The sequence below is a fragment of the Megalobrama amblycephala genome, linkage group LG3 (genome assembly GCF_018812025.1).
Source record: "Megalobrama amblycephala isolate DHTTF-2021 linkage group LG3, ASM1881202v1, whole genome shotgun sequence".
Taxonomy (NCBI): Eukaryota; Metazoa; Chordata; class Actinopteri; order Cypriniformes; family Xenocyprididae; genus Megalobrama; species Megalobrama amblycephala.
The window spans coordinates 2,664,977-2,727,025 of NC_063046.1; the positions used below are offsets into that span (position 1 = coordinate 2,664,977).

Genomic DNA, 62,049 nt, shown 5'->3' on the forward strand with positions numbered 1-62,049 from the left:
AACTGAACAAGCAGCTAGAATAATTTTTTTGAGTGTAGTTAAGTTGCACAACATGCTACTTGTCCAGTTCATTTGGCCTCCATAGTAAACAATCGAATAAACTCATTTTATTAATAGGTCTCATTATAAACCCCTGGTTAAGAACAACCAAATGAGTTCACTTGACTGGCCATGAACATCTGATCAGAGATCATTTCCATGTTTTTGCTTTTGCCTAATGGCCTTTAGATGGTAGGAAATCACTTTCATCAGGTAATGAAACGCTTTGCATGAGGACTTACAAAATGCCTTATGTGGTATAAACTCAAGAACAAATTACCACTGTCAGTTACTTCAGGCAAAAAAATAAATTTCAGTCAGCTGTACTGAAATGAATGGCACTGCAACGCTATTTGTCTTTACATGTTTGAAGGCTTTTACAGGATCAAAATAATACTTTACAAAGAGCTTATCAACTAGTTAGACGCAGACAAAGTACACAAATTATGTATTTGAACTTAAGTACAGATCCTCTAATGAAATGTTACTCTAATAAAAATACAAATACTTATTTAAAAATTTACCTGAGTGAAATTTTTAAATTAATTATATATCAAAAGTATAAGTCACAGCACAAAGTTATTAAATCACCATGTGTAGAAGTTGAACACAAGCAATGTGGAATAAATTAATCAACTCACCATAAAGGAGAAATGTGTAATTTGACAACAGCTTCACTTATACTTAACATACATTGTTGTGCTCCTCAAACCATTCCTGAACCATTTCTGCTTTGTTTCAGGAGCATTATCCTGCTGAAAGAGGCCACAGCCACCAGGGAATACTGTTTCCATGAAAGGATGTACATGGTCTGAACAATGATTAGGTAGGTGGTACGTGTCAAAGTAACATCCACATGGATGGCAGGACCCAAGGTTTCCCAGCAGAACATTGTCCAAAGCATCACACTGCCTCCACTGGATTACATGTGAGTAACTGTGTTAATTCTAATGCCTGATCTGATATGTAATGATTCATGTACTGTCAGATGTTCTTTGTCTGTGTCAGTAAATAAAACCCGTGACTAAACGTCAACTTGCGTTGTTTCTCTTAGTAGGATGAAAATAATCTGTTATTTAACAGTGATTCAATTATATAAAGAAAGCGATCCAAGAACGCTCCCTTTGCAATCACTGGAGCAGTGTGCGCTGAAGCTGTCAATCAAACAAAATTCCCATTTTATTCAATGACTCTCTTAGTGAAGATGAAAGCATTCATTAGTGTGCAGAAATTGAGTTGCAATGACAAGATCACTGCTTTCATGCGCTCAACATGTCTGTGATCGACTACAACGTTCATCTCTGCAACCTTTCATGCCACGATCTAAATATAATTCCATAGATCTAAATGTAATGCAACACTTTTCACGATTAGTTAACCTTGAGAGCTGTAATAGTAAAAACACGCTAAAAGAGAGAGACACGCCCCTTAAAACAGAGCTTTCAAATCAGAGGATAAAATCATGATAGGAAAAATGCCTTTTATTTCTAAATTAAGACAATTTTTGATGCATAAAGCATACAAACGTTATAAGTGCACCCCAGGAAACATTATAAAACAAAACAATGCAGTTCATGACTCCTTTAAAAGTAACAATGACAACACCATTTGTTACTTTTTTTTTTTTTTTTAGAATGAGCAACACCATAATGTAACATTCTACTTTAAAAATAACATTCCCTAATACAGCGTTTCACCATCCTCCATCACTGCCGTCATACACTGCAAATGATTTGGTGTAGGACTTATACTTTGAAACCATTTTTGCTAGTAAATTTCGATTACAAAGAAACAGCAAATAGCACATTAAAAAGTGGAATTCTGAAGTTGAAAAACTGAAATAGTATTTCCTTGTAAAATGCATTCGGTCCCACTTTATTTTAAGTGGCATTAAGTACAATGTACTTATTGGGTTCATATTGAATTGCAAAACACTTTTGCTGCTATTGAGGTGGATACGGGTAAGGTTAGGGAAGGCTTTGGTGGTATGGGTAGGTTTAAGGGTAGGGGTAAGGGTTAAGGGATGGGTCAACAGTGTAATTGTAAATGTAACTAGATGAAAAAAGTTTGTCAAGACAAACTTTAAGTTGGCGTGAAAAAGCCGGTCCAGAAAGGTTGAAGCAATTTTAAAAGTTTTCAGTTTGAAAGTTTTAGTTTAGTAGTTTAGATAGATAGATAGATAGAGGTCAGGGTAATCAAGGTGGTTGCTAAGGTACTTGGGGTGGTTACTAAGGTGTTGCTTTGCGGTTGCTAAGGTATTCGGGGTGGTTGCTAGGGTGTTGCTATACAATTGCTAGGGTACTCGGGGTGGTTGCTAAGGTGTTGCTATGAGGTTGCTAGGGTACTCAGGGTGGTTGCTAAGGTGTTGCTATGAGGTTGCTAGGGTACTCAGGGTGGTTGCTAGGGTGTTACTATGCGGTTGCTAAGGTATTCAGGGTGGTTGCTAAGGTGTTGCTATACAGTTGCTAGGGTACTTGGGGTGGTTACTAAGGTGTTGCTATGGTATTCGGGGTGGTTGCTAGGGTGTTGCTATACAGTTGCTAGGGTACTTGGGGTGGTTGCTAAGGTGTTGCTATGAGGTTGGTAGGGTACTCAGACTGGTTTCTAGGATGTTGCCAGGGTGATGTGTGGTTGCTAGGTGGTTGCCATGGTGTTCTGGGTGGTTGCTAGGTTGTTCTGGGTGGTTGCTATGAGATAGATAGATAGATAGATAGATAGATAGATAGATAGATAGATAGATAGATAGATAGATAGATAGAGTTTATGAGTTTCAATGGATTAGAAATAGTACATAGAATGGCAGCTTTATTGAGTCTTGACAGTTGGAGTTTGAAAGTCTTGGCTCATTTGAACATTCCGTCAATGAAAGTAAATGGGATTTTTCCGAGTCATTTTTAGGAAAACCGTAAGTTGGATCAGTTAGAAAAGATATAGCACACTAAGTCAGAACAGTTTGAAGGTCTGAACCGAGTTTGGAGTTTGTAGAGTTAAAGCTCTAGGAGGAGTTAGAGTCAGAAATTTTAGTCTCAGAAGAAAATAGCATAACAGTAAGTTGGCTTTTTCAAGCCAACTTAATTACAGAAATTAATTACAGATGTCATTACATGCAGGTGTTTTGGTAACACTTTAGAATAACTGCACGCTATGAAGCATTAGTTAAGCATTAGTAAATAGTCAATTCATCATTTAAACATTAATAGACATTAGTAAGCCATTTATAAATACAGCTATAAATGCTTTGTTCTTGATTTATAAGCATATCTATAATGAGTTTAATAATTGTATTTTCATACTTTATTAATGATCAATTTATCATTTCTAAATTATGTATTACATTATTCACAAACCAGTAATTTAGGAGTTGTCAGTGGTTCATAAGATCATTTAGGAAGTGTAAGTAAATGATTAATAAAATATTTAAATGTACATTTATGCATCTTATTATTTAGACACATAGTATTAGTTACTCAGTGTGTTAATAAATGCTTTATTAACATATTCCTAGTGTCAAAACTACCTCGGTACTAACTTTAAAACATTAGAGAACAGCAGTGCAGAAGATCACTGAACCTTTAAATCTCATTTATAAAAGCTTTACAAAGCATAAATAGTCCTCACTTTAGATGAGCTCACAAAAATTGTTAACTGACCACTTCTAAATGTTTTATAACTACCTGAATTAATCATGAATTGCAGTAGGAATATGTGTTAATAAAACATTTACTAACACACTAAGTAACTATTACTATGTGTCTAAATAATAAGATGTATAAATTAATGTTTATAGTTTATTAATCATTTACTTACACTTACTAAATGAACTACTGACAACTCCTTAATAACTGGTTTGTAAATAATGTAATACTTAATTTAGAAATGATAAATTGATTATTAATAAAGTATGAAAATACATTTATTAAACACATTATAGATATGCTTATAAATCAAGAATAAAGCAATTATAGCTGTATTTATAAACTACTTACTAATGTCTATTAATGCTTTATAAGTGATGAATTAACTATTAACTAATGCTTAACTAATGCTTCATAGTGTGCAGTTATTATAAAGTGTTACCGGTGTTTTTAAAATATATAAGTATAAGTATATGTAGTAAAATGTATGTACACAATAAGTGCATTGTATCAAATGATTAATTGAAATGTAAGTACATAGTAGTTAAGGCCACTTAATATAAAGTGGGACCATGCATTCAATCTTTGAAAAATCTTTTTTTTTTCTTTTTTTTTTTTTTTTTTACAGTGTATCAGAATGAGTCACCTGTGATTTTGCATAATGGCGAGAGGCAGGTACCAACTTCTCATCATTATACAAATGTGTTTTGACAAGTGAAAGTGAGGCTTTTTGTTTTACATGGAGGGCAGATGAGGTTCACAGCGCTCAAGACTGATTGTTTTCATTCACTTTCAATTCTGACCTGACAAAAACTATTTTTTTTTTTCATTTCAGAAGACTGAAAATGATTTAGTTTAGCGCTTTCTTGATATTATTTACAGCCTTCTGATGTTTATGAAGAAATACAAATACAATTTATAAAAAATTGACATGACATGAGGAAAGCTGATGCTTTGCATGCAGTTAAAGAGAATATTAAAGCTTAGGAAGACTCATAAAACCATGAGAGAAGAAAAGAGGAGGAGAAGATCACACAGGTTTGTGTTTTTAAAAACATATTGGACAATAATCAGTAGGAGTTAATGCATTTTTTTCTGAAATATGTAATCTTGTTGTTTCAGATAATGGAGCACAAACTATTTACACTCCTTGTTTTCATTGGTAGGTTCCCTTCAACGTGCACGTACAAAAATATCTTCTAAGAGCGTTTATTTCTGAAATGTTCTCAGAACATTCAAAAGTTTTTAAATGTTTTAAGTGTTTTTTCTTGGTTATGTGAATGTTAAGGGAACGTTCCCTTTTCAAACATTATAGGAATGTTACTTTTTAATGTTCTCTAATGTTCTGAAACAAGTAGCAACATTCATTGTGCTTGAGAACATTATTAAAGAACATAACTTTGAATGAATGTTCTATTAACATTACTGGAAGAAAGTTTGTTCATAACTTTGAGTGAACCTTGCCAGAACGTTCCCTCAACGTTAATTTTATTTTTATCCTTTATCGATTATTATTGGTCTTTTTTTCTAGGTTTTTCCACCTTACCAGTCTATCAGTGGCCTATGAACGTCTACTACTTTGTGCCAGAATTAAAAACATTCGTTGAGGCGCAGCAGTACTGCAGAGAGACCTACACAGACCTGGCAACTATTGAAAGCATGGATGATCTGAGTTTACTTGCGACCGGACAGGTCACGTCCAGCGGCGCGTGGATCGGGCTGATGAAAGGCAGCACTTTCTACTGGAACTGGGCTCTGTCAGACGGACGCTTTTATAGAGAAGGAGAGAGAGAATACAGAAACTGGGCACCTTTCAAGCCCGACACAATATATTATCAAGACTGTGTCATCATGACTTACAAAGGACAGTTTGAAAACACCAACTGCCTCAATACCTTCAACTTCATCTGTTTTGATGGTGAGTAAAGGTGGGCCTTATGACAAAAAAATTATATCAGGATTGTTTACACGCAGGATCACGATTGTGTTTTATGTTAGTCAAGACAATTTTGCTGAGCAGTATAGCCAAAATAATTTCCCTGATGAAAAATGACAGCCCTCCAAAACAAAAGAACATTTGAGAAACAATCCCATTTAATATTTTGGAGTAGAGCATGACGTTTTAAAAGTGTTTGTTCAATACACTTTTATTATGTTTAACTATAACTAAAACCAAATATACATAAAATAAACATTAAAAAAAAATTAAGTACTGCATTAAATAAAACTAAAAACAAAAATAATATAGTCAAATTGGGGGGGCAAGTATGATAAAAAATAAATAATTATTTAAACTTTAACTAAAAATAAAATGAAAACAGAAAAAAAAAAACTTATCATTAACTAAAAGTAAAACCATAAAATAACATTTTCATTACTTATAAACAACTGAAATATTATATAAAAAATAAAGATTTTATTTTAGCTCTTTCCAAGGCAACATTTCTCATTTTTGTTTAGTTTAAGTTGAAGTACTAAAATAACTAAAACTAAAAATCTAGACTATCTATCTAGACATCTAGACATTCCCTAATACAGCGTTTCACCATCCTCCATCACTGCCGTCATACACTGGAAACGATTTGGTGTAGGACTTATACTTTGAAACCATTTTTGCTAGTAAATTTCAATTACAAAGAAACAGCAAAGGGTACATTAAAAAAGTGGAATTCTGAAGTTGAAAAACTAAAATAGTATTTCCTTGTAAAATGCATTCAATCTTTGAAAAATCTTTTCTTTTTTACAGCGTATGACAGACATAATAATGATAAAAATGACAACAAAATGACAAATTTTAACTAAAATCAAAACAGAAAATATAAATCTCCAATTCAAATATTAACATTGATTGAGATACTATTATAGGTTTTATTAATATTCTGCATAAGTTTTTTTATTTTTATTTAATATACATGTTAATGTTTGTTAAAGTTTTACTAATTGTCATTTTTATTCGTTTTTTTTTTTTCATGTCTACATAGTATTAATTATTTAGTTAAACTAAAATAATTCAGCTAAATGCCAAGGTATTTCTCTTTTTTTTTTTTTGTATATTTTTAGTTTTAGTTTAACTGCTATACGCTGCTAACCTGCATCTTATGCTCTTATAGCAAACAATATTGAGCAGCAATACTTCTACATCAGCTTTCTGTACACATGGAGAGAAGCTCAGAGATACTGCAGACGGTATCACACAGATCTGGTCAGCGTGAGGAACCAGGGAGAGAACCAAGAGATCCAGCAGCTCATTCCCACAGAAGGATCCGCATACATCGGCCTCTTCAAAGACTCTTACATCTGGTCCGACAACAGCGGGTCTTCCTTCAGAAACTGGGATTCATTTCAGCCAGGTTTGATCGGAGATTGTGTTGCGTTAGTGGAGGAAAGATTTTGGAAGACGATGCTCTGCAGCAGACAGAAACCATTCTTCTGCTATCACAGTGAGTGTTTCGTCATTTACAAATGGTTTGACACTTATAACTATTAATGTTATGCACCATGTCAAAACTTAGTTCAGCCAAAAATATTTTGCCATCATTTATATCAGAAAAGTACAAATTTGAATGACATGAGCACAAGTAAACGATGACAGAATGATCATTGACAACTACAGATATAATTTTTTTTTAGTAAATACTGCTTTGTAATGTTTTGTTCAAGTTCATATGAAGAGGCAAATACTGAGACTGGAGGTGAAATCTGGTCTGAATGTGAATGATCCTGATATAAAGACGGCCATCTTAACTGAGGTGAGTCACTTTAGCACACAGACAACAATCCCTCAACAACTTCTTATAACTTCACCTAAAGGTGGCGTAAATGTGTGCAAAATGTAATTGTGCACTACTAAATATTTAACCACTGCAACATTAATTTAAAAACAACCTAGACCTAAGTTAAATTACAGAAACCTCTGTCTGTCAGTATCATCAACCTCATAAGATGTAATTCTTTGTTTAAATACATAACTATAATGCACATTTTTAATAACTACACATTACTTTACGAAGTGCTTAAAATCTACAAGACAAGTATTTCCTTACAAACTAATGGAGCAACCAAATTAAGAACAAAGTCATCTCTAAACCCCTACTGTAAACTTTACATCACAATTGTAAATTCAGACCTTAGACTAACACATTTATACACTACAAACAGCATTAAAACAAAAAAATAAAAATGTTTTCATTTAGTATTTGTGTACAGTTTCTAACTAGCTATATTTCTAATCCTTCTGTCAAATATTTGAGGGCGATCAGGGTCATATGACCAAGAACAATTGATAAATGTTTTAATATTGATTAAACAGTTTTATGGGTATCGTTTCACAAAAACATTAAGTATTTAAAAGTTAATTGAAGATTTATTTACTATATACGGTTACAACCGCTAGGGGTCAGCCGTAACAGAAAGGAAGCGAGTCTCAATACCAGAGAGATATCAAAATCAATACAAAGTTTATTTACAATGAAAATAAGGGTTGCAACGTCAGGGGCAGACACGGCCAAAATAACAAACAAAACAATCTACTTTTAGAAACTAAATTACCTTACCCCCCCAAAAAAACAAAAACAAAATACAACTTAACTTACGTACCTCCCTTAACCATAAACAAAGTGAAATTTAGATACAAAATAAATTGGCGTCAAACCCCCTACTTCCCATAAAGTGAAAGTAATATTTACAATAGTTTTTACAGTAGTATATACAAGGTTCAGGCAAACAAGTCAGATTCGGTGTTCAATAAGCGTAGTCAAACAGGCAGAGATCAAATAAACCGGGTAATCAGAATTAGTAACAATAAACAAACACTCACAATCTCTCTGGCACGACACTCTCAAACAAACGATGACGAAACGAACAGTATAATCAATGGAAGCGAAGAACGATGGCGATATGGCACAAAGTCAACGAGGCACGAGGCAAAGACTGAGTGTTTGGGGTGGTCCTTAAGTATTGGTCAGGTGTTTAGCTGGACCAATCAGTGTTTCCCAACCGGTAAGTGGAAACCACGCCCACCTGGAACACAGACACGACTATACATACAGAAAAGAGTATACACAGACAATGACAAGTGAAAACAAACAAAATACCTTAGGGTCTTAACAATACAGTAATGTTCAAAAGTTAATGTATAAATATGAAATTTACGTGTCGTGATTTTCAGATCGAGCAGAAGCTGCAGAAACTGGGAGTGATGGCGAACATCACCAGACTGGAATGGAGAGAAGCAGCAGACGGAACGGTCTTTCAGAAGAACCAGAACAAAATCAGTGTAGAGCAGATGAAAAAGAAGAGATGAACTATAAGGCCTCTTTTACCATACTTGTAAAAAGTCTTAAAATATGGTATTGCTGCATCCCTGTTTTGTTTTTATTTACCATCGGTGAAGATTTAGAATAACTTTGTTAGATTATGAAATGACACATGCAGGCCTGTATATTTAAAACAGATGTAGTGCTGTACTATGATTTGTGGTTATGGTTGTTCTTTGTAATAAAGTATGGGAGTAATTGTCTCAAATGTTTCATGGTCTTGTGTCCAGATACTAAATGGGATGTAGTGTTGAAAAAAACAATGCTTAATGCAAATAATAAAATGTAACTAACCAGATAACAGGCATATACTATTATTCCAAACAGCATTTTGCTTCAAAATTCTTTCTATAAGTATTATTTACATTTGTGCATTTAAATAAATAAATGAATCAGATCGCATGTCAAACTGCCAACGGCTGAAATTACGTGACTTTGGCGCTCCGAACAGCAGATTTGACACGCTGATTCATCTGTGCTCCGATGCTTCATGAAGCAGTGTTTTGAAATCGTCCATCACTAAATAAGTCATTATTTCGTTTTTTTTGGCACTCCAAAAATATTCTCATTGCTTTATAATATTAATATTGAACCACTGTACTCACATGAACTGATTTAAATATGTTTTTAGTACCTTTATGGATCTTGAGAGAGGAAATTGCTCCCTATGGAGGCCATGATTTCAACTAAAATATTTTAATTTGTGTTCTGAAGATTAACGAAGGTCTTACGGGTGTGGAACGGCATGAGGGTAAGTAATAAATGACAGAATTTTCATTTTTGGGTGAACTAACCCTTTAGCAGATGCTTTTATCCATAGCAACTTACAAAAGCAAATTTGTCACAGAGTCCAAATAGCTCAATCACATACTCATAAAAACAGTCACCTATTGATGTAAAGATGTAAAATGCAGAAAGTGTTGCTGTAAATTTGTGTCTGGACCATGTGTGTGTTTTTTTCCTCCAGTTTAACCAAACAAACCACAGTTATGACTAATATCATGATTCTTATGTTTGGCAAGTGAGATGTCAAATAATTAAACATGCTTCATATAAACAAGAGTCAAACAAGTAGATATTCAGTGACAAAAACAAGATGTGACTTTTATCCATGAAGAATCAATCAAAAATAACATGAATGTTACAGTTTGTTTAATTGAGTACTCTAGAGGGCGCTGTGTCTGATCTTTTGCTGTTTGAACTCAACAAGGGCATTATCTAATTGTTTTGATAATTGATTCATCTGTCTCGTGTTTTAGACAACTTGGATCATGTACCTTTCCCACAGTAGGTCACTCTGTCTTTCTTTAGGGGAGTGTTTAATTATTTCTTGGGCTTCAATTTCTGACTTTCTTTGTGTCTTGGGCTTTTACTATTGTGCACATTATATACAGTACAGTTCAAAAGTTTGGAACAACTAAGATTTTTAATGTTTTTAAAAGAAGTTTTGTCTGCTCACCAAGGCTACATTTATTTAATTAAAAATACAGTAAAAACAGTAATATTGTGAAATATTATTACAATTTAAAATAACTGTTTTCTATTTGAATATATTTCACAAAGTAATTTATTCCTGTGATGCAAAGCTGAATTTTCAGCATCATTACTCCAGTCTTCAGTGTCACATGATCCTTCAGAAATCATTCTAATATGCTGATCTGCTGCTCAATAAACATTTACAATTGTACAAAATATTTGTGTACAATATTTTTTTTCAGGATTATTTGTTGAATAGAAAGTTCAAAAGAACAGTGTTTATCTGAAATCTAATCTTTTGTAACATTATAAATGTCTTTACTGCCACTTTTGATTGATTTAATGCATCCTTGCTGAATAAAAGTATTAATTTCTATAATTTCTTTTCAAAAAAATAACAATAAAAATTCTTACTGACCCCAAACTTTTGAACGGTAGTGTATAATGCTACAGAAGCTTTGTATTTCAGATAAATGCTGTTCTTTTGAACTTTCTATTCATCAAGGAATCCTGAAAAAAAAAGTACACAACTGTTTTCAACATTGAAAATAATCATAAATGTTTATTGAGCAGCAGATCAGCATATTAGAATGATTTCTGAAGGATCATGTGACACTGAAGACTGGAGTAACGATGCTGAAAATTCAGCTTTGCATCACAGGAATAAATTACTTTGTCAAATATATTCAAATAGAAAACAGTTATTTTAAATTGTAATAATATTTCACAATATTACTGTTTTTTACTGTATTTTTAAGTAAATAAATGTAGCCTTGGTGAGCAGACGAAACTTCTTTTAAAAACATCAAAAATCTTAGTGGTTCCAAACTTTTGGACTGTACTGTATATATATATATATATATATATATATATATATATATATATATATACAGCCCATGTGATATATCCTTTTTTAGGCTCTCACCGCACTGTAGATTTATCAAAAATTGTTTGCAAAATGTTTCTATGAAGCAAATGTAATGAACTCATCTGTTATTTAGGGGAAAAAAAACAAGTTCAACACAAACAGGCCTTAAATTTGGGCTTTGCCATGACAAAGTAAGTTTTATAATTTCATATAGTTATTTTTTCCATGTTTATACATTCATGATTTCATATTTGAAACATGCATTTTTCAGCATTAATAGCACACGTACTGATGCAATGTGTTCAATCAACACAGCGCTGGAGAAATAACTGCGCTTTCATTGAGAGTGATGTTTATTGTGGTGTTTGGAAGAGGCAGAGAGCACGAACACACGGGAAGAACAGGATGGACAGAACGTGAGAGCATATGTGTACTAGTTATGATAACAGGACGAGAAAGAGTAAGAAATATTGCTGAATTTTAATGTCTGTTTGAGCGGTGGGGAACTTTGGCAGAACTCAGAAGGACAGGCTCTGTTCCAAACCCTAGTGCGCTTCCCTGTTGTGCTGTTTTGTACAACATATACAATATTCAGGCAACATGCAGATATTTGAGTGACTGAGTTTATAATCGTATAAATCCCTACACTTGACCACGCTTTGATCATTAATGAAAGGGAAGTTGTGCTAGTCTTTGCGGTAACGCTTTAGATTACAGCCCGGAAAGTACTGCGTAATTACAATGAATTTACAGCATAACTTTCAATAATTATAGTGTAACTATACAGTAAGTATGTGTAAGTACCATATGTAAAGTATTGGGAATAAAGGGGTAACAACCAGGAAAATAACAAATTATTTATACTGTAAATATTTTATAACTAAGGGGTACTTATGACATATAACTAAGGGGTAAATATGACATTACGGGCCGTAAATTGAAGTGGAGCTTGTTACCCTCTTATTTCATGTAGTTACAGGGTAAGTAATTAATAAAATGCAAACAATCTGATATCACTGACTCTGAAACCTTTATTTGAAAAACAACTTTATTAAAAACAGGTCTACAACACTTATTATTTATTTTTTTAAATCAACTTTTCATTTCAAACTCTAAAGTCCTGACAGAAAGTAACAAGTTTTGTCCATTTATTGGTTGTTGTTGTTTCTCGCTTGGCTTCCTCCTGCTCGTTTCTCAGCTGATGAATCTTAAGAAGGAATCTCATTGCTATTCTGTATTATAAGAAAATACAGTACACCCCGAAATTCATGGTTTAGGCTATTCATCTTTTCGCTTCCGACCAGCTGTCACCAGCGCCTGCATGAGAGTCGACTTCGCGTTCGATGAAGCACATTGAAATGAGCAACGTGAAGCTTTCATGACGTTCTCGCGGGAGATTCGTGTGAAACTCGCGCTAGAACTGCCGTCTCTGTTATTCTGTCTTGTTTGTTTCTCATTCTCATTATCTGTTATTCTGTGTATTTTGTTGTGAGCATTACTAAAAAACAATAAATAAATAAAAAAAAACTGACGGCATCCAACATCTGCGTGAGTTTACGCTACGTCACGCTTCAAGTTACGTCAAGCATGAACTCTCAACCCTCGCATGCACGCGCAGAAGACAGCTGGTCGAAAGTTAATATTAAAATATATGGTATTTTTCTTACAAATACGTATCGTTTCACTTCAGAAGACATCGATTCATCCATTAGGGTCTTATGGATTACTGTAGTTATTGCTGTTTGTGCTGTTTGATGCTTCGACTTTTAGGAACATGTGAGCTTGCATTATAAAGCGTTCCCAGATGATTTATTTCTGATTTATTTCCTAAAATCCTTTTTGTGTTCATCTTAAGAAGGAAAGTCGTATACATCTCAGATGGCATGAGGGTAAATGATGAGTACATTTCCGGGTGGACTGTATTTTTTAAATACAGAATAGCAAATGGGATTCCCTCTTAAGATTCATCAGTGGAAAGAAAGAAAAAGAGGAACAAGAGGAGGAGGAAGCCAAGCAAGAGAAACGAATAAGAAGTGTTGCAACTTTAAATCTGTTTTGAAATAAGTTGTTTTTCAAATAAAGTTTTCCAAGTGATATGACTGTTTGTGTTTTTATTTATTTATTTATTTTTTATTAATTACTTACCCTGTAACTACATGAAATAAGAGGGTAACAAGCTCCACTTTAATTTACGGCCCGTAATGTCGTACTTACCCTGTAACTACATGAAATAAGAGGGTAACAAGCTCCACTTTAATTTACGGCCCGTAATGTCATACCCTGTAACTACATGAAACAAGAGGGTAACAAGCTCCACTTTAATTTACGGCCCGTAATGTCATACCCTGTAACTACATGAAACAAGAGGGTAACAAGCTCCACTTTAATTTACGGCCCGTAATGTCATACCCTGTAACTACATGAAACAAGAGGGTAACAAGCTCCACTTTAATTTACGGCCCGTAATGTCATATTTACCCTGTAACTACATGAAACAAGAGTGTAACAAGCTCCACTTTAATTTACAGCCCGTAATGTCGTACTTACCCTGTAACTACATGAAATAAGAGGGTAACAAGCTCCACTTTAATTTACGGCCCGTAATGTCATACCCTGTAACTACATGAAACAAGAGTGTAACAAGCTCCACTTTAATTTACGGCCCGTAATGTCATACCCTGTAACTACATGAAACAAGAGTGTAACAAGCTCCACTTTAATTTACAGCCCGTAATGTCGTACTTACCCTGTAACTACATGAAACAAGAGGGTAACAAGCTCCACTTTAATTTACGGCCCGTAATGTCATACCCTGTAACTACATGAAACAAGAGGGTAACAAGCTCCACTTTAATTTACGGCCCGTAATGTCATACCCTGTAACTACATGAAACAAGAGGGTAACAAGCTCCACTTTAATTTACGGCCCGTAATGTCATACTTACCCTGTAACTACATGAAATAAGAGGGTAACAAGCTCCACTTTAATTTACGGCCCGTAATGTCATACTTACCCTGTAACTACATGAAACAAGAGGGTAACAAGCTCCACTTTAATTTACGGCCCGTAATGTCATACTTACCCTGTAACTACATGAAATAAGAGGGTAACAAGCTCCACTTTAATTTACGGCCCGTAATGTCATACCCTGTAACTACATGAAACAAGAGGGTAACAAGCTCCACTTTAATTTACGGCCCGTAATGTCATACTTACCCCTTAGTTATATGTCATAAGTACCCCTTAGTTATAAAATATTTACAGTATAAAATAATTTGTTATTTTCCTGGTTGTTACCCCTTTATTCCCAATACTTCACATATTGTTCCCCTATACTTACACATACTTACTGTATAGTTACACTATAATTATTGAAAGTTACGCTGTAAATTTGTTGTAATTACGCAGTACTTTCCGGGCTGTAATCTAAAGTGTTACCGTCTTTGCTCCCCTAGTGTGACGCATTTCTGAGTGAAACTGCTTCGCAAACAAGAACAAATGTAGGATGGGGCTTGATTTTGTCTGTGTGATTAGATGGTTGTGGTTTGCTATTGGTGGATTTCATGCAAGTGAAAAATGAGCCTATTTTCAAAAAAGTGGAGTGTTCCTTTACAAATCTGCAAATCTGAGGTTGCAAAAAAAATCGAAATATCGAGAAAATCGCCTTTAAAGTTGTCAAAATGAAGTCCTTAGCAATGAATATCCACTCACATAAATATTTTTTGATATATTCACAATAGAAAATTTACAAAATATCTTCATGGAACATGATCTTTAATATCCTAATGATTTTTGGCATAAAAGAAAAATCAATAATTTTGACCCTTACAATGCATTGTTGGCTAAATAAACCTGTGTGACTTATGATTGGTCCAGGATCACAAATATCTTCATTTGTGTTGTGAAGATGAACGAAAGTCTTGCAGGTTTGGAATGACGTGAGGGCGAGTAATAAATGACAGAAATTTCATTTTTGGGTGAACTAACCCTTTAACTGAAATAAATTATATATACATACAAAAACTTATTTTATTACAGCTAGCTGCCAAGGCAACATATTTTTCATTTAGTTTAAGTTGATATACTAAAATAATTAAAACTGAAAAATAATAAAAAACTATATAGACACATCAAAAAATGATGAAAAAACAAAACTAATTCAAAATATGAATAAAAATTAAAATAGCATCTCAATGACACTAAAATAACACTGGTGTATGCGTGTGTGTGGGAATGTTGGGAAGCATGATGGGAAGGCAGATGGTCTCCTCATGAGGGACGTCTCGTCCAGATGGCATGTGTGTGTGTGTGTGTGTGTTGTGGTGATACAGTGACTTACACAGTGATCTCACAACACACAGAAACACTGAAGAGCAAAATAACCCAATGTCTCATGTAACCGCACACAATCAGACTCGCTCTGCGCTGAGATCTGGACTCTGGTTCATTAGTGGGTCACCGCTGGATATTTGGACCCGTCTGCATTTGTTTTGGACCTGCAGGAGAAGCAGGTGAAACACACCGCGAGACGTCAACATATTCAAACACTCGAGTGGATCAGGATCGGTCAGGATGGGCGGCTCACGCTTTGCCCGCTGCACCTCGCTGCTCGCTGGGCTCCTCTGTCTGATCGGCCCCCTGCTGGTTTGGGGCCAAAATGACACGGAGCCCATCGTGCTGGAGGGAAAGTGTTTAGTCGTGTGCGACTCCACTCCAACCACAGAGCCGGCCGGGAACGCTTTGGGAATGTCGGTGCGCTCCGGAAGCGGCCGCATCGCTTTCTCGGCCGTCCGGAACAACAATCATGAACCGTCTGAGATGAGCAACCGCACCATGACCATATACTTTGACCAGGTAATGATGTGTGAAATATGTGATCGATGCTTTAGCCGTTTTATCAGCAGTGCGTGAAGCAACCAGTGTCTTTTTGTGGTCTGTTGAAGGTTCTGGTGAACGTTGGCAGTCATTTCGATCCGGCGCGGAGCGTTTTCCTGGCTCCTAGAAAAGGAGTGTACAGCTTCAGTTTCAATGTGGTCAAAGTCTACAACAGGCAAACAATACAGGTGAGTCCAAAGATCCAGGTCTCTTATGAAGAATTTCATGAGGAACTTCATTTTTATGTCCTTTTCTAGTCAAGCCAGCTTTATTTCTGCAGATAAGCAGGAATATAACAGTATTAAGTTCCAAAATGATAAATGATCCACAGTTTATTTCACATAGACCGATGTTCTGATGAAAAAATGACCTAAGTACTGAGAAATGTGCCCTAGCAAATATATATATATATATATATATATATATATATATATATATATATATATATATATATAAAGTTTAAAACATAATATTGCAAAATCATTAAAAGTCTTTACTTTCTGACTCTCCGCCCAGGTGAGTCTCGTGATGAACGGTTGGCCGGTGATCTCCGCCTTCGCTGGCGATCAGGACGTGACACGTGAGGCAGCGACCAACGCCGGTCTGGTTACCATGGAGAGAGGAGATAAGGCCTACCTCAAACTGGAGAGAGGAAACCTGATGGGCGGCTGGAAATACTCCACCTTCTCTGGGTTCCTTGTTTTTCCTCTATAGAAATAGAAGTTTACGTGGAAAATAGAGACATTGATAGAAAGAGCAATTTCAGCAGAGAGACGTTTGTAGGAGAAAGAGTTCATAACGATGATTCTTCAGCCTGTTCTTTTCATGTAGGCCTACTTACCTTCGCTGATGGACTTCTTTCCTCTGCAACCTTTCTTTTTTGCATGAACCTGCTTGTTAATATGCGATTAAAGAGGCTATATGTAGAATTCAGAGACCCTTGTTATTAGCGACACCGGTGGCCGTTCAATGAACTGCAGCAGCAACTTACTGCTCGTGCTCGCACTCGTGCACACATAATGCACGAGAGACTGGTCTCTTTTTTTAAGTTTCATTACAAGCTGTTCACACATTGGCATAAAAAAAAGCAATTAATGCTCAAAAATTCATACATATAGCCCCTTTAACGTTATATTGCGCTTTCAGGGTACAAAATGGGATTTAAAAATGCTTGATTTTCAACAAATAATCTGTGAAAAGTGCTGAATGTTCAGATCATAACCTCAGGATGTCAAACTAAATATAATTTGAGCTCTTCTGATTTAATTTTGTTTGAGGTTTGTAACCTCGTAACCTGAATTTAGGACAAAGTTTAAAACCTTGATTTTTGTCATTTTCAAACAAACATGTATAACGAACAAATAAAATGTCAAGAAAAAAACACTTGGTTGGTTGGGGAAACAAGGACACAAAAAAGTGTGTATGCGGACTGTAAACAAAATGTAGAACTCGGATATTATGTTTTTGGTAATTAAAATGAATAATTATAAAAAAATTTCAAATATGAGTTCAACAGATTATATCACAATGATTTTAATTGTTAGATGCATTTGAGTCGTCTGAGCTTGGACAGGCCAAAAATCACCAAATTTAAGGGAGGGATCCAGACATTTTGTGTGTTTAAAACAAATCTTCCCAACTAAATAAAAGTTTGATGTCTTGAAGCATGACAGACTCTAGATTGGAACTTCCTTTGTTTTTGAAAGAATATAGGTTTATAATTTCGGCCATCATATTGATAAATGTTCATTACAAAAATAATTATCAATTTTCATGATATTCTGATAAATCCCTATAAAACATCTTAAGGCAAGATGTAAGTGTTACTGAAGTGACAAAAAAAACTTTTCTGGACAGTTTTGAGATTTTGGTCTATTTTGTTTCCAAAGTGGAAAGAAAACATCCAAAATACACATTTATGAATTTATTTTATCACACTTTATCACACACAACATTTGCTTCTGTTGATTACAATGCATATTTTAAAGGCCGTTTCCAGAAAAGTTTTTTTCTCCACTTCAGTAACACTTACATGCACCAAAACTTACAATTTTATTCCTATCTATATTCTGAAGGTTTTTACTGTGGGGTTTGTTCATATATCATTCACCTGATTTTATACAACATTTTATTCTTTTTTCTGTCCGTTGACAGTATTTTCTGATTTATCTGATTTGATAAAAAAAAAAAGAACTCCAAAATACCTTTAACTCTAATATGTAATGAAATCAAACAAGAATTTTGAACCTGTCTTCACCCAGTGTTCAGATTTCAGTTCTGGAAATGTATACAAATTTGTGCATATTTAATTAGATGTTTCTTTTGCATGTAACGTTTCAGAGAACCCCTAATACAAAACAGTTATCTTAAATGTACAGTGATTAATCAACTGGGTTACATTTAGTAACATTTCTTACCCTATTCACCTGTAGTGTCTTGCCTTAAAATCGACTCATGATTCATCTTTTTTCATTCTGCCATGAAGGTCAGAGTGTAAACGGACACAAGTGGCTGCAGTGTCTATTTATCATCATTATCTGCCATCTGTTGTTCTGGCTACAGACGTCAGAGCCAAAGAAGCAACTTCCTCCAAACCGTCCGAGGACAGCAGGTCTGAGAGTCGATGCTGGCGGCATGATAAAACTCACACACTCTTTTCTGGCACTGCATGTTCTCTGTTTGTCATGAGGCACCTAACGGAATTATTTCGCATATTAAAAGAGAATGTTAGAATTAGGAATATGCACGGAAAACGTAACTATTTTAGGAGGTTTTTCATACAATTTTGTATGAAATCGATGATGTGAATCATACTTTTAGAGCGTTTGTGTCAGTAGGTAGGGATCCAAGGAAATGTCCTGAAATGGTTTTCTACTTATTTATAGGACAGAAGTTCTATAGTACTATTGGGAAAAAAAAATAATCTCTGATTCTGCAGTCTGTGTTTGTGAGGTTCCTCAGGGGTCAATTATGGGGCCAAAACTGATTTCTTTGTACATGCTACCACTCGGCTGAACCACTTTTAACTTTTACAAAATGCAGCAATTAGGCTTTTGACTGGGACAGGAAGCAGGTCAGAGTTTCTCCAGTGCTAACCTGTTTTATGTTTTTGGTTCTTTGTTATTGATGCTGTTGAAAAGTAGTTTTAATGGAAAGCACTTTAGCCAAATTGAGTTGTTTTCAACCCATTAACCGTCACCCCCCTTTTTGAGCACAGATGTGAAAATGCACTATCCAAACTTATGGTAGTGCAAACATGGCTGTAATTCATGAATGCTTTGGAAATACTTCAAAAAAAAAAAAAAAAAAAAAAAGTTATAAAAGTTATAAAAGTTAACAGAATAAATCATTTTTATTTTAAACAAAATATATATTTTACAAAACAATTTTTACACTAAAATTGCTATAAAATCAAGGCCATATGTCTAACCACGTTGTGTTCCAAATTTGAAGTTCCCATGAGATTTTGTTTAGGCGTAGTACCAAAAATATCCACAGAGTGACACCCAAGTTCCATTGAATTTTGTTTATGTGTTCTCCTGTAACAAATGAATAAATCTCTGTTACAATATCACTTCTATCACTAAACAGTTGCCAAATATGGAACCTTGAGTCTCAGACCTTTCCGATGATATGTGTTTTGTCCAGATTAGAGAACATTTTGATTATAAAATATTTAAAATACATTTTGAAATTTGAAACATGACACCACCCACTAGGGGGAGGTGTTCGCTGAAAGGTTTTTAAGTACTGTGCGAATTAAGAAGGTTTGAATTAAGAAAAAAGCAAGCTTTCAAATGATACCTAATTTATGATGACTACTAAAACATGAAATAGGAAAAAAAGGCAATAAAGCATCCCGAAAGTGGGACAGTGACAGTTGCTATACAAATAAATAAATAAATATGAAAATTGTAAGATTTTTAGGAAAAAGATTAGCATGATTTTTAGCATGATGTAAACAACCATCAGCTGGGGTGTAAGCAGATTGTACGAAACCTTGCATGCAAAATTACACTGAAATGCTAAGATGACCGTAGCTTTAGCTACCAACTCGTAGAAACGAAGTTACGAATTGCAACAACCACATTTTTGATTCGTTGGTTGGTTGTCTAGGTGATATATAAACGTGCAAACACAATTACTGTTGCTCAGTGAAATCCAGTCATTCCAGTAGGAATCAGCGCGATCGGGAGTATCGTAAGGGCGAGTTCTGCACACAGATTTCACTCGTATTCAAGTTTGTCAAGCTGATCTCCAGAAACTAAGCTGCTTGGTTTGAAAGTGTGAGCTGTGCTTCATACATCGCTATGATATTGACAATGAAAAAATGATATGATGTTGGTATACGATGTTGACAATGGACCTGTTTTTGCACGTGGAATTTTACTGAAATTCCTTTAGCGTTACCGTAGCTGTGGTTGCCAATTTAAGTTACGAATTGCAACAACGACATTTTTGACTAGTCGGTTGGTTGTATAGTGGATCCACGAAAAAGTTCAGAGAAAATAACATTTAATATGAAAATGGATATAAACAATATAACCAAATCACTATAACAAAATAAATAGCCTAAGTTACAGAATTTGTCATTGCGTTTTTATTCTGATTTCTAACGACAGGTCTTTAATGAGGAGATTATTGGCTCTTTAGTAAATTATATTTTGTTCCTCTTCAGGTTTATACAACTACAGGTGCTGGTCATATAATTAGAATATCGTGAAAAAGTTCATTTTTTTATTGTAAATTATTTTAAAAAATGAAACTTTCATATATTCTAGATTCCCTACATGTAAAGTAAAACATTTCAAAAGTTTTTTTTTTTTAAATTTTGATGATTAGAGCGTACAGCTCATGAAAGTCCAAAATCCAGTATCTCAAAATATTAGAATATTTCCTAAGATCAATCAAAAAATTGATTTTCAAAACAGAAAAGTTCAAGTTCTTTAAAGTATGTTCATTTGTGCACTCAATACTTGGTCGGCAGCACATATTACAGCAAATGACTTGCTCTAGCACAAATTACAGCATCAGTGAAGTGTGGCATGGAAGTGATCAGCCTGTGGCACTGCTGAGGCACTATTGAGCCTTCAGATCATCTGCATATTGTTGGATCGACTGTTTCTCATCTTTCTCTTGAAAATATCCCATAGATTCAGGGGTCAGGCATGTTGGCTGGCCAATAAAACACAGTAATATCATGGTCAGCAAACCACTTGGAAGTGGTTTTTGCACTGTGGGCAGGTGCTAAAGTCCTGCTGGAAAAGGAAATCAGCATCTCCATAAAGCTTGTCAGCAGATGGAAGCATAAAGTGCTCCAAAATCTCCTGGAAGGTGGCTGCATTGACTTTGCACTTGATAAAACACAATGGACCGACACCAGCAGATGTCACGGCCCCCCAAATCATTACTAACTTCAGAAACTTCACACTAGACTTCAAGCAGCTTGGATTCTGTGCCTCTCCAGTCTTCCTTCAGACTCTGGGACCATGATTTCAACATGAAATGCAAAATTTACTTTTATCTGAAAAGAGGACTTTTGACCACTATTCACTGTCCAGTTCTTTTTCTCCTTAGCCCAGGTAAGATGCTTCTGACGTTGTTTCTGTTTCAGAAGTGGCTTGGTAGTCCTTTTCCTGAAGATGTCTGAGTGTGGTGACTCTTGATGTGCTGACTCCGGCTTCATTTGACTCATTGTGAAGCTCTCCCAAGTGTTTCAATCGGCTTTACTTGACAGTATTCTCAAGCTTGTGGTCATCCCTGTTGCTTGTGCACCTTTGCCTACCCAATTTCTTCCTTCTAGTCAACTTTGCATTAAATATGCTTTGATACATCACTCTGTAAACAGCCACCACATTAAGTAATGACCATCTCTGACTTACTCTCTTTGTGGAGGGTGTCAATGATTGTCTCCTGGACCATTGCCAAGTCAGCAGTCTTCCCCATTAGTGTGGTTTCAAAGAACAAGAGATACCCGGAATTTATACTGTAGGGATGGTCATTTAATGAAACTTAAATATTCTAATATTTTGAGATACTGGATTTTGGACTTTCATGAGCTGTACGCTCTAATCATCAAAATTTAAAAATAAAAAACTTTGAAATGTTTTACTTTACATGTAGGGAATCTAGAATATATGAAAGTTTCATTTTTAAAAATAATTTACAATAAAAAAATGAACTTTTTCACGATATTCTAATCATATGACCAGCACATGTATAGTGGCCAAAAAAAGGATATAGTGTCAAGTATTTTCCAGACAATTTTGTACATGTACCTGTATTTTTAGCATTTTTGCTGAAGAAATTTATATCCAGTTAAGAAAGGCACAAATAGTTAAGCACAAATGGCACCTCTGTGTCTAGCATTAAACAGGAATAAATATCCAAGCGTGTCTAACCGTACAGAATATGTCTTGTGTAAATGCGGTTGCCGATGGTTTTCGAGGGAACTACCGTCAGTTTCTATTATTACCGCACCCACCCACCCGTTTCACAGCATTTTGTCCAGAGCACCAGGAGAGATGCGTCACGGTGCTGATGATACGGCTCAGATTCCGGTCAGACAGATGGGAAGATGGGATTGGGAAGGTCATGATGCCAGGAGCCTGCTGACTAAACCACACGCACTGTCACTCCTGATTAGAGTAATGGATCCTCCTCGTCGCGTGACAGTACGAGCTTCATCCGATAATAAAGCGCAGGGAATATCCCAATACATACTCAGACACATCTTGGAAAAAAATATAAAAATTTAATCAAAGGTAGAAAAGTACTTTGATAGCTAGTTACAGTAGTTGATAACACAGTCACATGTCCCAAAGTCTTCAGTAAAAGATGACGGTTTAATATGATTTGAATTCGAATCTCATTTATTCACCTATTCAGGATCATATTCCTTGGGAAATCCATTTCTGCTATCTAAGAAATAAAAATCTTAATTATGACGTAAAAAGTTGAAATTATGACACAAGTGATAATTATGACAAACTAGACAAAAAAATAAATCTTGACACCTACATATGACTAATTATGAGATTAAAAAGTCAAAATTATGAGTATTTGATGATAAATTTATTTTTTATTTTGTTTATTATAATTAATGACTTTTGACTGTCAATTTCGATTTTTTTGCCACAACATTGACCTTTTGCCTCATAATTATGACTTAATATGCCATAATTTTGCCTTTTTCAATTATGGTTTACAAAAGCATGATTTAAATTCTTATGTGGCAGAAATGGATTACATATATTTCACTTCAAAATCAAAAGAAAGATAAAAAAATTATATATTTTGAATAAAGAAAATGAAAACTTAGGAGCATCAGATTTTTTTTGTTTGCATTGTGACATTTTCATGACAGTTAAACACATTTTCACAATTTACTTTTCATTAATGTAACGCAAAAAATCTAATATTTTTCACTGTAATACACTCATGAAAATCAACATAAAATCTGGTACAATAAACATTAATATGTTGTGCATTTACTATTGTACTTCAAAATGTATACATATATATATATATATATATATATATATATATATATATATATATATATATATATATATATATATATATATATAAATTTACATAATCGGATGAGGGAGGTTTAAAATATAACGTCAATGCAAAAAAAAATAATAATAATTTTTTTGCATGCAAAATATAATTTCTTTCTTTTGATTTTGAAGTGAAACCACTTCACTTCGCCTCACAGTTATAGTTTGGCCACATCTCAGACACATCACAGCTGATGAAGAGAACTGACTGGAGCGTCACAATGTCTTTATGGCTTCTTCTGAGTGCTCTCGGATGTGTTGACACTAGATGGAGCCGTCCGGTGCCTCTGCCGGGTCTTCTGAACAATATTCATGTAGTTGTTGTTGCCGAGCTGAACTCCGACGACGTTGGACATGTTGATGTAGACGCCGCCTGAGAGAGAAGCACAAAAACAGATGAGCGAGTCACGCTTCATTATAACTGTTTGTTCTGCAGGTGAACGATCATCAATGAAGCGCATCATTTATTGTGTTTACACACCTGATGTTTGCTAAAGGAGTTTTATTATCTTCATTTATGCATTTTATTTGCTTAAAAGAGAGTTGGCAATCATTTAAAATTTGTAATTGAAGTAATGACATGACAAGCTGATTATTTACATGGGAAAGTTCCCAAATGAAGACTGACGTGCCACTTCAGATGTTCCTCTGATGATGGAAATAAAGACTTGATCATTTGTGTTTATTGCACTATTTTTTTAAATAATTGATCACACTAAATGAGTGTTTTTTATTAACAGTCCTACTTAAAAGTCAACGTTAATAAATGTGTAAAGTGTAAAAAAGGAATTGTTGAGACAATGTACAGATTCAATATTCAGATTTTCAAGTTCTCTTGCCTTAAAAAAGAAAAAAAGAAAAAAAATTATATATATATGTATATATATTATATATAATTTTTTTCTTTTTTTGTGTGTGTGTGTGTGTGTGTGTGTGTCAAATTAACGCCTCTTTCAGCGAATAAATTCATCAAATTTCTGTTTCAGCAAATTTTTTATTAGTTCCACAATAAATTGATCTACCATTTTGGTAGTATTTTGGTATTTGTCTATTTAAAATTTATATTTTATAGGACATTTAATATGTGAAGCTATATAAACTTAATATATATTTTATGTTTTATAGGACACAATGCTTTAATTTGAATTAGCTTTGACACAATATGCATTGTAAAAAGCGCTATATAAATAAAGGTGACGACTTATAATAATATAATAATGGATTTTAATAACATCTTAACAGAATTTTAATAATAAAATTTAATAAAAATTAACATTTAATATTTAATATATTTTTTAAATAAATGTGTAATAAAATATCAAAATTTAAAAAAATAAAATTAAGTTAAATAAAAATGTAAAAAATGTTATTAAAATTAAACATTATTAGCTGAGTTCAATTAGTTAGAAATGAAATACATTAACAATTGATTTCAAAATAATTAATAAATAATTCAATGTAATATTAGATCAAAAATATAATAAATATAATATTAGATCAGTCAAATTATTTAAAATGATTAAAAATGCTATTAATTTGTTAAAATGGTTCTACATTTTAATTCAATGATTTTAAATAATATAATATATTTTGGTATTTGGTACTTTATATATTTTATATTGTATATTTTACAGGACATTTAAGATGTGAAGCTATATATTTAATATACTGTATATTTTCTGTTTTATAGGACACTTGATATGTGAAGTCAGCAAAACAACACCACTAGAACAGTGACCACATCATTTATTCAAGCTGCAATGCATGCTGGGAACTCACAAACCCTAAACATGTCAACAGAATTGTTCAATATGTGGTAGTTTGTTCAGACAGCAGTGTTGGGAGGACATTTAGTGGTTCTGTGGGCTAAAGTCACTCACATTTCTTAGTATTTCGTCACGTCATACAGAAAGCGCAGGACGGAGGAGTAGTCGAAATGAAACACAGGAGAATTAGCATAACAACCACTTAGCACACACACAGACGACACGGGACAAAGCAGGATGATCTGAGGGTAACACACACACACAGAGAAACACCTGAATAACCTCATCACGACCACAGCAAACACAGGCGAACAGGAAGTGAACACAATGACTGCTGTTTACAGAAACTGAGAACTGTAGCGTTCAGAACACTGACCTGGTGTGGACGTCTGACGCTGCAGGAACAACAAACACAAAACAGGTCAGACGGTCAGTCATGTGTTAAATGCATATGTTTGTTTGTTTGTTTGTTTTCAGACCTGTGTTGTTCTGGGAGGAGTCATAGCAGCTGGACGAGGAGACGGTTCTACAGAAACAACACTGTGTTCAGCACCAAATCATCACAATCACCACAATACACTTGTGCTGCTCACGTTACCTTTCTTTACGGTGTTTGTGTAACCGGCTGCGGTCTCCTACAACACAGAGAACAACGTGAAGATACAACCATGTAATATTACAAGAATAACACTGTGATGCTCTGATTTACTCAAGGTCTCTGTGTAAAGCATGAGCTTTCGTAACTGTTCACATGAGTTTATCATCAATATGCACACAATATTTATACAATTTAACTTATGCATGCATGAAAACATACTGTGTGTCTAGGGTCAAAAAACACTCATGTACTCGTATCTTCACTTAGAAGAACAATAATGGCAGCGTTCACAAATTTATTAATAATAAAATCGGAAAAACATTTTAATAGCATTTTGATAATAAAATAATAACATTCAGTAGAATTTAATAATAAATTGTAAGAAAATATTAACATTTTGATAATAAAATTTTATAAAATTAATAATAAAATTAAATAAAATTTGAATCATACAATTTTATTAAAAACATTTCAATTGTTGATCTTTATGAGCTGAGTACAATTAACTAGGAATAAGAAATACATTTTAACAAATTATTTAAAAATAATTTAATAAATAAATAATTAAATATTTTAATATTAATTATTAGTTATATTAGATCAAAAAATATAATAAATATAAGTATAAAGCATAAATGTAAGATTGTTATTTAAAATGCATTTAATTTGTTAAAATGGTCAAAATTATTAATAATATAATATAATATTATATTATAATATAATGTAATGTAATATACCTTATAATTAAAATGTAATTAAATAAATTATAACACTGAATAAAATGTAATAATGTATTGTAATAAAATATAAACATTTTGATAATAAAATTCTTATTAAATTCTTAATAAAAGTTTAATAATAACATTTTATTAATAAATAATTAATAAAGTACAAATAGTTAACATTTTAAACAAATGATTAAAAAATAATTCAAGTAATAAATAAATAATTAAATATTTTAATATTAATTATTACTAATATTAGATCAGAAATATAATACACATATTAGATCAGTCAAATTATTTAAAATTATTATTAAAATGCTTTTAATTAGTTAAAATGATTAAAAGATCATTTTAATAATATTATATAATAATATAATATAATTAATAATACAATATAATATGCCTTATAATTACAATTTAATAAAATAAATAACACTGAATAAAATTTAATAATGAATTATAATAAAATATTAACATTTTGATAGTAAAATGTAATACAATTAATAATAAAATTAAATAATACAATTTTAATAACATTTTTAACAAATGATTAAAAATGAATTCAAGTAATAAATAAATAATTAAACATTTTAATATTAATTATTACTAATATTAGATCAAAAATATAATACACATAATAGATCAGTCAATTGATTTATAATATAATACAATAATATAATATAATATAATATAATATAATATAATATAATATAATATAATATAATATAATATAATATACCTGTTTAGGAAGCGATCCAGTGACGCAGGACAGAACCGGAGGACGTACTTCTAAAAGACACAAAGATGAACATGAAGTCAAATACCATGACAAAATTTGCTTCAAAACCCATTTTAATCCCATAATGTGACACACTTCCAAGGGAAAATCAATACTACAGCAGTACAGAAGTGCAGGACTGGATTGATTGTAAATATTGTCTCATTGATGAAACACTTTTGTTCCTCTTTTTTACGTCACTTTGTATAAAAGCGTCTGCTGAACGCGTTAATGTGAACGTAACGAACCGTTCTGTGGTTTACGGGAGATCTGGACTGATCTCAGACTGGAGCAGATGTCACCTTCCTGATAAAGAGAACAACAGAGAAGTTCTGGTTAACTCGACCGGCTCCGAGGATGAAAACAAGACGCAAAAAAATGCATAAAAATAAACAGTGAAACACAATGAGCCGCGTACCAGCTGCTTGAGCACGTCCCGGACGGCGTCACTGAGTCCACGCTGGTGCAGCTCGAAGATCTTCTCCGTCACATTAACACAGTCTGAAAACACAGAACAAGACTATGAGCTGAGCACATCCAGAGAGAAGACAAATCATTACAGCGGTGGTCTTATACGCTCCAGTGTCACCTGGGACAGGGGAAGAAACGTTTAGAGAAAAGCAGTGTAAAAATAAATACATAAAAATAAGATTAAACCATTTGGTAAAAATTAAAATAGGTTTATTTAAATAAATAATTAACAATAATAAATATTAGATTAAATTATTATTACAAATAAAGTGTTTGATTTAAATAAATAACTAATAAATTAATACATTTGATTAAAATATATAAAAACTAATTAAATAAATGAAATTTATAAATAAACTTGATACAACTAAATAAATCAATAAAACTTGATTTAAAAATAATAAATAATAATACAAAATAAATGGAAAATAACAATTAACTAAATAAATACATTTGATTAAAATAAAAAAAATAATAATTTTCTTTAAATAAATAAATAATATATTAGGATTTGATAAATAAAAATAAGAAAACCAGTGAAAAATGTAAAAAAAAAATAAATAAATACTACTAATTAAAAAAAAAAAAAAACATTTAATAAATTAATTAAATGTGATTTAACCCTTGTGTGGTCTTCGTTTGGGAAGTACACTCAGGGTCTTCGGGGTCTCCACAGACCCCAGGCAACAAAATGCAATTTTGTAACAAAATACTTTTTTTTTTTTTTTTTTTAAACAAATGTAATTTTATTCTGTTTATTAATGTTTTTACTCCATGTTTGTGCCGTTTTTGGAGGATTTATCATATTTATTAAATTTATATAAATAAATTTAAAAATATTTTTTAAATAGGTTTTTGTACAAAAACAGCTTTTTATGTAAAATTCACTTTATAAAAGACCCACATTTCTAAATTTCATTCATGGGGATAACATGGATAATTTGACATTTTTTTTTGCCCATCTTTTGGAAAATGCAGTTATAAAAGTAAAAAAACTATCATTTTTACCAGTAGATGGCTGCAGAGCTCCACTATATGCTATGTGCTGTTTGACTGACTGAAAGACATCTTTTCACAAGTTTTTTTCAGTTGGATTCATATCTAAATATTCTGAAATCACAATTATAACAATAAAGCCTACTTTTTGTCAAAGTTTAGTATTTTTTGTAAAGAAAAAAATCAGTTTTTCAATATTGTTACATTATGATGAGACTCCACTTAGAAAATGGACAATATTCATCCTCAAAATCAACATTTTTGAAAAACTTATTTTTTTCAGTACAAAAAAATGCTAAACTTTGACAAAAAGTCATTTTTATTGTCTTTTATTGTCATAATTGTGATTTAATAATATTTAGATATAAATCCAACTGAAAAATACTTGTGAAAAGATGTCTTTCCTTCAGTCAAACAGCACATAGCAAATAGTGGAGCTCTGCAGCCATCTACTGGTAAAAGTGATAGTTTTTTTACTTTTATAACTGCATTTTCCAAAAGATGGGCAAAAATCTTACACTATACCATGTCAAATTATCCATGTTATCCCCATGAATGAAAGTTAGAAATGTGGGTCTTTATAAAGTGAATTTTACATAATAAGCTGTTTTTGTATTAAAAAAAAAATATATATATATATATTTATTTATATAAATTTAAAAGATAAGACAAATCCTCCAAAAACTGCACAAATATGAAGTAAAAACATTAATAAACAGAGTAAAATTACATTTGTTTTTTAAAAAACAATTATTTTGTTACAAAATTACATTTTGTTCTCTGGGGTCTGTGGAGACCCTGAAGACCCTGAGTGTGACCTTTTTTTTTACACTAACATAAAAACAAGATATCACTCCAATTTTTGTTTTCTTTGTAGATCTAGAAAGTGTTAACAACTGTACAAAGTTTCATGTCATTTGGACAAAGAGAAAAAAAAATTTTAATTGAGGAAACGTCGTTTGGGGTCTGTGCAGACCCCAAAGACCCTATAAGGGTTAAATAAATAATAAATGAATACAATAATTAGGGCTGCTCGATTATGGCAAAAATCATAATCACGATTATTTTGGTCAATATTGAAATCATGATCATTTAACACGATTATTGGTGGGTGATATGATCAAAGTATTATTTCATGATATGAGCAATTTTAAATGTCAGTGAAATTTCACAATTATCAATACTTCAGCAAAAACTAATACTAGTTTAATTAAAGGGGTGGTTCAATGCGATTTGACTTTTTTAACTTTAGTTAGTGTGTAATGTTGCTGCTTGAGCATAAACAGTATCTGCAAAGTTACAGCGCCGGAAGTTCAATGCAAACGGAGATATTGTCTTTTAAAGTAACGGCAGTTTAATGCCTACAAACACGACCGGTTTGGACTACATGAGCTTCTTCCCGGGTTGGTGACATCATAAACCCTGCAAAACACGTTTGTACATGTCTTTTAAAGTATAGTTCTGTTGCTATTTTTGGTTGCATCAAGGACGTACACAAAGACCAACTTGTTTTTGCTTCGCTAGCCAGTTAGCTAAATTCTACAAACACCAACAAACTTCTATGTTCATAGACAAACAGTTGTTCATGCTATAAATTAAACGCTACCTTTACAAAAATGAGATTACTGACCGAGGAACGTTGGTCTTTTGCTGGCGTCCTGATCCCAGCAGCACCTCATGAGCTTCAGCAGATCCTCCAGACCTTCAGTCTGACTGCAGTCGATCAGAGTCACATCAGGTCTGTCACCGCGAGGGATACAAAACCGCACCAGACTGGACGCCTTACCTGGAAGACACACGCGACTGAAAACACTGGGGCAGATGGGAATGAAAGAGGGTGCTTACCGTCATGGGTGCTTACCGTCGTACGGCTCCTTTCCAGTGATGATGGACCACAGCAGGACACCGTAGCTGCAGATCAAACCATTCAGAAAACACTGATTATCACACTTACTTCACACTCTCATTGATTACAAACAAAAAACCGTCTGTTCAAGACATCATTCTTTTTCTGCCAATCAGAAATACTCTCTCTGCCTGTCAATCACTTTATCTGACTTCTGAATGGCTGCAATGTCTTTGGTGGGCGGGGTTTCGAGGAGGCTGACGTAAACAAAACTTTAATCTTGACAGTCTGAAGCTGCATTAGTATGAAGAAAGTGCAAATTAATACTTTTTAAATTCATTAATTCAAAGGACACATTAAATGTATCTAAAGTGACAGTAAAGACATTTATAACATCACAAAAGATTCTAAAAATCTGTTCTTTTGAACTTTGATACATTGATTGTTTTCAACATTGATAATAATCATAAATGTTTCTTGAGCATCAAATCATCATATCAGAATGATTTCTGAAGGATCATGTGACACTGAAGACTGGAGTAATGATGCTGAAAATTCAGCTTTGATCACAGGAATAAATTACACTTTACTATATATTCACATAGAAAACAGCTGATTTACACTGGAATATTATTTCACTGTTTTTAGAAAAGCAGTGCAAAAATAAATAAATGAAAACAAGATTGAACTAAATAATTTTGTTAAAATTAAAATTAAAATAAGTTTATTTAAATTATTAAATAATAATAAATATTAGATTAAAATAAATTTATTAAAATATGGTTATTTAAATGTAATTAAATAAAAATGTGTGATTAAAATAAGTAAATAAAAACTATATTAAATAAATACATTTTAAATTTATACATTTGATTAAAAATGATTTAAATAAAAATAAGAAAACCACTGTAAAAATGTAAAAAAAAATAACTAAAAAATAACATTAAATAAATTAAATTTGAATAAATAATAATTTATTAGGTACTTAAAATAAAGAATTTGATAAATGAAAACAAGAAAAGCAGTGTAAAAACCCCCCACTAAACTACTAATAAATAAATACTACTAATAAAAAACTAATAATTAAATAAAATGATTATAACAAATAAATAAAATGTTTTTTAAATAAATAATAAATTATCGAATCTGATTAAAATAAATAAAATTATCATAACAAACAACATATTTAAATAAATAAAAAAATAATGCATTTGATTAAAATAAATAAAAACTGATTCGATAAATGAAGCATAATTTAAATAAATCAATAAACTTGATGTAAATAAAAAAAAGATAAGCAGTTTAAAAATATTAAAAAAAGTTTAAATAAATAAAATAAATAAATATATAAATAAATAAATAAATAAAAGTAAATAAACATAAATAAACTCAAAATAACATTTCACTGTTTTTACTGTATTTTTGATTGAATAAATGCAGCTTTTTTAACACATGAAAACATGTGTGTAGTTATACCTGTAAACATCGGAGGCTCTGCTGGCTTTGTAATTGACATCCTGCAGCGCTTCCGGCGGCATGTAGCTCAGCGTCCCTCCCTCGTCCTCATCTTTCTCTCTCGCACCCTTAGAAACGCTTCGAGCCACTCGAGACAAGCCGAAATCTGTGATCTGCAGGACGAGACACAGAAAGACAGGGTTAAACAGAGCCAGTGTCCTGAAACTAGTGACAGAAGTATTAATCAGAAACAAGATCGTCAGTGTCACACGTTGACTCAAGCACATGACACTTTTAACACACATTAGACTTGTGGGTCTGAAAGAGATGCATTAAGCAATGTTAACAAATTAGATCTTACCGTAAAGTGTCAGAAACTACGGTAAAACACAGAAACTAAACTAGATCAACACTGGACAGAAGTGCAGAAAAGGTCAAGAGGTCACATTCCACATTTAACATCCTGAGCTGCCGAGAGCGCTGAATTACAGTCGTTCTTTGTGTTTAAAGCGGTTTATAATCAGTAGATGTGGAGACGGATGGTTTGTGGGTCACATGAGGGGATTCCCCCGCGCTCTTGTCTGCAGGGTTCAGTCACTGCAGCAATCACAAACAGCCGCCGCACAGCTCCAATAACTCATCTAGAAACATTTTAGTCGTGTAAATCTTTAAATCACGCTACTTTCTCACTCGCATTCAAGTCACCATGAAATCAAAATGACAATTCTTGTTTTTATGGAATATCGTTGCACAGAATTATTGATTTTAAATTCATGTTTCTTGTTAACTCGAATCAAAATAACTTCCTCTTTGCTTAGCGTGTCAATTTCATTTTAGTTTTTATCATCATTATAGCTTATGTGTTATTAAGTCCAATTGTCATCATTTTGACATTTTAGCTCATAATTATGAATTAATGTCATAATTTTGTTTTTATTTCATAATTTCAACATTTTGTCAATTATTACATGTCAAAATTTCAACCTTTTATGTCATAATTTTGATTTAGTATGTCACAATTACATAAAAGTCAAAATTATCACTTTGTAGATCATAATTTTGAGTCATAAATTTCATTTTGAGTCAATTTTGACTATTTCAAAAATTATTACATAAGTCATAAGTATGACAATGTCATAATTACAAGCCTAATTACAAACTAAGTCAATATTATGACAGTTTGTCATCATTTTGACATTTTAGCTCATTTTGTCTTTATTATTTCATAACTTTTTATGTAAATTACATCAAATTTTCAACATTTTATGTCATAATTTCGGTCATAATTGTCATAATTTTAGTTATAAAATTATAAAATAGTTAAAAATAGTTTTAACTCATAATTTGAGTTAAAACTCATAATTAACTCGACTTTTAAGTCATAATTATTGCATAAAAACGATCAGTTTTTTCTTTGTGTCAATTTTGACCTTTTCATATTTATTACATAGAATGTTCAACTTTTTGGCAATTTCAACTTTTTATGTCAATTACACAAGTCAAAATTATGACTTAGCATATCATTTAAAGTTTAATATTTAATCATTTTGTCTTTATTTCATAATTTCAACTTTTTGTGTCATAATTTTTACATAAAAGTAAAAATTATCAGTTTGTCATAATTATGATTTTTGTCATTTTTTTTTCTTTTGTGTCAATTTTGACATTTTCATAATTATTACACAAGTCAAAAGTATGATGTCATAATTTCAACTTATGCCATAATTATTAAAAAAAGTAAAAAATTATAACTAACCATGTCATCATTTAAAATTTTAACTCATAATTTAAACTTTTTCGCTCTAATTATGACTTAATATGTAAATTTTATCTTTATTTCATAATTTTTTACATTGTCATAATTATTAAATAAAAGTAAAAATGATCATTTTGTCATAATTATGATTTTTTGACATCACTTTGTCCTTTTCATAATTATTAAAAAGTCAAAATTATGACTTAGAATTTTCATAATTTCAACTTTTCATAATTATTACATAAGCCAAAAATATTACTTTGTTTGTCATAATTTTGACTTTTTGTCATAATTGACTTTTTAAGCCAAAATATTTGTTCAGCATCAACGCCGATATATTATTATATATTTTTCAAAGATTGTGTGGCTAAATAAATTTAAAGTCCTTTTTTATAGAGCACTGAAATAAATGTGTGATAAAATGTGTTCAGTCATAAGCTCGACTTTTTATCTCACAATTCTGACTTTTTTCTCATACTCATAATATCGACTTATCTTATAATTTGATTTATGAATTTTTTTTTAATTTTTTTATGTCATAATTGTCTTTTTAAGTTTTTCTAAAGACTTTTTTAAGAGTTCGGCATCAATACAAATATATATTCTTTCAAAGCTTGTGTGGCTAAACAGGTTCATCGCTCATTTTCACAGTGATTTCAGGTTCATCATGTGCGTGCGGCTCAAGCGGGACGTGCGAGACGGGCTGGACTCGCCTTGGCATCGAGGCTGTCGTTCAGCAGCACGTTGCTGGGCTTCAGGTCCAGGTGCAGCAGCGGAGGACTCAGGTGATGGAGGAAGTTCATTCCCAGGCCGATCTGATGAGCCATGCGGAAGGCGAGGGGCCACGGAGGAGGCGCGGCCAGCGTCTGCAGCAGTCCGGCCACCGAGCCCTTCGGCATGAGCTCCATCACCAGCCCGGACTGAAGCGGCAGCTGCGGCTCGCCCACACAGCCCTCGTACAGGCCAAAAATACGGATGACGTTGGGATTCCCACCCTGGAACATCAGATTTGCCTCTCTCTGAATGGAGGATGTAGACCTGCAATGGCAGAGAGATATATAAATGAGCTGATGTTATAAAAGTATTTTAAGATACAAAATACACAATTCATCTTTAAAATAATATCATCAGACGTGTAAATCTATAGTAAAGCATGGTAAACATGATAAAGTTTCTGCCAAAGCTGTTTTTGTTACTAAAACTGTGGTAATTTGACCAGCAGCGGATGCTGCACCTTATGGGGCAAGTTGTCACAGTGGAAACCTGCTATAAAGATACAATTGATAGAAATATACCTTATAAAGTTTGTTTCGTTGCACAGCATTATTGATTTTAAATTCACGTTTCTTGTTATCTTGAATCAAAATAACTTCCTCTTTGCTTAGTGTGTCAATTTAATTTCTGAATTTTACATTATTATAACTTGTGTGTCATAATTATTGCTTTATATGTCTTAATTTCAACTTGTCATAATTATTACACAAATCAAAATTATAACTGTCATCATTTCGACATTTTAGCTCATAATTATGAATTAATGTCATAATTTTGTCTTTATTTTATAATTTCAACTTTTATGTCAATTACATCAGTCAAAATTTCAACCTTTTGTCATAATTTCGACTTAGTATGTCATAATTATTACATAAAAGTCAAAATTATCACTTAGCATGTCATAATTTCACGTTTTTAACTCATAATTTAGACTTTTTTCACTCAATTATGAATTAATGTCATAATTTTGTCTTTATTTTATAATTTCAACTTTTTGTCAATTATTAAATTGTCATAATTTCGACTTTGTATGTCATAATTATTACATAAAAGTCAAAATTATCACTCAGCATGTCATAATTTCACGTTTTTAACTCATAATTTAGACTTTTTTCACTCAATTATGAATTGTCAGTCAAAATTTCAACCTTTTATGTCATAATTTTGACTTAGTATGTCATAATTATTACATAAAAGTCAAAATTATCACTTAGTATATCATAATTTTGACACTGCTATAATTTTCATTTAGTCAATTTTTACTTTATTTCAAAATGATTATATAAGTCATAATTATGACATCATAATTTTCTTGTCATAATTATTACATAAAAGTCAAAATTATTTTTAACTAATAATTTAGACTTTTTCCACTCATAATTCTGACTTAATATGTCATAATTTTGTCTTTATTGCATAATTTCAACTTTTTGTCAATTATTAGCATGTCATAATTTCATGTTTTTAACTCATAATTTAGACTTTTTCACTCTATTATGACTTAATGTCATAATTTTGTCTTTATTTCATAATTTCATTTTTATACAATTTCATAATTATTACATAAAAGCAAAGATTATCAGTGTCATAATTTTATCTTTTTGTGTCACTTTTGACCTTTTCATAATTATTACATAAATATATCATAATAATAATAGTAATATAATAGAAAATACACAATTCATCTTTAAAATAATATCATCAGACTCTGTCTTTGTACGTGTAGCTAAATCTATAGTAAAGCATGGTAACCCCGATAAAGTTTCTGCCAAAGCTGTTTTTGTTACTAAAACTGTGGTAATTTGACCAGTAGCGGATGCTGCACCTTATGGGGCAAGTTGTCACAATGGAAACCTGCTATAAAGATCTTGTGCACACTAGGATCTACTTTACCCGTCTTTATAAAGCAGTTTTATGGCCACGTCCATGCCCCATTTCGTGTGCTTCGCCCGGTAGATCTGTCCGAAGCCGCCGGCTCCGATCTTCACAAAACACCTCAGACTGTCATCACGGATCACGAGCGGAGGAAAGCAGAAGGCCATCGCTACACCTGCTTTATCAGTACAGTCTCGAGTTTAAACATGTCATGATATGACTGACACCATCGCTCTTTTCTCCACGTTCCGTGTTAAATGGCGGCGCTTCCACATCGAGAAGTTCAATCGTTTCACTTCCCCATCAAAACAAACACACGCGCGCGCTGGAGACTGACGTCACCTCACCTGCTCGGACCTGCGGAAGCCATTTCTGCCATCTACCCTGTTAAATCAGTCATTTCAAGATGCTCTGATATTGATGATTTATGCTCCTTTTGCAAAAATGAAAAAGAAGTGTTAACACATTTGTTTTTTGATTGTAAAATTGCCCAACATTTTTGGAAGGAAATTTAGAATTTATTTTTAATCTAGTAAAGGATAAATACTGATTTTCTTTAAAGGATATTATTGTGTACTATGAAAACAATGTTAACAAGGTCTTGAATACATTGTTAATTTACTCATATTGCTGGCAGAAATTTTATAGACATAAACAAAAATGCTTAAATTCATCCCCAATATTCAAGGTATTTTTAGTGGAATTTGATTGTTTTATATCTTCTCTGAAATTGTTAAAAAACAAAAAGTCATTAACATTCTTAAAATATTATTATTTTATTTTCATATCCTGTTACTAATTAATGTCACACTTTGTATGACACTTGTTCTATTTTCATTAATAAAAAAAAAAAAAAATTTTTTTTTAAAAAAGCCCATTTCCACCACACAAAGAAAAAATAATGCTTATTTGGTCTAATTATGACAAATCCTGCAGTTTTTTTTATATTTTAATTTAAAAATATAACACTATACTTAGTATTATATTACCATTGCATCAAATTAAAAAAACTAGTTAACGCTGCTGTGAGGATGTTTCTAAGAGAGAGACAGTAAAAATGACATCTTTCTCTCATCTGACTGCCGTTATCAATCGCTTTATATTTTTTCCCTCGTTTTGAAAGTTATGAAAACACTATTGTGGAGTTTTTCTTTTGCTATTTGTTCAAATGAAAACATAGAAAAATACATATGTATCGAAGTCTCTCATACACGCTAAACGTTTACCCAACTATGACGACTTCCGCTTCTGAGAAACCCGGAAATATTATATTACTACAAATATTATGACAAAAAAGTCAAAATTATGAGGTACTACTAAGTCATAATTGTAATATGAAAAGTAGAAATTGTGACATAAAAAGTCAGATTTATGAGATAAAAGGTCAAAATGGGATATGGACGGATCGTTCTTTAGAACTTCCGCAACAATATAAGCCAGCTGGAAAACTTCCGGTGAGATGTCTGCTAATGTGTTGAGCATCAGTAGTGTAATACTTAGTTTATAATCAGAATATAGTCACTTAAATAGTCAGGCATAGCATTAATTTAGTTATTCAAATGAGACAGCATACAAAATAAATAAATAACGACGTACCTCAGTGTTCCTCCTCAGCTAAATTCAACACTTTTATGTGAAAAAAAACTTCAAAAAATAAATATTTATTGTGCACTTTAGTTAGATTAATTGAATAAATTGTATGCTGAAATCACTGATCTTGTGCTGCACTGACTGACAGCTTCAGCGATTATAAAGAGAGAGCGGCGCTCGCTTTCTGTGTCATTCATTCACAAGAAAAGTTATTGTTTTTCATGAGTATTTCATACTTCACATTGACAAAATGTATTTTTAAACCTAGTTATTTTATAATGTTTAATATTTAGTCAAAAACGAAGTGAAAACAATGAGGAAATGGCTGATATATGCGCAAATAAATGCTCCTCTGCCGCCACCTGCTGGTTAAAGTGGTAATTATTGTCTTTTTTTCTATCAAAAGTTGAATTTCCTACATTTTTAAACGTTCGTTTTTACAATGGGGACGATCTCAGAAGGATGAACAAATAATGTTTGTGGTCATCACATTAAAAATAACATTTGAAGTGCTGGAGAATAATGCGTGTGTGTGTCTAATTACAGATATGGCGTTTTTAAACGGTCCCATTAGCTTCATCTTTATTGCAATCAATAAAACTGGTTTATTAACAAATTGTGATAACTGCGTTAAAATTTGAATACAACATTAAAAAGTCAACCATTGATGGTTTTGTGTCGATCTACAGCGACAGAATGAACAGCTAACAGTTCACCGGAAATGCCCGAGCCGGCTTAACGACAACCAGGAAGTAACCGTGCATATTTATGACACTGAGTTATAGTTAAAAAGTCACAATTATGACATAATAAGTCATAAAAAGTTGTGATGAAATTGTGACATAAGTCTAAATCGTCCCGGGATAAAAAAAATAGCGTAATTTCGACTTTAATGTCTTAATTATAACTTTTTAAAGTTATAATTTCGACTTTTCACTTTTGTCATATTTATGACATATTTGCGACATATTTATGACACTTATGTCATAATTGAGATTTTTTTTTTCTTATGTAGTATTTCTAGTAGAAATTGGAACACAATGTCAGTTTCTTCATTTTATAAAGGCTAGTACATTTTTATATATATTTTTATAGGCATACATATCGATTTCAAATCCCCACCATTGTCACATTCACTTCTGACATAGGCAAAGAAAAAAAAAAACAATGACTTTCCTTTTGAAAGAATGTGGGTATTTTTGCTTTGTGTTTTTAATGTTGTGGTCGTCCTAAAATGTTGTGTATTTGTTCCTCATTATAATCGTTAATAAAAAAATTAAATAAAAATAAAACAAGTAAAAATAGTTTAAAAATGTAAACAATAGAAAAATCGATCTTATAATGGCAGCTGATGAACCTTATACTGTTGCTGCTGTCGACTTTAAACGGATGTGGTTTTTACGTCAGTGGAAATTCCCGCAAGATGTGACTGAATCTGAGCAAATTCATAATAAAGTCTGTGAGGAGATACTTCGTGTGTTTTTCACTCGTTTTCACAGATTGTGTCGTCTGAAGTGCTTTGAGGTCGTTTCAGCTCAGCAGTCGAGTGTTTGCTGTCATTAGAGGAATGCAAGCGAACATTAAAGCTCGTCTGGATTCAGATGCTCGTCCTTTACGTCAGTTACGGTAGAATCTCGTCACAAAGTTCCCCTCAGTTTCATTTTAGCAACAATCATCATGAGCAGTCCTGAATGTGGACAAACGAGTCTCCCCGAAGATCGGGCTGATTTCTGAAACAAAACGAGGCTTTTATAACCGAGAAGGACTAAATCTAGATTGTGGTCCGAATTGTTTATAGCCCAATTCGGATCGCGAGCGCTTCATAAACAGACGACGAGCGCAGTTTAAAGTTAAGCGATTATGGTAAGAAGCGTGTTTACTCTCCTTCAGTGCCTCATATTTGACATATTACTAGTTTATTCGTCTGTTTTTTTAGTTTGTCAAGAATTCCCAGTGAATCTGTTTCTGTTTCTAGTCAAACGAATCTTGTTTTGAGTCTCTGAACATTATTATGCAACAGTTGATCTTTAATCTTTTGGCGAAGTTTAACTGCATATGACTATATGACCTACTTAATAACTGGTTGAATATGTTTATGGCTACGATATCTTTAATATTGTCATTTATCTGAATATCAACAGTCGAAACCGTTTCGAGGTTAATTGATCTAATTTTGTACCTCTGGAAATTAGTGATCCATGACGTTGTATTATGTTGAATGTCAATTTTTTTTTGTGTGTGTGTCTTTATGTTAATGAGGGATTTGTGGAAATTATAATATTTTTAGGTTTGTGGGGTCAAAATTATTGTTTTTATTTTGAGGTGAAATGAAATTAGAAATTTAGATGTTTTGACAATTTAGTTGAATAATTGAATAACTGATGATCCCAGTAAAAAAAGATTAATCTGAAAGGTAAATGAATATTTACATATTAAATTGGCCATATTTTAATTAAAGCCCCAGAGTGGCATGTTACTGGTGCTATAAATTTAGTGTGGCATAATAGTGTGGCTATTATGACATACCTTTAATTAAAATATGTTCAATTAAATATGTAAATATTCATTTATAAAAGTCATAGAATAAATTTACCATTCAGATAAATTTCCTTTTTTCTACTTTCTTTGTCAGTCATGAGTTATTTAATTATTCTACTAGTATTTTACATGATTATATATATATATATATATATATATATATATTTTAGGGCTGTTCAACGATAATCATGATTATCGTGTACAAAATAAGAGTCTATGTTTACGTAATATATGCGTGTTTGTTTTGTGTATAATTATTATGTATATATAAATAAATAAACATACATTCATGTATATATTAAAGAAAAATATCTTATATTTCTATATAAATATATATATTTATACATGCATACATTCTTAAATATATGCATGTGTGTGTGTGTTTATTTATTTATATAAACATAATAATTATACACAAAACAAACACGCATATATTACGTAAACATAGACTCTTATTTTGTACACAATAATCATGATTATCGTTGAACAGCCCTTATATATTTTATACAGTATATATATATATATATATATATATATATATATATATATATTTTTTTTTTTTTTTTTTTTTTTTTGATTTAGTATGTCATAATTTGTCAACTTACCCAATATATAAAATATACCCTATATATATATATATACACACACACAAATTTTAACATACTAAATCAAATATGAGATTAAAAGTCAAAATTATGACATTAAAAACTGGAAATTCTAAATTAAATAGTCATAATTATAACATAAGTTGAACATGTTACATTTGAAATATGACATTCATTTGAAATACATTTGAAATTACATTTTGAGAGCCTGATTATGAAAACAAAAGTCTCACCATTGAAAGTCATGTCCCAAGCACACAATTATAATGTTCTCATTATAATTTTATGCAGTTTATATGACACACTTGCGCTGTACGTTGCACTGTATTTTCCTTTGTGAAGTGATTTTAAATCATATTTCAAGCAATTCAAAACCATCATGGTGAAAAGTGCGCATCAGAAGTGTCTCAGCTGAAGAAAATAATCCATTATTTATCGTCTTTAATATATATTGGCCAAATATTCTTATCGGGCAGATAACGATAACATTAAAACTGAACATGTATCGGCCGATACCGATGTGGTGGCTGTTATATCATGCATCCCTATTCCATATCTAAATGTGTAAAACCACTATCCAAATACAGTGCTTTTGTATTATTTGGACTTAAAGTACTAAATTAGCCAGTTTAGTGACTTTTGAAAGGCACTTTTGTTTTAAGCCTTTCATAACCATAAGCAGAACTTCATATTCCACGTTATAGTCCCGAGCTGACTCATAATCACACTGTGTCTCTTTCAGTGAGTGTCATCATGGCTCTGTCAGGTCTCACACTGGACGGACGTGGATCCCAGCGGATGGAGCGGGAGGTGAAGGATGAGTTCACCTGTGCCGGTGTGCTGCGGGGGGCGCTGGTGGCGCTGCAGCCCGCCGTGGAGCGAGTCTTCGGGGTGAAGCTGATGATCGGAGCTGAAGAAACGCTGTCGGCGCAGAACGGACTGATCTGGCTGCAGCTGTGCGGCTCTGAGAGAGATGTGTACGCAGCAAAGGTGTCTGAACACTTTCAGTTTCTCAACACCTAAACTGAAACAACATGATCGATTACAGCGCTTTAAAGGGGCGGTTGATTATGATTTCACTTTTTTAGCTTTAGTTAGTGTGTAATGTTGCTGTTTGATCATAAACAACATCTGCAAAGTTACGATGCTCAAAGTTCAATGCAAAGGAGATATTTCTTTTACAGAAATCACTTTTTAATGGCTGGTAGGGACTACAACGAGCTTCTTCCTGAGTTAGTGACATCACAAACCCTAACATTTGCATAAACCCCGCCCCCGAGAACGCACAACAAAAGGGGGCGGGGCCATGCTGGGCTGCTTTAGAGAAGAGGAAGAGTTGTTGTAGTAGAGTGTTGTTGACATGCCGTCATTTTACACCGGACTGCTTCACAAACGAGGGTCGATTCAACACAAAAGATGAACATGACGGCACATGCTAGTGGATGAGTTGAATCAACTCCACAGCAACTACATAAATTTATCCACTAACCATTCAGAAACGTCTAAAAGTTGTAACTTCTTCCTGAGTCTCTCCATCAGTTTGAACAATGTAAGGCTGAACACTTTCGTCATTTTGGCTGCGTGAGATTCTCCAGCTTTGTTGTTGTTGAGCTGTTAAAGCTCCGCCCTCTTTTGGAAAGGAGGCGGGAGCAGCAGCTCATTTGCATTTAAAGGGACACACACAAAAACGGCGTGTTTTTTCTCACACCCAAATAGGGCAAATTTGACAAGCTATAATAAATGATCTGTGGGGTATTTTGAGCTGAAACTTCACAGACACATTCTGGAGACACCAGATTACATCTTGTGAAAGAGGCATTATAGGTCCCCTACAGTCAAAAAATATCTTACTAACTAGAATCGATCTGAGGCTTCCATGTAAGATCAGTTCAGAGCCCATAATTTCAATATTAATGCCTCTGGTACTACTTTACAATAAGGTTTAATTTGTTAACATGACAATAAAAATAGTCCTAATGCATTTACTAATCGTAGTTTATGTTAATTTCAACATTTATTAATACAATCATAAGTATCTGTTAATATTATTTAATGGACCTGAACTGACCCTAACTAACTTAAACAAAGATTAATAAATATTGTAACATGTATTGCTCATAGTCAGGTAAATCTTTAACTAACAGAACTCTACTGTAAAGTATGACCATGTTTCTATTATTGCTATTGTGAGAATTGTTGATGATTTACTCATCTTGTATATTATGCGACTCTTAGATGTTCGTGAAAGGTGTCGTCAATCAGGAAGCTCAAAAAGAAATCCAGTTTCCAGAAGTGCTTCATTGTGTGTTCTGTGGTGCAAAAGGGCTGTTCATGGACTGCCTGATTAAAAACACCTCTGCGCATATAGTGGTAAGTAAAAAGTGTTTTCTGAAGATTATTTACTACAATGCATTATTTTATGGAATATACACAAAAGATTTTGCAGATTGCTTGTTTCTGAATATAAAAATGTCGACACAATGTAAAGTACTTGCTCCATTGTAGTCATCTGTTGTCGTTGTAAAAGCAAGATGAGGCGGTTTAGTCCCGCCCTTCCTCCATTGTGATTTCTCAGCAAGAAAAAAAGTCTGGCATGACTATGTATAAAAAATTTCCATTCTGTTCCAACCTGCTGCATGAACGTGTGTTGTTCTCCACCCCGCCTCCTTCCAGCAATGCCTTTTTACAATGCATGATATAATTTGCATATAGCATCATCCATACATGATACTAGCACCTTTGTTACTAGAAACTAGGAAAACAGGAAGTGAGTGAACATAAAGATGAATATTTCATCAGGAAAAATCATTTTCATTATCAGTATTTGCCTTACTGTCCTGAGAAATATCTAAACATCCTTAAACCATGATAAAGTTTCTAGGAAATACAAAATAAAACTGCATAACTTGCAAGATGAAGGTTACCAGAGAAATAAAATAAAAGTAGCATAACTTGTTTTCAATATATGAAACCATTTGAATGTACAGTGTCGTGGCATTTTCATTTTAATTGTGGTTTTTGTCTATGCATGGGAAACATATGCACTTTTTGATGCCCTTTTGTGGTTATGCAACTTTTATATGTGAGGCCGCAGGAATTTGTATTAGGCAAGATTTGATTCTATGTTGACTTTCGACATCAGTCACATATTGCACATGCACATATTCATTCAGTATTCATTTCTTTAAAGGATTAGTTCACTTTCAAATAAAATTTTCCTGATAATTCCTAATAATGACATGGGGGTGAGTAAATTATGAGGAAATTTTAATTTGAAAGTAAACTAATCCTTTAAGTGCACTTTTGGAAAACTTAACATTTTGATGGAAAAGTAAAAACTCTTAAGGTTTTAGTGTGCCCTAACAGATTGTTTTCATAATCAGTGTATTGTATTGCTATACCAAAAATATCTAAGCATCCTTAAAACAAGATAAAGGTTACCTAATTAAATTAAAATGTATACAAATGTAAAATATGCTTTTGAATTGTTTACTGTCCCATAGTAAATCTTGTTGTGTACTTAGAGCATAATGATCCAGCTTCTGTAAATGAACACCTGGTTTCCACCTGGTACAAAGATGCGTTTTGGTCAGATCACAAGTGGATGGCGTTAAATACAGGTGTAAAATGTCTTGACCGCTTCAAGAGGTATTTGAAAACGCATTCGACTGGATTGCTTTCATAGTGCAGATGCTCATGTGGTCGAAGGTGTTCGAACAGCCACTAGACCGCACACTCTCCACCGACTGACCTAATGGGAAAACATTATGGGAAGCGCTCTAGCCAGACGGGATTTGAACTTTGCCGGCTGAAGATCCAAGTTTGGTTTGAAGATGAAAAATGTACCAAGCACAATGTTCTCTCACCATTCCTGATTTCTAACACACACTCACAGCGTTCGTTAGAGGTGAAAGGAAAGCTGATGCTGTCCATATGTTTTTCCATCATCTCCGGTCACATTCATAATGTAAATTGCGTGAGCTTATGTCGTCCATTGGATCGAAAGATCTGAAAAAACCCATACATTTACCCGCCCATAGACCCTCCTCTCGAAGAAATCAGGACAGAATTGGTTGTGGACAAAGCAGACAGATTAAAACACCAGGTGTAAATGGGAATGCATTTCCCTCGTCTACTTGTGATCCGATCGACCAAAACGCATCTTAATATTAGGTGTAAACAGGGCCTAAACCTTCAATCTCTAAATCTCTCCTGCAGGTGGGATCCCAAGGCTTTCTTCTCATAACCGGACTGGCAGAGCCTGTGGTGAAAGCCTACTCCTTTATTACAGACTTGGTGGAGAAATACAAGAGCAGCCAGGGACGGCGCATTGAGGCTGGGCTTGGGATAGCAGGAGAATCCCTGGAGTCGCGTCGGGCCTTCAAGTGCCTGGTGGAGAATCTGGAGGACCGCCACACCCTTGATCTGCTGGTGTTACCGGTGATGGTGAAAGAGGCTCTGCTGGATTTGGTGAAGCAGTCTGGATTGGACTCGCATGCAAAACAGTACCAGGAAGGTCTGATCCCATTGGAAGGCAATGGATCATGGGCGATGCAGAGAAGTGCTGATGAAATTGTGCACAGAGCATCAAATCATAATTCAGAGAACTCACATTCCCAGCAGCCGCAATCTTCTTATGACGGAGTTAATGGCACGGATGATTTCAGCAATGAATCCCATAATCCGTTTTCCCGAGGTTTCACCCTCGACCCAACACACTTTGAAATCCCAGAGTCTCCAGAACGAGAAACTGAATCTGAGACGCCTGCCGCTCTATCGTCCGCGGGAAGCACAGAGGAATTCGAGCACCTCCTCAAGTTCTTCACCGCGATGGGTTTCACTGAGGACGTGGTGCGCAACGTTCTGGCCCGAACCGGCCCCAAAGAAGCCTCGCAGATCCTGGATTTGATCCAGCAGGAGCATGAAAAAACTAACCAGCCAAACCCTCACGCCAAGAATAAAGACAATGCGGTGGGAATCGATGGCGAAACGCATGAGGCTTTTCACATACTAGAGGCCAGTAATGGAGAAGAAGCGAACGCTCAAGAGGAAGACTTTGTCTTGGGGGTGTTGAAGAAGGCTGCGGCCACTTGTGGATACACTGAGGACAGAGTAATGGAAGTGTATGGCAATCTACCCGAGCTCAAGCCACATGAGCTGATCATGCAGCTGCAGAAACAAGACGCCAAAGAGGCGAATGGGACGAGAAATGGTAGCAAGCGAGCTGATTGGACGATTGAGCCGAATTCAGTGACAGATATTGAAAAACTCGACACTGGGAGCAGAAAGGGAGCGACAAAACTAGACGCGTCTAAACCGCTGAGCATTCACAGCAGCTCTTCATCAGTGAGAGGCCCGCCGCAGACTACGTACTCCTTTGACACCATTAACCCTGAACCACAACCAATGAATTTGCATGCCCAATCGCCTCCACGGAGTATCAAACCAAACATGGATCTCAGTTTCCCAAATCTCTCCAACCACCCCATCGCGCCCAAACCAAGACCGGGCAGAGCAGGTGCGGCGGCGGCGGCGGCGGCGGCGTCTGTGGTCACGGGACCTCAGCGGTTCCTCGAGAGCCTCAAGACACCCTTCAAACTGCAGCTGTCGGACGAGCCCGGTGACCCCATGCTGCGTCAGGTCATCATCGATGGGAGCAATGTTGCAATGAGGTAAAAACTGCAATAAGATGTGTGCTATAGTGGTCAGATTGAGGGTGTGTCTCGGCCGACTCCCTAATTCCCTTGCGATATTGACAAAAAATTATATATTTTCTGGGAATTTGTCGACATCAATAATTAGATGATATTTGGTGTGTATTTGTGCTAGCTGACTCCCGAAGCTTTTCATATACTTCATATTCTGTGTGGTGGTTAGTTCACAGCAGTGACAAACTAAATTAAATTTTACTGTTATTTATGGAAGCTTGTTCCCTCCACTGAATAAAAACTTAAAAAAAATAATTGAGAATTTATATCTTGCAACTCTGACTTTATAACACACAAATTCTGAGAAAAGAAGTCAGAATTGCTAGATATAAACTCACAATTGCAAGAAAAAGTTAGAATTGTGAGAGAAAAGTAAGAATTACAAGATAAACTCGCAATTATGAGAAAAAAGTCAGAATTGAGAGAGAAAAGTCAGAATTGCGAGAGAAAAGTCAGAATTGAGAGAAAAGTCAGAATTACGAGAAAAGTCAGAATTGCGAGAGAAAAGTCAGAATTGTGAGAGAAAAGTCAGAATTGCGAATGAAAAGTCAGAATTGCGAGAGAAAAGTCAGAAATGCGAGAAAAAGTCAGAATTGCGAGAGAAAAGTCAGAAATGAGAGAAAAAGTACGAATTGCGAGAAAAAGTAAGAATTGTGAGAAGTCAGAATTGTGAGAAAAGTCAGAATTGTGACTGTAAAGTCAGAATTGCAAGAGAAAAGTCAGAATTGCGAGAAAAAGTCAGAATTGCAAATGAAAAGTCAGAATTGCGAGAGAAAAGTCAGAATTGCGAGAAAAAGTCAGAATTGCGAGAAAGTCAGAATTGCGAGAAAAAGTAAGAATTGTGACTGAAAAGTCAGAATTGCGAGAGAAAAGTCAGAATTGCGAATGAAAAGTCAGAATTGCGAATGAAAAGTCAGAATTGCGAATGAAAAGTCAGAATTGCGAGAGAAAAGTCAGAATTGCGAGAAAAAGTCAGAATTGCGAGAGAAAAGTCAGAAATGCGAGAAGGTCAGAATTGCGAGAAAAAGTAAGAATTATGAGAAGTCAGAATTGTGAGAAAAGTCAGAATTGTGAGAAAAAAGTCAGAATTGCGAGAGAAAGTCAGAATTGCGAGAAAAAGTCAGAATTGTGAGGAAAAAAGTCAGAATTGGGAGAGAAAAGTCAGAAATGCGAGAAAAAGTCAGAATTGTGAGAAAAGTCAGAATTGTGAGAAAAAAAGTCCGAATTGCGAGAGAAAAGTCAGAATTGTGAGAAGTCAGAATTGCGAGAGAAAAGTCTGAAATGCGATAAAAAGTCAGAATTGCGAGAAAAAGTCAGAATTGCGAGGAAAAGTCAGAATTGCGAGAAAAAGTAAGAATTGTGACTGAAAAGTCAGAATTGCGAGAGAAAAGTCAGAATTGCGAATGAAAAGTCAGAATTGCGAGAAAAAGTCAGAATTGTGAGAGAAAAGTCAGAATTGCGAATGAAAAGTCAGAATTGCGAGAAAAAGTCAGAATTGCGAGAGAAAAGTCAGAATTGCGAATGAGTATTTTTGTCTTGTTTGCTAATAATATTAATAATAAAAAAGTGCAATGTTACAAGACAAAATAGACTTTTATTTCCTTCCCTGGAAATATAGTTCTTCTTCTCAAGTAAATATGTCCCGTTTTAAGCATATTTATGTATTTGTATTGGAAAACAAGATAAAAATACTGAGGATGAACAGCACTTTTACTCTGGATACTGACTCAAGAAGACATGACGTTATTGATAATAAAACACTGAGCAGCTGATGATGATTAGTACAGTGTGTTCAGGTAGTTTGTAGGGAGTGAATGTTTCAGTGCACTGACTCACATGTGCACTTGTGAATGTGATCTGATGAAATCGCTGGATCTTCCGCAGTCACGGTCTGGGAGTGTTCTTTTCCTGTCGAGGCATCGCTCTGGCCGTTCAGCACTTCTGGGGAAGAGGACATCGTGAAATCACAGTGTTCATCCCTCAGTGGAGGCAGAAGAATAACTCGAAGAATAAAGGTGATGCTCACTTTATGCCTATATGAACCATAACTGAAGATTAAAGGGCTGTTTTCCATGCTTTTTCCACTGTAAACAGGCACTAGATGGACGTCTTTGGGGTCTTTTTATTGTCCATCATCAGCTGGAATCACTCTGAATGTGATTCTAACGATATCATGCCTCTATGTCAGTATCATAATAGTTGGTAGTTACCGTTAGTGATGGGAGAAACAAAGCTTTTCAAAGCTCTGAATCAGTTGAACCAATTGATTCGCAAAATGATTCGCTGTTTCGAAGCGCTCGAAACACCACAGGTTGGCGACCTGCTGGTCACAACTCACAAACTCAGCCCAGACATGTATAATGACACATTTTACAAGCCAATTGCAAACATTTTAATGAAAGTCTATGCCATCTACATAATTAAATTCTATTAAATATGCAGGTTCTGCAAACTAGGTTAATTAAGAAGCGTCATTTATCATTATTAAGTATTAATTAGATAATTTAAAAATGAGCCTACATTATAAAACTGACCCTGACATCGATTAGACACTCTCGGTGCCATCTAGCGATGATCAGGGTTTTGAAATCAAACAGTATGACGTAACAAAGCCTTGTTTATGATATGATGAGCTCTGAACAACTGATTCAATGCAAATGCTTCATAAAGCGGTGATTCAAAATCATCCAACGGCGCTTTATTCTCATGTGACAGCATCATGTGGTTCTGTGTTTTCTGCAGAAAAGCACTACCTGACTGAACTCCATGATCTGGGCTTCATCTCGTACACTCCCTCCAGAGAGGTCGAGGGGAAGAGAATCAACTCATATGATGACCGGTAATTCATGACTCCTTCTCAGATCAACACAGCCATGTTCAGCAGGGATTATTTCACCATTCTGTCATCATTTACTCATACCGTTTAAAATCTGCATGACTAAAAGAAGGTATTTTGAGAAATGAAAGTTCAGTGGAAAGTTCCCAGTGTTCTTCAAAATATTTAGGGCCCGAGCGCCTGATGGTGTGAGGACCCTATTGTAATTGCTCAGCCAATTCTTCTTCTTCTCTGAAATGAATCACATTTTTTGAGGGCCTAAACGTGCTCGAAAACTCATGAAACTTTGCAAACGCGTCAGAAGTGGTGAAAATTTACGTCTGATATGTGTTTCAGAATTAGATGTGGCAAAATGGCTCAATAGCGCCACCTACAAAATTTCAATTAAAGGGTTAGTTCACCCAAAAATGAAAATAATGTCATTAATTACTCACCCTCATGTCGTTCCACACCCATAACACCTTCATTCATCTTCAGAACACAAATTAAGATATTTTTGATGAAATCCGATGGCCTGAACAATGACATTTCCTCTCTCAAGATCCATTAATCCAATAAAACATATTTAAATCAGGTCATGTGAGTACAGTGGTTCAATATTAATATTATAAAGCCACGAGAATATTTTTGGTGCGCCAAAATAAAAAACTAAATAACGACTTATATAGTGATGGCTGATTTAAAAACACTGCTTCAGGAAGCTTCGGAGCGTTATGAATCTTTTGTGTCGAATCATGATTCGGATCGCGTGTCAAACCGCCAAACTGCTGAAATCACGTGACTTTGGCACTTTGAACCACTGATTTGATTTGATTTGATTTGATTGTCATGAAGTGCCAAACATGTTAGAAACATGTTAAATTATGAAACACTTGGCTAAGTGTTAATGAATGCAGTTAACGCCACGAAACAGGAAGTTGTTGTAACTTAAGTATACAATGTCTGATCTGCTCCAAACTTGACATGTTTGATAATAGTCCTGGCCTGAAGACATCTACATGGCAATATTCAGTTACGGTCAAAGCGCCACCTGTTGGCAGCAGGAAGTGTGGCACTTTGAAATGATTTTGCCATATTTCCCTTGTATTTACTGGCTTACATGCATGTCGCCCACTGTTCACTGTTTTCCTGAGGCCAACAGGTGGCGGTGAGCGCGGGTGTGAAGGCCCTTTCATTGCTGCTTGCAGCTTTAATTTCTTTTGTGTTCTGCAGAAGTTAGTTATACAGGTTTGAAAGATAAGAGGCTGAGTAAATGATGACAGAAAGAAATTAAACTATTTGTTCAAAGATCATCTGTGATATCTAACAGTCGAGTTGAAAGCTTCAAACAACAACTATCAATTTTATCATCAGAATTTAAGTTTTTGTGTTTTTAAATCATCATTTGTGTGAAGACTTGAAAGCGAGTATGTAAAAATATTTATAATGTATATAAATTCAACAAATTTCATGTGGATTTCACAGTTTTAACTAATAAACGTAATGCATATTTTCAGTCAAAAATCATGGCATAGTTTTATTAATTATCTGCATTTATTTGATTTTAAATAATCGTATTTTCAAAATGCATTTATTCAAATCGCTGAGAATCAGCATGAATATGTTCATTGTGATAATTAGATTTTTATGATCATGGTTAAATATGGCAGCTGTGGAACAAGCAATATTCAGTTAAAATGTATGAGATTGAAACAAATTGGATTTATTGATGATAAATGTATAAAACTGCTTATTGTATATTTAAAATGTTGAGTTTATTACAGAAATTTGACCTGTGCATACATGTAAATAAATGTTACCTTGTTCTTACCAGTTTCATTTATGTATGACTGACAATATTATATTATATTATATTATATTATATTATATTATATTATATTATATTAATTTTTATACCATGTTCATACTTTTCAACTGATTTTAATTGTTTTCACAATAATTTATACTGATTCTAAGCCATCTGAATAAATGCATTTTGAAAATTATTTAAAAATAAAATCAAAGCAAAAACATTTGTTTCACTGACGAATATGCATCACATGTACTTTTTTAGTTTATGTTAAAACTGTGTAATCCAAACAGATGGAAGTTTATATGCAACTTAAAAACATAAATCTTAAATTTAGGCCTGAATATTTATAGCGAGTAGCAGATCATCAACAGCCGTGATGAAAACTGAAACAGAAAACATGTGGGAAAGAAACCTGCGCTCGTTTCTTTAGATAACGAGCGATTGTTCTTCAGGTTCATGCTGGCGCTGGCGCAGAAGACGAATGGAGTGATTGTGACAAACGACAACCTGAGAGATCTGGTGGACGAATCGCCCGCGTGGAGAGACATCATTAAGAAAAGGTGGGCGTCTGTGTAATATCAGATCGAACTGTTTCAGTATATTTACAGTCATTTACATCTTTAGTTTTTCCTGGCATAATATATGATGTGATTGTTTTATGTGTAAAGCGATATTTCTGCTGCCTTCCTTTTGAAACAGCCAATCAAGACCATTATGCAAATTAGTAACAAACCTACATAGGTTCAGCAGGAAGTGAGACTGAATTACTGACGACTCGTTTCACTTCAGAATCACTTCTTCCTTTTAGGAGACAAAAATTCCATTTCTCTTTGAAACTTTGATCTTTTACAGTCACAAACATCTTTATTACACACTATATGAAAGGGAATATCCAGAATAGCATAATGGGGCACTTTAAAATCATCCCTATGAAGGTTTCGTATGCGTGAAAGGCCTTTATATCTGATGATGAACGTGCTTGTTTCAGTTTGCTACAGTACGTGTTTGCTGGAGATCTCTTCATGTTACCGGACGATCCTTTGGGCCGCGGCGGGCCGCATCTGAGAGACTTCCTACATAAACACAACCGGTAATACATCACTCGCACCACATCATCACTTCTGTTGATAAATCATTTTGTTGTTTTGTTATTTTTTTGCTCAAGTGTCAAAAGTCACCGTTCAGAAGTTTGGGATCTGAGAGATTATTAAATGCTTTTATAAAGAGTCTCTTCTGCTCATCAAGGATGCGTTTATTAGATCAAAAATACAGTAAAAATAGTGAAATATTATTAAAATGTGATTCAGCTGTTTTCTATGTGAATATATAGTAAAGTGTAATTTATTCCTGTGATCAAAGCTCATCATTACTCCAGTCTTCAGTGTCACATGATCCTTCAGAAATCATTCAAATATGATGATTAAAAAACATTTATGATTATTATCAATGTTGAAAACAGTTTCATATTTCTGTGGAAACAGTCATACATTTCATTTTTCAGGATTCTTTGATGAATAGAAAGTTCAAAAGAACAACATTTATTTGAAACAGAATCTTTTATAACATTATAAATATTTTTACTGTCACTTTTAGTGTGTCTTTGCTGAATAAAAGTATTAGTTTCTTTTAAAAATCTCACTGAACGCAAACATTTGAATGGTAGTGTACATAATTTGTTTTCGTTTTTGAAACTAACTAAATATTCATAGTGCATTGTTGTTATGCACATACTCAAATGATTATAATTTAATATTAATAATATTTATGCCATTCTATTTAGGCAAAGTTTGCATTAAGTGATCAGCACTGTAAGGCTTATTTGGAGATCCACCAAATGAGGCCATTTATCTGTAAACCACATTTATAAATATTAAATCAATGATTAATTTCAATGTCTGTGGCTTAGAGCCAATGCTAGTGTTCTCTGAAATGTGACCAAAATGATCACTTTTAGCACATATTCATATTTCAACATCGCAGTCTTTCTCTTATAGGAAAACAAACCAAAGACTCTTGTTAATATTTTCCCAGCAGCTCACCTGTTCCAGGAAGTCACACATTTGCAGGAGCGTCCACGTCCTTTCCCTCGCCATCTCCCGTGCCGCACGCTCACACTGAAGTGCTGCAGTACCGAGACTGGACACCAGGGGGCAGAGGTCAGGGGTCAGGCAGCGGTCAGGAGGTCAGGGAGAGGACGGCGGAGGAGACGCTGAAGCTGCAGCAGAGTTTAGTGCCCATCTTCCCAGACCAGGAAAGCGTCATTATCATGATCCTTCAGTGTCACCCGACGATCAGAGACATCGACCGACTCACAGACCTCATACTGGAACAGCAGGAATGAACACGCAACTGATTTTGACTTCAGACATATTGAAAAACTAGTTTTTTCTCCCTTTCTAAAACTATTTGACTCCCATCTATCTTATAATGCATTTTAAATTTTGAACATAATTTATATTTTCATTAAATGTTTCTAATGTGTTTGTACTGGGGATACATTTTTTTAAATGTTTTCAAACTTTTGTTACACTTGTGCTTTTGAATGTGCTTTTAGGAGAAGTTTATAATTTGGGTAACACTTTACAATAATGATCCATTAGTTAAGATTTGTTAACTACATTAGTTGACATGAACTAACAATGGGAAATATTTATTTAAAACATCTTATTTCATTTTAATTTCAACATTATTAAAATTAAAATTTGAATTTGTTAACATTAGTTGATGCACTGAACAAACAATTATATTTTTACTAACATTAACAAACTCTGTGCAATATATATATATATATATATATATATATATATATATATATATATATATATATATATATATATATGCACAGAGTTTGTTAATGTTAGTTGATGCATTAATTAATGTTAACAAATAAGACCTTATTATAAAGTGTCACCAGTATTTGAAATGTTGTTGATGACTATTTATTTTCACATGCTATTTTCTTAAAGGACCAAAATAAAAAATGAAATAAACAAATAAATGAAAAACCCCAAGAAAAAAACTTTTGCTTTTATCATTTTCTTCCAGGGACTACAGATGTAAATGAGCAATGTTGCTGTAATCTGGCATGTTTACATTTTGTATTTTTATACTGATGTTCATTAACATGCAATGTCCCTATTAAATTCAATTAAAATAAATAAATAAATAAATAAAACCGGTTGCATTGAAATACATAAATAAAATTTGCAGTTGCATTGACAAGAACCTGTCTTGAGATATTTTTTATTTATTGAAATATATAATTAAATTAACATGCAATGTCCCTATTCAATTAAAATAAATAAATGAACAAATAAGTAAAATTGATAAAAAAAATTTTTGGAACCAAAAGTTATTCAGACACTTTGACCTGATCATGTTGGAGTCAGGACCATGCCTGTTTAAAAGTCTGCACTGACCAACTGGCCCCAATCTTCACACAGATCTCTGGAGCAGTGTGACGTTCCCTGCTGCTTCAAATGCTCCACCATCATTCCGGTCCCCAAAAATCACTAGACTTAATGACTACAGACCTGTCGCTCTCACATCTGTGGTCATAAAGTCATTTGAAAGTCTGTCAGTAATGTCAGTAAAGATTATGGTGACTTTTACCTTCTGTAAAAAGGTCTGGAAAAATTACCTCAGGTAATACTAATCCCGTCCAAATGTGAATGTCTGTGATTGCTGATGTATTATTATCCTGACGCTTCTCCTTGTGTGTTTTTTGAACTATATATGAGCTACCGTTTGCATACCAATCTTCAGCATGCTTTCATTTCATTTCAAGATGGATCTTAGTGTGTAATGTTGCTGTTTGATCATAAACAACAACTGCAAAGTTCAATGCAAAGAGAGATATTTTCTTTTACAGAAATCACTTTTTAAATGGCTGGTAGGGACTACAATGAGCTTTTCCTGGGTTAGTGACATCACAAAACCTAAAATTTACATAAACCCCGCCCCCGAGAACACTCAACAAAGGGGGCGGGGCCATGTTGGGCTGCTTTAGAGAAGAGGAAGAGTTGTTGTAGTTGAGTGTTGTTGACATGCCGTCATTTTACGCCGGACTGCTTCACAAACGAGGGTCAATTCAACACAAAAGATGAACATGACGGCACATGCTAGTGGATGAGTTGAATCAACTCCACAGCAACTACATCAATTTATCCACTAACCATTCAGAAACGTCTAAAAGTTGTAACTTCTTCCTGAGTCTCTCCATCAGTGTCGACTCCGGTTTGAACAATGTAAGGCTGAACACCGTTACTGACAATCCTCATTTTGGCTGCGTGAGATTCTCCAGCTTTGTTGTTGTTGAGCTGTTAAAGCTCCGCCCTCTTCTGGAAAGGGGGCGGGAGCAGCAGCTCATTTGCATTTAAAGGGACACACACAAAAACGGTGTGTTTTTGCTCACACCCAAATAGGGGCAAATTTGACAAGCTATAATAAATGATCTGTGGGGGATTTTGAGCTGAAACTTCACAGACACATTCTGGAGACACCAGAGACTGATATTACATCTTGTAAAAGGGACATAATAGGTCCCCTTTAAGTAGGATTTTTATAATAAACTAAAATTATATTAAAAAACAACACATTAAAAGACTTACATGTCATACATGATGCATGCAAGCATAGCATATGACCCTCTTTAACGTCCTGGCTAGAAAACACAATAAATTGTAGACACCGTCTGTCCCTGGACACAAAAACAAACCAGTCCGGCACAACAGTATCAGTCTCGGCTGGCTGAGGAGGGTCAGGCATTGCTGCATAGGCAACAGCAGGAGCAGTACTAGGACCAGGTAACTCACCTGAAATCTGCTCATGACGCAACCGGTCATTATCAGCTCGCAACTGTGCCACTAATTCTCGCAGCTCCTGCATCTCTTCCTCCATACTTGTCATAACTCACCCCAGAAATAGAAACGGGACACTGATGAAGGAATACAACTTGTCCAAGAGGTCGAAACACATGCTGCTGTTTTGTTCTGAGGAGAAAGAAAAACAAAATCACAACCAATATCAAAACACAGAATTTCACCCATGTCTCACTTAGGAAAATCTTTGTCTTACCAGGTAAACCCTGCCGACTACGCCAAGGTGTGATATTACCAAATGAAGGAAAATATGAATCACAATTTAAATTTCTACGCCACCCTGATGGGATGCCAGGGAAATAACTCCCAATAAAGACACACAGGTAAGTTTTACCAATTGAAGTCAAAGAAAAAAAATGGAGACGTATCGCATAATACAGAAAAATTTGTCATGTCAGCAGATCTATGCAAATTGGAATCATTTTGATAATGTTTTATCTATACATAGGGAAAGGAAAGAGAAGGATGCCTTCGCAGGGGATAGTTTAGTTGACACTTCAGGGCTGCGTTGTCGTCGTGTCTAGGTGCAGGTCCTTCATCTCATCTGGATATGGCCTGGATCTGGCAGACTACGGCAAACCTCGGGATAAACAGAGAGATACTAATATTAGCGTTGACACCATTCTTCTTACGATGTAGCGATTACATCAGGTGTTATGGGAAGTGTTCCCGGTTTCGGCTGACCTAATTTATGCAGCCTAAAAATTTGCATCATTTGAATAATAGAAGTATATAATGTGTTATGTGTATGCAAGTTTAAACAGGTGTGTTTTTAGTCTAGATTTAAACTGACAGAGTGTGTCTGCTTCCAGAACAATGCTAGGAAGATTGTTCCAAAGTTTAGGTTCTAAAAAAAGGAAAAGGATCTACCGCTTGCAGGTGATTTTAATATTCTAGGTAATTTTTTTGTAAATCCTGACAGTAGTTTTTTTTAACAGCATAACAGGGTTTGCGCTAGCGAAAGTTAACTTAGTTAACTCTAAATGTTTCCTTCGGAGAAATGTGACAAATCTGCGGTCCAGATTCCCAATAGTGTGAAGAGCTCAGTTGTTTAGCAAAAGTACAGCAAAACTGATTCCGTGAAAGTAAGGTGAGGAGAGACTGACTTATCAAGCATATACAAAAACTGCCCCTTCACCGATACTCATACACTCATACCGCAGCCTGTATAGGCCTATATGTTAAAATCATATTATTTCTATACTTCAGACACTTTTAAGGGGTGATGGAACAAACACATATCAATACACAGAATGTGATGTTGTCTCTTGTACCATAATTTTAGGCAAGAACTCATACAGCTGCCTTGTTTATTTTAATGTAATGACAACATACAAACAATCCCCACAGACAAACATTAATATGGCCTTCAAACATTTACAGGATCATAAGATGAGTTTCCTCATTCATCCCTTATCGAGACTAATTGTTGGGCCGAGTGAGCATAAGACATGTCTTTGGGGTTATGAAGTGGGCATCCTCTTTCAAAGGTTTCATCCAGATAGTTTATAATATATATACAATGGGTGTGTATATATAATAGATATTTGTGTATGTTTGTGTGTTTCATATTTAACGTTTTTTTGTGCTCAGAGAACATCATTATGATAATCACTTTAAACAAGTTTTAAACATGTTGTAGACTCTCTTAAAGATGGATATATATTTCATCCTATATTCTATATATTTCATTTTTATCCATCAAGTATATTTATTTTTCACTAGGGCTGAATCATGCTGTTTACTGTTTCTTTATTTATAAAACGTGAACACCTTTGCATGTAAACACATCCTCATCACTCATTTGCTTATGTCCACATTTAGACAGTCAGGATGGACAATATTTACATCTCTGACGTGAAACAGAAGAATAATCAGTGAGTGTTATTGTTCTCGTCGTATTTCCTATTTCATCCAGTCTTATTAATCTGTTAGTTTTATTTCAAAAACAGGAAAGTTACACTATAACTGTGTCTCAATTCAGAGGCTGCGTCCTCAAAGTCCATGAAGGTCGAAGCGAGTGTTGTTAAATGAAACGCTATAGCCTATGGATGTTTTCCTGTTTGCGTCACCAGCTGTTCACGCCCACTGCTGCTGTCGCCTAGCAACTGTGACTGCTGCCATCAGGAAACAGCAGAGACGCTTCTGACAGACTTAATACAAAGGTGGTGCCAGAAATGTATTCATTTAATAACTTGTTTGTTTGTTTGTTTGTTTGTTTGAAAAGGGCAGGTGATGTATCTCAATCTGAGACAAGACCATAACCAGGTAAAATAAGTCTGGTTAAACTGTGTAATGTTTATTTTATCTAGTTAGCAACAATTAGTTAACCTAGTTTATTTCTCATGTTATTTAACCGTGACAATATCATAATATTTATAATAAGCAGTGGTTGAATATCTCTCTCCCAACATCTCATCCATGAAGACAAACCACAGTTGCAGCAGTGTGTTCCCATTAATTTGCATAACTTGTATTAATTTGTGTATTAGGGAGTCACAACCTCAAGCAGGCATGTTTTTTCCCCAGAATCATTATAAACATGAGAAAAAGGTGCTGAGCCTTTTTCTCATAAATGCAATAAATATGTTGATTACCCCTCAGAGCCTGGTGAAAGCGCTGGCGCGTTCTGCTGGATTTTTTCCCTTATAACAGCAGAAACATTTACATTTAGTCATTTAGCAGATGCTTTTTAACCTAGTTTATTTCTCATGATACTTAACTGTGACAATATCATAATATTTATAATAAGCAGTGGTGGAATGTCTCTCTCCCAATATCTCATCCATGAAGACAAACAACAGTGTCAGCAGTGAGTTCCCATTAATATTCATCACATGTATTTATTTATTTTTGGCCTGCAAGGGAGTGACCACACCCAGAAGGTACTTGTTTACAGAATCATCCTAAAACAAGTCACAACAACAACAAAATCTGCTGTAAACAAATCAGACTTCATTACATCTATTGCGGCTCATTCAGGTCTCCATCTCATGGCTCTGACTGAGACATGGATCAAACCAGAGGACACTGCCACACCAGCAGCCCTCTCCTCTAATTTCACTTTCTCTCACACCTCACACTAGATCGGGAGGGGTGGTGGTACTGGTTTGCTTATGTCCAGTGAATGGAACTTCAATCCTTTACCATCTCTCTGTGACAATGGCTCATTTGAATTACATGCAATTACCATCACCTACCCTACTAAAATCCATGTTGTAGTTGTTTATCGTCCCCCCAGGTCAGCTAGGTAACTTCTTGGAGGAGTTAGATGTGTTACTCTCATCCTTCCCTGAGGATGGTACTCCTCTGCTAGTACTTGGGGATTTCAACATCCATCTAGACAAACCTCAGGCTGCTGACTTCCACACTCTGCTTGCCTCATTTGATCTCAAGCGAGTGGCCACCTCAGCTACCCACAAATCAGGTAACTAACTGGACCTCATTTACACACGCTGTGGCTCCACCAACAATACACTGGTTACTCCACTACACAGCTCAGACCACTTTCTCATCACTTTTAATCTCAACCTGACCCCTAACTCAACTCACACTCCACCACATGTTACTTTTCGGCGAAACCTACGCTCCCTCTCACCATCCCACCTATCCTCTTTGGTCTCATCCACACTTCCTCCCCCTAACCAGTTCTCATCACTGGACACTAACAATGCTACTGACACTCTTTGCACCACTCTAACATCTTGCTTAGATGACGTCTGCCCCCTTTCATCCAGACCAGGCCGTGCCACCCCCTCTGCCCCCTGGCTTTCTGATGTTCTCCGTGAGCATCGATCGAGACTCAGGGCTGCAGAGAGGAAGTGGCGCAAATCTAAAGATCCTACTGACCTTAGCTTATATCAGTCACTCCTTTCTTCTAAAACCACATACTATCACACTAAAATTAACAATTCGACTGATTCCCGCACACTTTTCAAAACCTTCTCTTCTCTTCTTTGCCCTCCTCCCCTCGTTCCCACATCAGCTCTTACAGCTGATGACTTTGCCACATTTTTCACACATAAAATAACAACCATCAGCGGCCAATTCTCCACACCATACACTGACAATAACATCTTAACGGAAAACATACAAACTCTCTCCTCCTTCTCCATGATCTCTGAGGCAGATGTTTCAAAATTCATCCTTTCCAATCACCCTACTACCTGTCCGCTAGACCCTATCCCCACTCATCTTCTTTAGGCCATCTCCTCCTCAATTGTACTTGCACTCACTCACATTATCAGTTCTTCTCTTCACACTGGTACATTTCCCAAAGCTTTTAAGCAGGCAAGGATTACCCCACTCCTTAAAAAACCCACTCTGAATCCAGCACTTTTAGAAAACTTCAGAACGGTATCCCTTCTTCCCTTCATTGCTAAGACACTTGAGAGAGTTGTATTCAATCAACTGCCTACTTTCCTCACACAGAACAACCTCCTTGACAACCACCAGTCTGGTTTCAAGAGTGGCCACTCAACTGAGACTGCCCTGCTCTCAGTCACTGAAGCCCTCAGACTGGCACGAGCGACTTCAAAATCATCAGTACTCATCTTGCTGGATCTGTCTGCTGCTTTTGACACAGTTAACCACCAGATCCTCCTGTCAACCCTCATGTCGAAGGGCATCTCGGGAACCGCACTCCAGTGGTTCAAGTCTTAGCTCTCAGGTAGGTCCTTCAGGGTATCTTGGAGAGGTGAGGTGTCCAAGTCACATCATCTTGCTACTGGGGTACCTCAGGGGTCCGTGCTTGGACCACTTCTCTTCTCCATCTACATGTCATCACTAGGATCTGTCATTCAGGATCATGGTTTCTCCTATCACTGTTACGCTGATGACACACAACTCTACCACTCATTCCAACCAGATGATCTGACGGTTGCTGGTCGCATCGCAGCCTGCCTGACAGCCATTTTTCTTTAGCCATTTTCAAAAAACTGCTACAGACATATCTTTTTAGTCAACACTTGACCAGTAATAGTAGCACTTACTTTGTATTTATCTTACTTTTTTGATTCCTATTCTTTTTCCATCTATTCGTATATAAAAAAAAAATAAAAAAAATCCTTCCTACGAGCACTTTACTGATGAAACTGTGACTTGACACAGCACTTACATACTGTTGTACTCATGTTGCTTCTACTATTCTCATTTGTAAGTCGCTTTGGAAAAAAGCGTCTGCTAAATGACTAAATGTAAATGTAAATGTTTCTGCTGTTATAAGGGAAAAAATCCAGCAGAACGCGCCAGCGCTTTCATCAGGCTCTGAGGGGTAATCAAAATATT

The 62,049-nt window shown here is 34.4% G+C and overlaps 4 protein-coding genes across 7 annotated transcripts; 3 read left to right on the forward strand and 1 right to left on the reverse strand.

Annotated features, from left to right (window-relative positions):
* Positions 1-5,237: 5,237 nt before the first annotated feature.
* LOC125263954 (macrophage mannose receptor 1-like) lies at positions 5,238-9,297 on the forward strand. Its single transcript, XM_048183155.1, has 4 exons — positions 5,238-5,592; positions 6,785-7,114; positions 7,335-7,423; positions 8,842-9,297. Exons 1-4 carry the CDS (start codon positions 5,238-5,240, stop codon positions 8,974-8,976), a joined length of 909 nt encoding a protein of 302 aa, XP_048039112.1. The 3' UTR covers positions 8,977-9,297.
* A 6,609-nt stretch (positions 9,298-15,906) lies between these two features.
* si:dkeyp-74b6.2 (cerebellin-1) lies at positions 15,907-17,881 on the forward strand. Its single transcript, XM_048183509.1, has 3 exons — positions 15,907-16,188; positions 16,278-16,397; positions 16,726-17,881. Exons 1-3 carry the CDS (start codon positions 15,907-15,909, stop codon positions 16,921-16,923), a joined length of 600 nt encoding a protein of 199 aa, XP_048039466.1. The 3' UTR covers positions 16,924-17,881.
* A 5,907-nt stretch (positions 17,882-23,788) lies between these two features.
* ripk3 (receptor-interacting serine-threonine kinase 3) lies at positions 23,789-37,221 on the reverse strand. 2 transcript variants are annotated; one of them, XR_007184049.1, is made up of 13 exons: positions 36,833-37,221; positions 34,879-35,203; positions 32,431-32,582; positions 30,970-31,019; positions 30,739-30,894; positions 28,060-28,142; positions 27,890-27,947; positions 27,603-27,652; positions 26,139-26,175; positions 26,020-26,066; positions 25,917-25,935; positions 25,655-25,782; positions 24,009-24,147 (listed from the first exon to the last, which is right to left on the reverse strand). XR_007184049.1 is itself a non-coding variant. In XM_048183504.1 (12 exons), exons 1-12 carry the CDS (start codon positions 36,979-36,981, stop codon positions 24,002-24,004), a joined length of 1,272 nt encoding a protein of 423 aa, XP_048039461.1. In that variant the 5' UTR covers positions 36,982-37,203; the 3' UTR covers positions 23,789-24,001. The 2 variants fall into 2 exon arrangements, 1 of the variants encoding a protein (XP_048039461.1); XM_048183504.1 differs by lacking the exon at positions 25,655-25,782 and having other exon boundaries at positions 23,789-24,147; positions 36,833-37,203.
* Positions 37,222-39,827: 2,606 nt separating this feature from the next.
* Positions 39,828-54,370, forward strand: khnyn (KH and NYN domain containing). 3 transcript variants are annotated; one of them, XM_048183503.1, is made up of 9 exons: positions 39,828-40,267; positions 42,290-42,537; positions 43,783-43,917; positions 45,766-47,219; positions 49,140-49,270; positions 49,998-50,094; positions 52,336-52,443; positions 52,872-52,973; positions 53,878-54,142. In XM_048183503.1, exons 2-9 carry the CDS (start codon positions 42,301-42,303, stop codon positions 53,999-54,001), a joined length of 2,388 nt encoding a protein of 795 aa, XP_048039460.1. In that variant the 5' UTR covers positions 39,828-40,267; positions 42,290-42,300; the 3' UTR covers positions 54,002-54,142. The 3 variants fall into 3 exon arrangements, with proteins under 3 accessions (XP_048039460.1, XP_048039459.1, XP_048039458.1); XM_048183502.1 differs by having other exon boundaries at positions 39,829-40,267; positions 53,918-54,370; XM_048183501.1 differs by having other exon boundaries at positions 39,830-40,267; positions 53,915-54,370.
* Positions 54,371-62,049: the final 7,679 nt, after the last annotated feature.

Coding starts and splice junctions, on each gene's coding strand:
- LOC125263954 (XM_048183155.1), top strand. CDS start 5,238: ATGAACGTCTACTACTTTGTGCCAGAATTAAAAACATTCGTTGAGGCG. Junction 7,115..7,334: donor ACCATTCTTCTGCTATCACA/GTGAGTGTTTCG, acceptor GTTTTGTTCAAG/TTCATATGAAGAGGCAAATA. Junction 7,424..8,841: donor AGACGGCCATCTTAACTGAG/GTGAGTCACTTT, acceptor CGTGATTTTCAG/ATCGAGCAGAAGCTGCAGAA.
- si:dkeyp-74b6.2 (XM_048183509.1), top strand. CDS start 15,907: ATGGGCGGCTCACGCTTTGCCCGCTGCACCTCGCTGCTCGCTGGGCTC. Junction 16,189..16,277: donor TGACCATATACTTTGACCAG/GTAATGATGTGT, acceptor GGTCTGTTGAAG/GTTCTGGTGAACGTTGGCAG. Junction 16,398..16,725: donor ACAACAGGCAAACAATACAG/GTGAGTCCAAAG, acceptor CTCTCCGCCCAG/GTGAGTCTCGTGATGAACGG.
- ripk3 (XM_048183504.1), bottom strand. CDS start 36,981: ATGGCCTTCTGCTTTCCTCCGCTCGTGATCCGTGATGACAGTCTGAGG. Junction 30,895..30,969: donor TGGAAAGGAGCCGTACGACG/GTAAGCACCCAT, acceptor TGTGTCTTCCAG/GTAAGGCGTCCAGTCTGGTG. Junction 27,948..28,059: donor GGGACGTGCTCAAGCAGCTG/GTACGCGGCTCA, acceptor TCTCTTTATCAG/GAAGGTGACATCTGCTCCAG.
- khnyn (XM_048183501.1), top strand. CDS start 42,301: ATGGCTCTGTCAGGTCTCACACTGGACGGACGTGGATCCCAGCGGATG. Junction 43,918..45,765: donor ACACCTCTGCGCATATAGTG/GTAAGTAAAAAG, acceptor TCTCTCCTGCAG/GTGGGATCCCAAGGCTTTCT. Junction 52,444..52,871: donor AGAGACATCATTAAGAAAAG/GTGGGCGTCTGT, acceptor TGCTTGTTTCAG/TTTGCTACAGTACGTGTTTG.